This window comes from Pterocles gutturalis, unplaced genomic scaffold (assembly GCF_000699245.1).
Source record: "Pterocles gutturalis isolate BGI_N339 unplaced genomic scaffold, ASM69924v1 scaffold27343, whole genome shotgun sequence".
NCBI classification, from domain to species: domain Eukaryota; kingdom Metazoa; phylum Chordata; class Aves; order Pterocliformes; family Pteroclidae; genus Pterocles; species Pterocles gutturalis.
The window spans coordinates 1-61984 of NW_010123809.1; the positions used below are offsets into that span (position 1 = coordinate 1).

The following is a 61984-nucleotide window of genomic DNA, read 5'->3' on the forward strand; positions in this document are numbered from 1 at the left end:
CCATGCTCCCGGCAGCCCCGCCGCCACCGCCCGTCATCCGCCCCGCGCGGGGGCCGCTGGGAAATGCAGTCCGCCGGTGCCCTCCCGTCGCCATGTTGGTCGTTGAACCTTTGCTGCCCAACTTGTAGGGGGGACATTCTGCTGACCCGTTGCTGAGTCCATTAATCATCCTGCCCTTGTGCGTGTGCTGTATGAGGGCACCGGGAAGGCAGGCATCTTTCAGACCTCTCCCCTCCACACTGAAGTGCGGTGTGCGGTTTCTCCTCCTCAGGGCTGATCTGCACAGACTCATTTCCCTGACAACACCGCCAAGGTGTTTATGAAAGCTGTGCTTGAGCACGGGACTGACAGCCGGGATGTTCCTTTCATGCATTTCATTTCTAGCACTCTTGGCAGCATATCTGCTCATTTTGAAGTTTTTAGTACAAAGTTTAATGGTGTTGATTGAATCAATGTAAGAAAACAGAATAAAATTCAACTTCAGGTACTGACAATAAAACATACTCTATTAAATATCTTTCTTCAGTAGCCGATAATTTACATAAAAATAGAGTATATCTAACCTGAGCAATAGGTTTGAAGCATTGGACATTCTTTCACTGCAAGAGTGCTCAGGCATTGGAACAGGCTGCCCAGGGAAGTGGTGGAGTCACCATCCCTGGAGAGGTGTTCAAGAAACGTGTAGATGTGGTGCTTGGGGACATGGGTTAGTGAGTTAGGTGGTGTTGGGTTGACGGCTGGACTTGATGATCCTTGTGGTCTTTTCCAACCTTAATGATTCTATGATTCTATGATTCTATGATTTGTTCATTTGTAACAGCCTGTAAATGGAAACGTGAAGAGACACTGTTAGAGGGAAATAAATACACGGGTAGGTAAGAGGTGTGTGTTCCCAGTCCTTCCCAGAGCTTGAGAGAAGCAAATCTTCCTCCCAAAGCCAATGGCTCTGTGCGCGGAGCAGGATCAAGGTCCATGTGTGGTTTTTCAGCCTGAACTGGAGTCAACACCTCACGCCATGCCCACACACCCCTCCCACAGCGGCTGCCCAGAGCTTCCATCTGCCGGCTGCAGTCATCCCATCCATGCAATGGGGAATGGCGTCCCGCCACCAGCAGTGCCGACCAGCGTCCGCTGCACGCCTCTTGTCTCTATTATTAATTAGGCACCTTGTTTGCTTAGATCTCAGCTACACAGGTGTAATCTGGTGGTGGAAATATTTGCTGCTACCATAAGCCGTGAAAATGGATTCCCTGGTGAGAGGTACAGGTGGCCGTCTTGCAGAACGTGGAAGAGAGGTGTCAGAGTCCTTCTCCAGAAGGTAAAATAGCAAAGCCACACTTGGGTAACAGGTCAGCGGGAAAATTGCTACTGATTTACATGGAATTAAAATTTAAGCGGAGTTGTGGAAGGCGTGTTGTAAATCATGACGGAGTTTTTGTTGCAGATGTGGTTTAGTCAGGCTGACTGTTTTAAAACTATTCTCACCAATTCCAATGCTAAAAAGAGCTTAAGCACAGATTACTCTGTAAGCGAGCTCAAGCAGAACTATTTAAACATTACTATTAAGAAATGGCATTAGTAAGCTTCCGAGCAAGGAGATTGCAGCCCAAAAACTGACTTGCAAACCTGTCACACTGCCATGGCCAACAGTATCATTGGGTCACCAGACTGCACTGAAAGCATCACAAAGGATCAGAGGGAGATTATGCAAAAATAAGAGCTCCACTGTTGGCATAAAGATGTCCTTAATGCAAAGAGCACCTCAGCTTGACAATAATGCAGCAGCAGATGGGCCCCATGAAAAAACTCCCTATGCTGGCTTCTCAGGACTGACATAAGCAGAGAATTATCTAAAATGATGTAATTAACCTGCCACGGGCATCGGGCATGAGCTGAAGGTCAGTGTCTGACCCCTAGTATTGTTTTGACAAATTACAGAAGGCTTTTTTTCTTTTTTTTTCTTTTTTTTTTCTTTTTTTTTTTTTTTTTTTCTTTTTTGTGAGGACAGAGTTTCAGGTGTCTAAACAAACTACCCCTTACACTCATTTTTTTATTGAGCAGGAAGTTCTTGTAAGTCTCCTGAACTTCTGCATCAGCAGTTAAAACAACACTTTGTTATTGCAGCAGATGGAGTTTTTGAAGGCTTAGGAAGAAGAGGTTTGCTTTGATTTCAGTGGGCATTGGATAAAGGCCCAGAATAAGAATTGTGAAAAACTATTAATGACTGTCAGTATTTGAGTGAGCTGGAAGTACAAGTGTACATAAATCACACATGGCTCTCTTCATGGGGCAAGGTTATTCAGCATTCAAAATGGTGGGAACGACGTACCAAACTGTTCGTCTCAGGGGCATTATTTCAGATTTGCCTCATGCTACTTGTGATTAAAAGTCATTACCATCTGCTCAGTAGCCTCTTTGAAATGAGATGTTATGTTTATCTCCAATGACTCCTAGCCAAGCCAGGATCCATAACAACCAAAAGCATGATTAGAGTTACTGACTTTATTTGCAACCTTAATAAAGGGGCTCTGTAAATGGCTGAAAGGACAATGTTGCTTTATGCATGCAACATGATAGGTCTAGTAGAGGCAGCCCAAACCCTCCACTCAGGTCACTGGAATTGCACAAAATAATGCCTTGAGGTTCTGTTGCAATTATGCTTTATAGAGAAGAGATAATGTGTAGTAGCTGTAGTATGTGCAAACAGCAGACGTGTGCTATTGCAGAAGAAGAGAAATACATTACTTGCTTGTGCAAAACAGAGATGCAAAATTTCCTTCTCCAGAAAGACGTTCAGTTCTTTGTGTGCTTTCAGAGTGGCGTTTTCTGAGGTAATGCTCACAGACCACAATGCAGAAGAAAATGATGCTGCATTACAGCTTTTAAAGTAGATTCAGCAACAGGCCATTTCTGTATTTGTGTTCACTTTATGATTCCAGTTTTATCGTCTGTATCCAAGTCAGAGCAAATAATTGCAAGAAGGTCAATCAGGGCTCATGTTCCTCTTGTAAAAACAAAGAGTTGCAGCTGTTCGAAAGTTTAGGTCCTAGACATGTAAACTGCTCCCTTGTCAGCTAGTGGAATTTTGTCTGTAATAGGAACTATCAAAGCCTGAAATGCATAAAATTTTTTTCCTCTAACTGTTCCATCTGTTTGGATAATAAGGCCTAGATAAATAACTCTTCAACTTAGTTCATTCGGTCCCATTCAGAGGGGCACAAGGCACATAATTAATCATATCTGAGTGGTTCTTTTGAACAAAAGTAGGTTCTTCAGTATCTTGTTGAACTGCAGCAATTTTGGAAAAAAAGAATATCAATTATTGCGTGCAAGAGAAAGATAAAACTACCCATGACATATGCTAATCCAAGGTTTGGCAATTTTTGTTAGTCGTTCTCCCCATGAGAAAAGGTTCCTAAACAGCAAGTATTTCATTAACACATTTTTGTATTTTGTTAAGAACAAGATCAGTAGTTAAGGTTTACACCAATTTGGATTTTATGACTAGGCTTTTGTTTATTTTTAGGAATATTTCATTTCCACCTTTGTTCTGGCTTCTCTGATATTAGAGGGATTATTTTTAATTGAGAATAGTTTAGACAAGAAGAGGTTTTGGTTAGCCAATTTAATGCAGATTTATAGTGTCAATTTGAGTTGAACTGGACAGAATATAGTAGGATCCAAATGTTTTTAGCTGTTCCTTCTTTACGTGAAATGCAGTTCTGGCAGTTAGCTAAACAAGAGAACAGCAATTTTTCCTGATCACTGGCAGGTCATAAATGATTTAGAGCTACAGAGAAATATGATACAATGATTATTTAATTTGTTTCTTGTGGACCCTTTCTAAACATATTGCATTAGTAAGTGAGGACAGATCTATTACGGACTGGGAAGTTACTCTCAATCTCTGATACATGCCCAGGTTCGTCTGTAATGACAGAGGACTAAGAATGGTCTGGAATCAGAAGATTCAGTGATGCTGAGGGAAAGAAAAACGAAATATATTTTGGATTCTCAGTTCTTGTCTGAATTTGCTGTCAAAGAACTAATTTTCCAAGAAGCTGCATTCTAATTAGGAACAACAAAGAACTCAACAGATGTGCATATGAAAGAAGACATTGCATGAGGGATTGTTTATACGGAAAATCCAAGTCCAACCTGCCCCTCTGTAAATTCAGAACATAAGGTTAAAAGGACCTAGACATTATTAAATCTGAGAAGCTGCTTAATGCCACAGCTAGAAAATAAATTCAGCAGTATGAGTTGAACTGAAGTGTGTTTTCTTGAAAAACATTCAATCTTGATTTGATATAGGATCTGATTAATGGTTTGTGAGATGGATGTTCAGCAGAGAGAATATCTGAGCTCCAACACCTCAAATGACCTCCTTTCCTCACCTGCTCCTTTGCGTGAAGGAACAGGTTGTACCTCCAGAAAAAAAGCCACCTTCAACATCTAATATTAAAGTCATATCGAAGTTAAATAAATATTGTGTAATTTTCTTGACACAAGAAAACTAAAGCCTATGAAGCCCTCATCTGTGGAGAGTTAAGGGTTTATCTTCCAAAACATTCCTGTTCTTCCAGATTCAGTGTGCTCTGGTTTCAGTGGTGGCAGTGCCATCTCCTCTGCACAAACAACTTAGATCAGTTCAAGTTGCCAGCCCACTATTGGAAGCCTGTAGCAAATGCTTAGGGAAAGCATAAGAATGAAGACTGCTAAGAGTTTCCTTCTTCCCTTACATACCCATCTTCTCTTTGTCAGCAGTTGGAGGTATTTTTAGCTAAAGCTTCAATGTGGTCTATTGTATTTGACTGTTATCAATGAATCTTCCATCCATTGTCTGATCTGCCTAATTGCTTTGAAGCCATATATACATTTAGCTTTTACTCTCTAGAAATTACTTTCTCAAATTAGTTGGAGGTTACATGAAGGTGTCCTATTTATTTTGTCCTTTATTTTGAGCAATGTTTGGCTAGCATGAGGTATGTCCTGATTCTAGTACAATGAAAAATGAAAAATTCACTCATTTATTTCCTCCATCTTTCTCATTATTTGAAAGGCCTTAAATCATATCTCACTCTCCCCTCATCTGTCTATTCTCAATGTGAAGAATCCTATTAAGACTTTCTGAAGCTTTCTAATTAGTCACTCCTCGGACAGAGGCTATTTTTTGGCTATAATCTTAATTACAACTGTAACTATATTTTCCACCTATTTTTAGATTTAACATCCTTCTTAATATGGGGTGACCAGAATTTTACTAAGCAGTCAAAAAACATCCATTGTATAGTTTTATAGCATGTCATGACAACACCTTCTGTTGTGCTTTCCATTCCTTCCCAAAATTCTTAGCACCTGATTTACTTTTTTGATGTCTTTATGAGGTGCAAAGCTTGGCCTCCTGGGCACAGCTGTAGAGCCTCTTTCTGCACCAGTAAGATCATGTATCATCATTAACAGAGCTGGGGATAGATGGGAGCAGGTGTCCCAGGTCCTCACCACACTTTCCTGACTGCCTGGCACTTCATGTATTACAAGTGAAGATGCCTGATAGCTGTTCTCTTTCTCCCTGGATCCTCTATCTTCCATTGCATGGTTGCTTTTAGGGGGTCTACTGGACAAACACACAAGTTATGGTATTGGAGGAAAGAATAATTTTCCAAAGAAGTAGGATAGCACAGGACATTACTTCCTCCCAGTCTGACAAGTCTTCATACCCTTCCCAAGAATGGCCCACACTGGGCGACTCACAGCAAGAAAGTAAACAGTCAGCTGCTTTCATTTCTGAAAAAAACCATTTCATTTCATTTCACCCTTTCATTTCTGAAAAAGGTGGTCAGAAGAAACACAGACGAAGGTTAACTCCACATTAGAGTCTTGGAGTTACAGCCCAAAATGTAACAATTTCTTAAAAGCTCTGGTCTACCATATGGTCATAAGAAGAAGGAAATCTCTCTCCTCAAACTGAAGAAGAAGGGCTGTTGAGAAACCCTGCAAAGGGCAATGGTAAACCATCTCAGGCTCTTCATGCCAAGGAGAGTGGGAACATAAGTAGATTACCTACCCCCAGACATGATCTCAGTCATCAAATCTCTCCTCGAACTGAAGACATCCCCACAACAGTCATCTCACAGACAGGCAGAAACTGGCTTTTCTCAACCTAACTCTAACCTTACCGTTTTCTCCAAGCCATGTTCTTTCTTTTGCTCCCTAGAAAGATTCAGTCCTTTTGGCTCTAACTCTCTCAAAGAAAGACAGTACACCCACCATGCTCATCTTCTACCTGACCCCTTGCAAATGCTCCTTAATACCTGCCTAGTTTAACACCTTCTTTGCTGTGAGAGGCTTGTAAACATCACCAGCCCAAGCAAATACCTCTGGTAAGAAGGTCAAAGATGTGGATTTTCTGTCCATTGTCCCAAGAATGAAACTGAAACTGCGGAGATGTTTGCTGTGTTCCCTGGCCAGAGGAGTCAGTGGCCATTCTGGCAGGTTTTGCCTGGAAGATAACCTGCTGGCGTGGGAACAACCATCGCACAGCTCCTCCATCCTCTTTTACTGGCAGAATCTCACCCTAAATAAACTCAAGGAACCATGGATTAGTTCCAATTAATTCAGAAGCGCAGACAAACAAAAGTAGCCCTTGCCCACGGGTGGAGGCTGCCAATTGCATCACTAATGTGAACTCCAGAATCAATAATCAAGCAGCTCCAGGCAGTGAAGTATATTTCTAATGCACGTTGTAATACAGTTGACAGAAATTGTTCCATTTGCCATAAATTATTCAACTTTTAATTGTTTAGGCTTCAGAGTCTGTAAAGATGCTAATTGCCAGCTGTAAGATTAATTTAAAATGTCTGCTCTTTATTTTCCTAAAGTTGGACTTAAAATTGCAGAGAGAATAAAAACTTTGATTTTACAGATACCTTCTTAAAAATAAGGAAATTAAAAGGATTATGAGTGTTCTACTTTTTTATTCTGGGTTGTGATCATTAAAATGACGTTCCATGTTTACCATGTCTGTGTGAACAAAGTAATAAATAGTACACATACCTAGATCCATGTTCTGCTCAATCTGGGTTATCTCATCCCATATCTTCATCATAAGCAACCCTAAGGTGAGACTATATTTTTGCCTGTCATATCTGAAGTCCTACACTTTTCTTCAAAATAAAAAAGTAAAATTAGTTGAGTATTTGTCAGTTTTCTGATATTTCTTCCAGGTTTTCATGTAGTTGTATCATTCTTTCATTGGCTGTTTTATCTTGCAGAATTTGTAAGGATATCGTCTAGACACATGAGCAAAGAGAAAGTTTGCTTTTTCTAGTAAAAACTATGGGGAAATGATAATGAGAAGTTTATTCAGAAATATTTTTGCTTAGAAAAAATACTCTATTTGCTAAAACTATAAATCCGATACCACCTAGAAAGTCAGTCTGGATTTTTCCACTTTAAACTGATTTCATTTAATTTGAACCTCTATTTAAACTGGTTGATGAAGGAAGAGGTTGCTATTTCTGGTATCCTGATTCACATTCCTCTTCTGAAAGGAACATTAGTGCATCCAATCTCAAATGTGAAAAAATAAAATAAACTAAAACAAAGAATATTTTCCTATGTTAGATGTTGAAAACTCCTTCCTGGAAAGCTGAAAGACGGCCAATGAATTTTTTGCTTTTAGCTCAGAAGTTCACTTTGAAGCCGTATTCACTTACACAGCTGAAGAGCTTGATCCCAGGAGTGCTATCTGTTGAAGTCAGTGAGAGGTAAAGGATGCTCGAAATCATACCCTAATTGCTAACTTGGCTTGAAGGTACATTCTGTGTCCTACTAAGAAGCCAGTTTACAGCAATCATTCTGTGCTCTAATAAAATAGTAGACTGTGGTGGCTGAGACTACTGTATAAACGTAGCATTGCAAAGAGGCACTAAAGTGATGCACCGTGGCAATGATATTTTGGCAAATGATAATCAAGAGGTGACTGAAGACGTGCAAAAGATGATCCACTTGAGTTACTGCTTCAATAAGGATATTCCGTTTGAGTATCCTTTTGGTTTAAGCCCTTTTGTTCATTAAGTGACTTTGTTTCTGGAGTATATTTATTACTTTTAAGTCCAGTACAGTCTATATAGTCTTTCTTGATGCTCCTTTGTGAAACATTAATGAGAAGCTCACGGACACAGTCGTAGAATTTGTCTGATTACTCCATTCATATTTAATAAGCTTGCTGCTTACACTTCAGTGTAGCAACAGAAATTAGATAATGCAATACTTTAGTCCTGGAGTGCCCCTAAATTTGGCTCTGAATTATTCATTATACTGGATGAGGGCAAGAGAGCTGTCACAACCCTAAATTTATCTAAATCCTACATTGTCTAATTTGTGCCTCTTTGTTGTTATTCCCACTTTAAAAAATAACTAATTTTTATTGAAACTGAAAACATCCAGTTTTTATCTGTTGCCGATTTGTCATCATTCTCTGCAGAAGTACTGCAGTCAGCTAAAACCAAAGATAATTTAGTTGGACTTCAGCTGTATATCCAAAATGTGAGCCCTGCAATCAAGTAAAACTGGGATGATCTCTTTTGTTAAAAGCAGTGATTGTATTTTCTAGCTGAGAGCCTTTTAAAAAAACTGTCAATTAGACAAAAACACACATATTCACCAGCTGTACTCCCACGTTTTTAGATTTTTATGGTTTCATTCTGTAAACTAAATGTCTCATATGGGTTATATCCAGAAACACACTATCAATGTAATATTTTTAGGGTCTTTAAAGTAAATAAATCTTGTAAGGTAAAAGGTATTACCTAAGCCTAGGTGGCCCCTCAAACAGAGTCTAAAATTGTATCCTACATGTTGGTGGGCTCATAATCTATTTACCAATCTGTTTAACAGACAGAATCTGTCATATCTCCAGATTCGTCATTAGGAATGTCTCATTCTTAAAAGTCATATCTGAAAACAGGACCACAACACGTAGCTCAGTTCAGACGTATCCCAAGTTTCACAAAAGCAGAAATTTCATAAGAACAGCTCATTTAATGAGACTTGTGTCCTCTGATCTGATCTTCTGGTGGAGATTTCCTGTTCTCACAGGAATGGTTCATAAACCACTTCTGTATTTAAACCTTTAATGGAGTAGGTACATATGCCCAGCATCAAATTGGATCAGGCACCTCAGGCACTGGCCCTGAGGCTCATCGCTAGGTGTTACTATAGACTAGCTGGCTGTCCAATGACATGGGGCAAAACCACGCTCACAGGGAAGAGTACCGGAGCATCAGTGAAATGCCACCTCTTTCCAAAACATCTCACGGGAAAATAAATATGAAAAATAAAGTGGGATGTAAATACATTATACACAAACAAGAGGAACCCAGAAGCAGTGAAGCTACATCCCCTTTTACTCATTGCCTGCATCCCCGAGTGAAGTGGCCCCACTGTGGAAAGCCCCAGTCCAGAGGAGTGGCAGTGCAAAAACTAGTCACTCATTCCCACACCTCAGCTTGACCAAACAACCTGGTCTAAAAAAGCCGAAATTAGGAAATAGCATAGAAAATGTTGTTACACTGCTCCTAAAATACAGAAAGTCCCCACTGAAGGTTTGGAACCTCTTTGTACTCATTGCCTTTCAGGTGAGGTGTGTGGTAATGCATCATTATCATCACCTGTTATTAAGAAGCAAAGTAACACCTGTAAGAGTTGGAGGCCTTTCATTGCATCTCGAGTGCTGTCTCACTGGAACACTCACAGAGACAGATTGCATATCCTGACAGCAGTCCAAGAGGGAAAAAAAACAACTTTGGGAAGGCAACACAATCTAAATTTCTTAGCGTTGAGCCAACAGACAGATGGCAGGAACTAAACATCCTTAAAAAAATCCCATGTCCGTGGCTGTCCTGGCGTCAATCTGATACTCTGCCAAACTGAGAGCCCCAATGAATGAACTGCAAGGAGCTTATAGTTGTTTCAGTCCAAAAGAGCTTAACGGGGAAAGAATTGGAATAGATGAACTGCTGCAAATTATGGCACCTCAGAAAGTTAGTATGGGAACCTGCCCATTCAGTGGTGGCAATGGGAGAGAGGAATTCTAAAACAGATCTGCGATTTCACTGAAAAATTAAAAAGTTATTTTTCAGCAATAGCGTAGCAGTTATTGTAACTGCTTCACGGCTGGCAGGTCCAGCTGCTGGAAACTTACCTCTTGTGCAGAAAACCAGGGCAAAGCTTTTCCCCACTTAAATCCTCAAAAATAAATTAGATTTGCCTAGGACATGGCAGAGGCAGATTTATGGGATAGCAGCCTCTCTGCTCACCAGCGCTGTCTACACAGCACACAGTGCTGGGCAGGTACCAGCTGTGCAGCTCTCAGCCACCCACACTCCTCATGCCATATGAGATCGTAAGGATTCCTCTTTCAGATAAATCCCATTAAATAACATCTTAGCTTTCCCCTGTGTTTTGGAGAGCAGGAAATACCAGCTGGGGAAGGAATGAAACCTAGAACAGCAGCTTGTGTTAAACAAGACTTGTGAGACTTTGTCCTCATTAAGTACAGCTTCATGGTTCAGATGACTAAAAGAGGATCTGCTTTCCTCTTCAGAAGCATTCATCCAGATTTAGCTGCAAAATCCAACTGTTTTAACACTGAAACAGTTTTTCTTGAGATTCAGCAACATAGTACACTTGCTTTTCCCCAGAAAGCTTTACATTGTCTGACCAGCATTAAATGATCGTGGAGCCAGACCAGATGCTCACAGGAAGATGCTTGTGTGTCAGAGAATCACCATCATGTCTCCAAAATCGGCTGTGCTTTGTGCCTGGGGTCAGCAGCTGAACCAACAGCCTTGTATGATGCTGGTAGGCCAAGCTTCAGTTCACAGGTGCAAGCTCCTATATGTTTCTGAAAATCTTCTGAGCTCATTTCAGAAGTTTCATGGGGCAGGGAACAGCTGGAAAGGATGACCTTCCCTCAGAAGTCTTTCCCTCAAAGGGTAGAGTTGGCCACGTCTCCCACTCCTAATTCATCTTTCCATCTGTCCACCCATTGAAGGATAAGAGTGAAAACATGCCTGGGGGAAGGCTGGTCACAGAACTATTGCTGGTTTCCCCCGTATCATTGCTGTCCAAAGTGAAGGCGACATCCTGGCTGGTTACAGGCAGGCAGGAGGGGCTGCAGACCCTTATAAACCACTGAGCTGATTAAACTTGCTTTGATCATCACAGTCACTCTGCATCAAAGCTGCTGTGTGGCAAATCACTGCATTGCACAGATCACTGTGCTGGAGCCATTCCTGGGTGAATGTTTTTCTCCCCAAAGCCTGCAAAGGGATTCTTTATTCCACAGTAAAAATTGAGACATTGAAGCAAACTGTCGGAGGAGTGAGCAGGCTGCGAGGTCTTCTCATTTCCCCTGGGGCCAGCCTTATAGAGCCAGTCCAGGCTCAGGGAGCAAAGAGGACACTTAAAGACACTTTTCTACTTTCTGGGTTTGATTACTGTGTGCTTGTTGCCTGCAGATTCAGGCCTTTGCTGTTCTATTTACCCTTCCCAGAAGTGCACTTAGCGATAAATGGAAGATTCCAACTCAGAAATTCACTCTGGGGAAAAAGTAGGTTACAATAAATAATGGTCACAGGTTAAGTCATCCAGGTATTGTGTGTGCTCTTAATGGATATCAGAGAAAAAATATGCCCTAATGCTTGCAAATAATGTTGTTTTTTTTCCCCAACCATGTCCATTTAAAATTTTATCTCATGAGAGATTTCAGCTACTTTCTTTGCTTTCAAATGCAGCTTCCCTCTGTGTCTCTGACTCTGAAGCAGAGAGCTGAATTCCAACTGCAGAGAAATCCGTTAGAAGATGCCTGGAGGTACATGTGGCACAAAGACACAGGAACTTTATCTTCTTTTCTGGCTGCTCTGAACTGATTGTGGGGATTAATGATTTATCTTTCTTTAAAGAACTCCTTGGAGCTACATAGTCTCAAATCAGACAGAGTATATACCATTCCCTGACCAGGCACCTGCCAATTTATGTTTAGCCTTTAATCTAGGCACTTCTAGTTTTACAAAGATTTGACTTAAAGAAAAGTTTCTTGAGAGTTATCATCAGTGTTCATCAGTTTTCCAAAACCTGTCTGATATTTCTTCTGAGAGCCCCACCAGCCTGGAATTTTTTTGAGAAGAGAAATAGCAGTAATTTACCTTTCTGCTGAGAACAATCCTGTACCACACCTCTGTCCTGGGTAAATCCCTTGAACAGTGTGTAGGGCTTGAGCTGGCTTCTGACACAAGGACAAAGTTTGCCTTGGAGACTATCACAGTCATATTTTATCCTGCCCCCAGGACCAATGCAGGTTATCAGCAGGCACAGAGAAAGCAGGCAGCTCCCTCATCAGACAAACATCTGTTCAAGTTTGCTGCAAACTTACATATCTGTGCAAAAAGGGAGGAAGGGATTGCTCAGAAGCAAAAATACACAACGTTGGTCCATAGACAAGTCTTTAAGAGGTCAACACAGATGTTTCTGGAAATACACCAGAGACAATGTGGGTCAGTGACATTAAATCTGATTATTGGCTCCCTTGTAACAAAGTCAATGGGAGTCATCTTGGTGAAAGCGTGTTTGGACTGAATACTTGTCTGATTCATGTCCTTATTTATATAAATCCAAAGTAGGATTTGTTATTTGGGGTAAAAAAGATCATTCACATATACAATAACAAAGAATTCACACACAGTCAGAAGTCTGCCAAATGCAAGGCAGCTCTAGAGAAAAATGGCATTGTAAACCACTTCAGAGCTTAAAAGAAAATAAGCTGGGCGTACAACAAGGTAGGAACCATCTGCTTGGCTTCAGTGGGAATTTCCCCAGAGTAATCATTGCAGGGGTGGATAGATTATGAAATAGAGGAATTTTTTTTTCCTCCTTTCATAATTAATTTTACTGGGTTTCTGCAAAACAGTTCCTGGCACAGAGTAAGACGTGTATATGTAATACCTTGCCATTGTAAAGCTACATAATTACAGTGATAAACAAGCCCATTTAGTTTAGAAGAGTCTGACATTTCGTCTGATTGACAGACCTTCATTTGCTGCAGATCATAAGTCCATTTTTTTGTAGTCCTGTCAGATTTCCGATTCAACCACTGGTCCGTGCACCAAACTGCCTTTGCCTTCCCGCAGCATCCAAGATAAATATCCATTTGATATAGTACCAGATTCTCTAGGAAGCTAAAATTTGAAGGGGTGACCGTATTTGCTTCATTCTTCTTCATGACATTCAAAGTAAACAGTTGGCCTTTACACAGGTCTTCTGTAAAGCTGGGAGCAGAGAACATGAATCAAGAAGGTAGAGGTCTGTATGACCTTGTAATAAATTGACATTGTCCTTTGACTTGATGCTTTTGGACCTGCACCATAAATTCTTGATCAGGATGTAAATTCAGACCTACTCCTAGTTGGCTTCTGCAGTGGTATCCGGAATTAATATTGCAGGTAGTGATTCAGTTCTAATGAAATTGGAGTTAAATATTGCTGTCAATCTAAGTACATTTAATTAAGCAATATTTACAGAGCAACTGGATGTTCTGGGAACTACAATATAGTGACCTGGAATTCTTCAATTCTTTTTTTTTTTTTTCTTTCTTTCTAATTTCAGTACTTTCTTTTGCATTTCAGCTTCTTTCACACTGGCAATTTAACACTGTCACATCCTCACAGCTGACCTTTATAGGACAAGAAGCTGGGACCACTGTGTTGGTTCTGTGCTTTTTCCCTTATGGTTTCAAATAACACATATTAGATTTACTTTTATCTTCTATGTGAAATGAGACCAACCTTGAGAATTAAACAAGGTCGGAAGGAACATTTTTTCCTAGTTACATTTTGTTGAATCTTTTTGAATATGCTAAGCTTTGTTTTTCCAGTTCCCATGCTAAGTGGAAAAGGCCAACAGAAGAAACAATAATTGTCCAGTATTGTCTGTACTATTAATTAAAAATTAATAAATTACATGTAAAACCAAAGATGAATAATTTATCTCCAAGCAGTGGGCCTGACAAGGAAAATCCATATTCTGGCTACGTTTTCTCAAAGTACATCAAGTAAAGAAACTAACTAGCTCCCACAAAGGAGTTTAAAACTATGTTAATTATATATCTTGAATGTAAATATAGTCAGGTGAGTTTACAGAGACAGACAGAGGAAAAAAAATAGAAATAAGGAAAGAAAGATTTTTAGAATAGGTTTTTATTTTATCTTTTGCAATGTCTGTTTGACTTTCTGGTGTCCTCTTTAGCAGTTTCATTCTACATAATCAGACCAGAAGGAAAAATTATCAATGAGCAAGGTCATCAGGGTGAGCAAGCATTTTCCTCCATACAGTGGTTATAGAAACTGTACAACCTGAGACAGGGGTTAGTAGTGTTCAATATCGGACCTGGCTTGGAGACACTGGTCAATCAATGAAACCACGCTCTTTAAGTGAAGAGCAGTAGCTTGTTTAGTTGATTGTGTAGAGACTCAAATTTTGATCATACCATCTGTTGGACAGCTGGATGTTTCCTGATCTCTAAAGTCTTACACTAAATATACTAAAATGCTCTTCTAAAATGCTCCTTGCTCCACCCGTCTCTGAGCCTCAAGACTCTGACAGCATTTTTCCTTCCAGGAAAGCAGTGAGGCTTTTTTGTCTCGTGGCTGCAAGGCTGTGATGCATGGAGCTGTGGAACCTATGAGCCCTCAGATGAACCCAAAACTTGAATTTTTTTGCTCCATTTCCCTTTCTCCAGGCAAGCTGATTGTTGCACATGTAGGAAACAAACGTAAGATGAAGTTAAGTTGGACTATGAACAATCTTATTTACAGGGCGGTCCCACTGCTTTAATCCATCTATGAAAGGAGTTCCCAAGCTGGCAAGTACCCTAACTCACATAGCTGGAGGGGTTTAAAGATATTTCTGTGTACATAATATTTGGGCCCAATGTGACTTTCAGGGAGTGCACAGCTGCACGGTACAGCCCACAGTTTTCAGTAATTTCAGAAGTTCTTTGTCAATCTTTATAAACACAATATTTTGTGATAACAGGCTGCTTAAGAGGACTCAGATTCCAGCTCCCATTAAAACTAAGCAGAACAAAGATATTCCCATCTTCTCAGCAAAGCTGAAAGCTCAAACTGTCCATCCTGCAGTGCAACATGGTTGTGCTGCAGCTCTGCAGGATATGCCAGATGTATTTAGGGCAGTAGCTGGCCTGGCAACCGGGGCAGGTGAGGAACAGATGCATCATCCCCTGCTGCTGCCTTTGCTCTGGGGATAGATAAGCTGGGGGCTGTGGGGGGAGAGAAACCTCTTGAACCGGCACAGCAGAAATCCCCAGAGTACACTGAATCTTGTGTTTTGGATCACTAGGCTAGAGTGTTACCGACTTTTTCTATAATGTGTATTTTGAGATAAATACCAGTTGCAGTGAAGCGTCTTCTATGAAGTAGTCTGGTTAGAAAAGGGTCAAACTGCTGATGTGCCAATTACCATTATAAACCACTGCTGGCAAGTGTCCACGCAGCCATGCGGAATGTGGCTCACACAAACCGTTTTGATATACAGAATATCCATGGGGCTGGATTTAACGGCTGCAAAACTGCCTGGCAATGAGCAGGGTTTGCAGGCTTTGACTGATGATGAACTAGCTGTGTAATCTTTAATTAGCCAGCGACAGGGCAGAATAAGAACAACTGTTTTACTGGTGCAAAGTAAATACTTGCTCTGCTGCTTCCCCTGTCCCTGAAATTTATTACACACTTGGATGTGTCCACATCTGAGAGCCAGGGAGGCAGACACTGGGGGAGTGAGGAAAAGGTTTTTGCAACCTGACCCCTCAGGAGGAATAGCTGCTGCAAAGCCTTTTACACTGACACATTTTTCTGAAATATTTATGCCCGATCACCCCCTGTTGTTTACCTCATGGTCTTCTCTCCTTGCTCACCCTGAGCTGCTTTGTCGGACAGCCTCCACTATTTAGGAAGTACAGAAAAAGTTAGGAGTCTGAAATTAGAGAAAAATCTTTTTTTGGCATGCATTGAAGCATCCACTAAGAGAGCTGTGGAGAATTAATTGGGCAGGCAGAAAGGGCTGGAGTGGAGACTGGAGCAATATCATGCAAGCATGTGAAGGGCAGGGTTCCCCTCACCTCAGCAGGCCTGACCGATTGTAGGTTAGAACTGCATTTCAGGACCAGTTATTAACCACCGAGTGCTCTGGTCGGTTGTTTCGCACAATCTGTGCTGGATGCTCTCTCCTCGCCTGCTTGCAGAAAGGACAGCCACAGCCTCGGTAGCAGCTGCAGCAGCCGCCCGTGGTACGGGCAAAGGGAAGAGCCTCAGAGCAAGCAGCAGAAAGGAGGTTAGCCTGAAAGATGCAAGTGGAAGCAGTGCTCTTGTAGGCATCTTTCTTATAGACTTCTGTATATTCACTTTTTAATGGCTCAGAAGCAGATGACATTCCTCATTTTCAGTGGGGAGGGAGTTCAGCTCCCTCTTGCTCTCCCCTCTGACCTGTCTCATTATAGTAGGAGAAGTGGAGCCCAAAGAAAGTCAATAAAGAAAAAAACCTGTTGCATCTTGGTATCAGTCAAACAGCTGGTGGAAGGGCACAGCCTCCCTGAGGTCACAGATTTAGCTGAGAACAGCAGATTTGTCCTTTTCAACAGTTTTGCAAGACAAAGTCTTATGGCTTTTGCCATGAGATTTTTGGTTTCCTTTGGTCAGTTGTTGTAGTTTTTTTATTGTGTCTAGATCCAGGCTGCCCAAAAATAACCATGGTTTTGATGGTGATTTTAGTGCAAAAAAGAAGCTGATCCTGAAATATGCTGAGTTCACAGGCTATATAAACTATGGTATTTTGTACATCTTCTGTAAACCCAGACAGCCAGAGGGCTGAAAGTACATTTCCCCCACTGCAAACAGATCTGCTGCAAAGCATGAAATAGATCTTGATTTTTAAAGGGGAGCCACTATCACTGATTGCATGTCATACCTTAGTAGGGGAATGGAAAGAGAATCGTGATCAAACACACTTTATTGACTGTATTCCTTGTTTAACTAAAAGGTAAGCTTCTGAAAATGTGCACAGTATCCATTTTATGAAATATGAAAGCAAGTACTAAATTGCAACCCTCAAATCACCAATTCACAGCCCTCAGAATTTTTTTTTCCATTTCTTCCACTATAATTTCCGGGCTGGAGCTCAAGCCATTAATAGCAGCTACATCATTACACTGCAGTGACACTTCAGCAGCACCCTCATCCATTTCAGTCATTGATCCACTAATGTGTGCCGGATGAAAAAGGAAAAGTCCAGCTCATTCATCCTCCCCCTCCTTTCTCCTCCACTCACCAGGTGGCAACCACTCACCCTTTGCTTTAAATCCCTATCAGATCTCAGATGGTCCGTGTTAATTGTCTCAGTACAAGGACTGACCTCAGACAGTGAAGCTAAAATTAAAGTAACAGGGCTGTAGAAGTGGGTGAAATGCTACAAAAGTGAATGGATCTGCAGCTGCTTCCCTTGGCCCACAGTCTGCTGACAGTATTGGAAATGACAAGCTAGAGCTGGAGCTGTAAAGCATACTTGTCGGCACTGGATTCTTCCTGGAATATGAAGCCAAACCAGGAAAAGAATAGGAGAAAGGCTAAAGAGACCAGGCAATGAGTAGATCAAAGGTACAGCAACATGCTGCTGCAGAAATGGTAGTCTGAGTAGCATCAACTGCACAAGTAATTCTGTAATTCCAGTTGCATATGGAACAAAAAAAATCCTTCTTATGGACATCCACAGTTAATCCATATTGCAACTCTGTGTTTAAGTGATTTTCTGAGTTACAGAGTTACTGAGCTAGAAGGTACATTGCTTATGCTTGTAGCTTGTTGGGGTTGTCTGCTCCAGCAACCTGTTGTTTTGTTTTGTTTTGTTCTGTTTTGTTTTGTTTTGTTTTTTAAATCTATAGGCACATTCTTGCTTTCCCTTTTCACTCTTCACTTGGTACATCTGTTCTTTTGTTCTGCTTTTCCTTATCTTTATATTGCTCATCTTGGGGATCAAAGGGTACAGGAAATAAAAATCCTGTTAGTTTTCAAAGGTCCACACAGCAGTAGATAATTGGTTTCCAATCAAGCCCAGACTGTCTTTGATCTCCAAAGCCCTTGCAAAGAACATTTTGCTAAGACACAAGCATATGTGTTTGGTAACTCTACCAAGAGATCTAATTTTGCAAGTCTGCAATTACCTGTGCAGTGGCACTTATAAAGATGAGAGGGACTGACAATAATGCTGTGCTTTTATACCATCCTTCATTAAACTTGTATTAATGAGACATAACTGCAACCTTCTGAAGAGATACTTTCAATAATATTTCTCTCATGCTATAGTAACAGAGGTGATGGGTTGTGCAGTGGGGTCAGGGACAGAAACGAGCTTCTGCCTTCCGCTTCAGACCACAGTTCAGCCACATGACCATCCTTCCTTGCCGGAGATTGCTGCCCATTCCCACCCTGGTTCATCCTCCCACCTCCATGCAGCAGTTTATAACCTTTGGCTGTGCTGGTTGTACATTTTGGGCTGTGTTGCAATGATCAGTGAAATGTTCCTGTTTATATTCATATCTTTCAACAAGAACAAAACATGATGCCCAGCAGCTAAGGGTAGGAAATTTTTTAAACCACCTTTGCCACCAGAAGAACTGTAATGTGAAACTATCCCCTCGTTCATCTTTGCAAGCAGTTAATCTACTCTGTCATTTTGAACCTTCATGCCCTTCACTTTATCTTCCCTTACCAAATGTCCGTCTCTCTCCACCCATGCTTAAACCCATGAAAACATATGAAAAAGCGAAGTGTGTTCACACCAGAAAAACGTGAGATACTCAGGGTGAAGTGACTGATCTTGGGTTTGTAGGATTTTTTCTTTTTTTTCTTTTTCTCTTTTTATTTTTCTTCTTTTCCTTTTTCTTTCCTTCCTTTCTTTTTCTTTCTTCTCTTTTATTTTTATCTTCATGCCAGGGCTGGCCATAAACAACAGATTTTTTTCATGTACCAAGGCAGAATTATTTTGTGCAATTTGGAGAGGCAGAGGGCATGAGACACACAGGTACATATTTATGTATGCATATGAAATCTGTAACTGACTTTACTTCTTTAAATAAACAGTATACATTAATTTAGCTTAAAATAGGACTCCAGTCAAGCTCCTAGCCTAGAGCAACGACCAATTGCACTGTCAAAATCACTCTCCATGGTTCTGAATAGGTTTCTTAATGAAAGAGCAACATTAGCTCTTCAGAACATTTTGTCCCTGAAGGATGCAGCAGCAACAGCCACTGAATGATTTCTGGCCCAGACACGCTTAAAATGGTAGGAAACATAATGGTTTAAAACATGAGTATCAGCTCCCTGGAAATGCTTCATAACAGTGATTCAGGGAACTGAGAGACAAGTGAATACTACAAATGGTACCCACTGATGAGCACTTTGTTTCCCACATGCACACTGGCCCCCTTAAGAATAATTATGGCATGAGTATCTTGTCACTAAAACAATGCAATAACTACGGAATGAAATTATTTGGGACCCAATCCAAAGAAAAATATGTTCTGGTAAAATGAAATTTTAATGTCTGCTGGTTGCTGGATTAAATAATGATGAGCATCCAAATGAAATTCTGTGTTTCTATTTTTGCAGTCTGGTCATACTGACTGTCATTTTTTATTCTGGTTAAACCTGGAGGCAGCAGCAGAGTAGAATTTGACTTGAGATGTCCAGTTTTAAACAAAAGAGCTTTTGTTATAAAATGCTTGGTTGGAGGCAGGACTCAAGTGTTCTCTTGTTTCTTTAATAGGGAGGATGTGGCTGCACTCGGCTGAAGTCTCCAAACTGGGGCTTCAGCACTATTGACAAAGGGAGGGTGTCAAGAGGATGGGGCCAGATGATTTTCCGTGGAGTCCAGTGACAGGACAAGAGGCAACAGGCACAAACTGAAATACAGGAAGTTCCATCTGAATATGGGGAAAAATTACTTTTCTGTGAGGCTGACAGCACTGGAACAGGTTGCCCAGAGAGGCTGGGGAGGCTCCTTCTCTGGAGATAATCCTGTGCAACGTTCTCTAGATGACCCTGCTTGAGCAGGGGTTTTGGGCTGGAGGATCTTCAGAGGTCCCTTCCAACCTCAACTATCCTGTGATTCTGTCATTTAAATGTTGAAAAACTATATTTACCATCAGCCTCATGCATATCCCCAGTCTCAGTTCCAGACAGATTTCAGATCAAATGTCACCATTCTTACGCAGGAAAAACCTGCAAGCAGTTTTCACACAGCATGGAGGGTATTAGGATCAAGAAAAACATTAAAAGAGATGACATTTTTCATCAGGACATAGAACTATCTGTCCTGCTTTGTCAGAATCTTCTCCCTGTCAGCAGGAGAGTGAACTTTTCCTGGTGTATTTGATCCTCTTGCCCCACATTTCTCTATACTACATCATGTTGTTAGAGTGTACAACTACAGCAAACCATTGCAATGATAAGCAAAGTAAAACAAATTAACCACAGCCACCTGGTCAGAAGAAAAAATGCTGTTACAGATAAATTGAATTAAAACAAAGCTGCAGGCAGGTCAATAAATGTTCAAACAAAGCAAGTCTGATGTGCCTCAGCACTGAAGCCTTTCAAACTCTGCACCTAACCTCTGCCCTGTTACTGGAAATGGCAATGCGACATAACAGGGTTGCACGGCTGCATTATTATGCTGTTCCTAAGATTCTCCTTTGTTTCCCATCCCGCTTGGACACTGCTAAGACCCAGCTTCAGACCCAAAGGGAGCTGCGGGTACAGGGATCAGCCCAGCATCAGGAGTTTGCTGTTCACCTGCCTTAATGAAAAACAACTCATTAAATACTGCATGCAGGATTGGTGCCTCCTTGACTATGTTTATAAAATTTCAGGGAGCCTCTGCAATAAATGGTACTGAATAAATATAAAGCTTTAGATAGGTTAATCAGGTGGAATCTTCAGCTGCTGAAATTATACACAATTATGCTGACCTTGGCTCATGATGGTGCAAGTTTTCTTTATCAAATTTCAGTTTCAACCTGGAGAAGGTCTTTATCTGGCATTTGGGTCAGTTTGTTCTTGAAGTCCATACTTCTCCACTGAAGGAACAGACCACGGGGCCAATGTTGGAGCAATTTCTTTGGGGCTTCTGATAATTGTTCGTATAGCTGCTGAGCATAAAAAATTTCTGTAGAAAACTGAGTCAGGACTAAGAAGTCAAGCCCCTTCTGCCACACAGTTTAATACCTCAAGAGCTGAAAAGATGAATTGCACCTATATAGCTTGTACTTCAAAAAGTTAAATGAAGTCTATATATGTAATTCCTCTCTGACAGCTTCATCTATTAATAGACCATCCAACTGTCACATGGCGAAAAACCATATTTGTCACCCAAAACCACAAACCCAGCAAAATTTCTCAGATTACTGAGCATCACCTCAGTGAGTGGATAGTAAACAAATTGCTTAAAAATAACTAAACAATTAGCAGAACAAGACACAGTGATCAGGAGTAAGGAGTAGTAAGTTCCTTGGAATGGCACCAACTGCCGCATATGCTGGAATTATTAGCATCACGTTATTTACAGTTCCCACACCTTTGCTTCTTTCTGAAATAAAATGAAATAAACAAATAATGGTTTACAGAATAAGAATATATACCACAATCCCAAACTAGCCATCATAATATGCTTCCACTTTTTACCTTGGAAGTAAAAGATAGAAACTTTTCAAGTTGCAGCTTTTCCCTCTTGGACAAAACCAGCCAGAACACTCTTTGTCAGCATCTCACTTGAGGGAAGTAAACTTGAGAGAGTAGTTTTGAAGCTATGGTACTGTCCCACTGGTTGAACAGGTCACATTTAGTCATATCAAGGCATTTATTTTTTCATTATTCTGTTTGGTTGATATTTAGAAACAAAAAGGAAACCCTATTTTATAAATTTGGCAATTAAAATCATATTAGTAGATCAAATTGACATTTGCAATTAATTATAAAAGTTGAAAAAAAGGCTTTGTGCTCACTCTTGATCTTTTAGAATGTAAAAATAAGTTCTGATAAATCTACTTTCCTACATATTTGCCATCTTGGAAACATCAAGGTTTATTATGATTTGTTGGCTGGTATTAAACTAACTTGTTATTTAGTGATCCAAGCTGAGACCATGGCTCCAGAGAAGCAGATATTTAATATATATTCCATGAAACTGCACACACAATTTTGATGATTTACCCAACATTACTATTATTTTTCCTAAATTTCATCAAGAAGTCACGGAACAGCAGAATTCAAAGGTGTTAATGTAAGGTCTCATTTACCAACAATGTGGTGGGTTCACCAGACCCACTGCAAACAACAAAGCTGTCTTCTGGCGCATGGCTGTGAGAGGGCAACACCTCAGTTATCACTGCCTTAAATGTTTGTCTTACATGATGCTGGCAAGTTTTTGCCTACGGAAACAAGGCCAAGAGATTTGGTTGACTAAATTTTGATCCCAAATTCTTCAGGCTTTTGTTCCTTAGGAATTTCTGTTTGATTATTTGAACAAAGTACAATCAAAACAATACATTTTTGAGGAATCAGAAATACGAAATATGTGAAATATATGCTTCATATCTATAATGTATAAGACATATATGTTTTTATATATATATATAAAATATGCTTCTTCTCTCTCTGGTTTACGCTTTACTTCTATGGTAACACTGCAAGATTCCCTCTCCATTTCCCTTGGTGCAAGACAACAGCAGTCCCACACCTGCCCGAGCAGACGGGGGTCCTGTGTCCCTGTGCTGAGCTGGTATCAAATGTGGCTGGTGGGAAGCTCAGAACTCTTGCCAGCTCACTACTTGTGCAGACATGGTCTTTAAATCAGAAGTCTGCTTAAGTGTCTTTTAAACACAACCAAGATATCCAGTTTTCTTCAGGCATCACAAGAAACTCATGAAACAAATTTTTTCTTCTCTGATAATTTTAATTCCCGTTTTCCTTCTGAAAAACTTAACACATTATCAGAAATGCCAAAATTAGTTTGGGAAGCAGTGAGTGAAGACTTTGTGTCATTTTTACTGAGGGCAAAATTTACATTGATTTCACTGTGTTCAGGTTTTCCTTCTGAGCACCTGGCAACGTTTGCTGTGTAGACAGGATTTCCTGTATGGATCCTGCAGCAGTACCTGGGTGGACAGCAGCAGCCCTGCTTTTATCTGTGTCGTCCTTAACACTCCCTGCCTGCTGAGCTGCACATACCACTCACTGATGAATCCCCAAGAAGGACATGACAAACAAAATTTTCAGGGATTTGAAAGAATGGAATTAACAAGGCAGGAGAATGTGAGTCTCAAAAGGCAGGATAAACAGTACAAGGATTTCTTTCTGTTGCAGGAAGCTGAAAGGAAAATTGTCTGTAAATATGCACAGTGTTGATGGCCATCCTGCTAACAGTAAAATTAGGAGTCTCCAAAAACCTTGGGAAATAAAAATTCATTACTCAAATGAAGAAATATGAACTTGGGCAGTGCTTCCTGTGGATGCGGAGATGAGGGAAGCAGAAGTGGGTTTCTCAAGTAAAGGATAATGACAGTTCAGAGAACAGGTAATTTATTTCTTCTCTCCAAGACAGCTCAGCATGGGGGGTATCTTGGCCTCGCTAATCAAGCTGCACTGCCCACTGAGGGTAATGGGTGCCGCTTCTGCAGAGAGTTTATTGTGTAAGTGAGGTGCATTTTGGAAGGCTGAAAATTGCTTTTCTCAGATTGCAGCAACTTTCCTCATTTACAGGAGACGCTCAGGTGGATCAGTCCATCTCACTGCTTTCTGGCAGAACAAATACAAGTTATTCAGGAGCCGTAATTAGCTGTGAGTCTGAGGATGTAAATGCACATTTACTTCATCTCCTCACCGACACAGGCTGGTTTTCTCTTGAAACATTCAATGTTTTTTCCGGTCTGGTTTTTAAAGTGTGTGGTTACAGGCTTCTTGCACTTCTCCTGGTCTAGCAGCATTCACGGTCAGGAAGTGTTCATTGACAATGAGTATCAGTTTTCCTCAATGACATGACTTCATTCTTAATTGCATTCTGATAAATTAGGCTACATAATTCCTTCAGTCTCGGTGCTTAAGGCTTTCAAAACTTTTTAATGGGAACTAATGCTTCCTAACCCTAAGCCATAATTTAACTATGCTAAACTTAGTTACCTCTGTTGCCCTCCTCTCTTAAATCAGTTTAATATCCTTTGCTGTTTTCTGCAGAACCTCCTGTAGGCTTGTTATATGTTATTTCTCAGCACGACGACTTACATTTTCAGCTGCTCCATCTCTCCAAACTGGAAATAGGACATTGCACACCTTGGAAAATGTTATGCAGGTGTCTCATTTCTGCTGTCCTCAGTGCAAATTTTTAGAGCAGTTTTCTACTTAGCACCTAGGGCTCCCTGCGGAGGGTACCCTCCCTCCTTTCAACAGATGTTATTTCAGATAACTGTTCACTTTAGAATATAATGAAGTTCAACTTTTTTGAAAATGAAGGTGATTAAGAAGATTACGTTTTTCTTCATGTTCCTACAGCCTAGCAGTGTAATGGGATCCTTCCTTTCATGTGTTTCCATATTTTCCAGTATGTAAAATGGGAGGGGACACCATACAAACGCCTACTGAATTATGATGCTGTAGAGCGGAAAGGCAAAGCCAGCAAGATGTGTCTACTTCATCAAAGTTGCAAGACTGTCAGTTCCACAGTCCTATTCCATTTTATAGATTTTATACCACCAGCAGCATTTATTCTAATAACCAGCAGGGATTTAATGAAACGTGGTTCAGAATATATATATATACACACCATCCTATCAAGGGCAATTTAAATAACCTGGTGAGATACAGTGCTCCAGGGTGCATCTTTTTATCCTCACACATCCGACTCCAAAGGCAATGCCACCAACCAGTCCAAACTAGTAAAATTTAACTTTTCACGCTGTCTTTCTTTCTTTGACATTCCCAAGAAGCTTATGACACCTGAAAACTTTAATCCACCATATGCTTCACTTGATTCCTAAATTGCTCTTCAGTTCTCTTTCTCATCCTTCAAAGGGAACCTCAGCTGACAAAGGATGTGCCAGGAACACATGGGTTTAGGCCGAAAGGGCTCATAGAAGTTGTAACAGATTCACTTCTCTGAGCATTAATCCCCTTTAATCCAATTGGATCACATACCAAACTAGCAAAATCCTTGAGGCTTTGACAGCACCAGTTCTGTTAATATTTAAAGGTTAACAAATTCAGCAGATCCTGCACTACTTGTATGTACATCGAGAACTTCGACTGAGAAACTGTAAAATGAGTTAATGAACTAGAGACCACACAGTGATAATCCTTTTTTTTTTTTTCCAATATGATGTAGAGTGCCAAAATCTTGCATCCGAATGCAAGTGCCATAAAATTACCATTCTCTATCATCCACTCATTTCAAGGATATCAAAGTAAGAGAAAAATACAATAAGATATAAAATATGCGATTTCGATACTTCCTCACTGCTTGAGGAAGCAAAGTGTCCCTAAATCTCTACATGCCTCATGCAGGCACAGCAAACAAATGATCTGGGGTGAGAGATGACAATCTCTGAGACTCAAGAGGATCGGAGGAAGATGCTGAGAGCTATACAAAAAAGCTGTCAAGTGTATCATCTTGCTGTAGCGCTCTTCTTGTTAAAGATGCAAGAGCACTTGCAGCTGCTAAATACCGAGGAGGAACAGCTTAACATCCAAGTGTAGCCCTCAGAGGGGATCCTACAGTGCGGTAAGATTTTCAAGTGTCTGATGAAAACCTGAAGGACACCAAAACTAGATGAGATCCTAAGAAAAAATACCCAACAAATACAACTTTAAAATATGTAAAAACATACATAAACCCCTACGTATAAAAGCCTTCCCCAAAGGCCCTGAAGGAAGAAAGGATGCTTACTCACGAACCTGGCATTCGTACCTAATTCAATAAACTAATGTTGTGACTGACGCACTCTGCGCTCAAATGCAATAGAAAACCAAGGTCTTGACCAGCTGCAGTCTTGAGAGACATTACAGCTCTCAGGAAAAGCAGACGTTAAACTGTGTTCAGGATTACTCCATCCTGGCCATCTCCCTCTGCCTCCCATTTTCACGGGCAAGAGTGTGCCGATTCACTCCAAGCCCTGCACAGTCTAGTACAGGAAACAGGTTAATCCCAGAGGATGCTGCAGTGACAGACTCAGAGTAAATGAAAGGATTTCAGGATGTAATAAAAATAAATGACAGGGCTTCAGGATTAAAGGCATGATGTAAAATGTTAAAACATTTTCTATCCCAAGGTCATCTATATAAAACCCATTATGGATTCTGTAATAATAGACACAGTCACTTTGATGAAATTAATTTATTTTGAGAATATCCCCTTTAATTGTCTGTGCATTTTTTTTAGCACAAAAAGTTGTTTTTTATCACAAACTCCTTCATAAAACTTAATATTGTATGTCTGGTAATGTGGCTGTTTCAACAATTCCTCACTGGAAATCCCACACCTGTGAAACCTTGGCAACACTGTCAGTAAGTGACCTACACAACGTTTAATAGAAAAAATTTACTGAATATCCTCTGTTTAATGTAAACAAGGCAGAAGGCAAACCAAAGTGTATATATTTTATATAGCTACACTATTTTACAGGGCACAGAAAGTATTGAGGATCATGGTTTGAAAACCCTGTACGATACGCAACACCAGATATGGATTTTCCATGTAGCCCCAAATCTGCTACATAATCCTTTGATTTTCCCTAGCAGTTCGGTTTCTTTCAGCAAGACAAATAGCACTAATAAAATGTCATCTGTGAAATCTCATAGCAGGTTATGGTAGAAATTACCATGCATTTACAAAGCCAATCCACGATTACTTGTGCCCTGTAAAATCAAGTGCAACAATCTTTACACTAATCGTAGTGTAAGCATGCTCGGGATTCTGGTCCTTATATATATATATATATGTGTATATATATATACACAGGCGATGTACAACCAGACTCAAGCTGTGTATCAAATCACAGCCTTTATATTGCACAGACAAATACATAGTAAGAACATCACACAAACAGGATCTGAATACCAAGAATACTACAATCATATGAGAAACTAAGGACAAACTTGTTCTACCAGAGCTATCACATGGCTTATTACAAAAATTTCTACACTGGAGTCTAAATCAAATCCATACTACAAATGGAAAAGAAGTAAAAAGGTGTCTATTAACAGACACGTGCATCAGGATAAAAATATGGTTTGGATTTGCTTTTTGAAATAAAAAATTATTCTAGTTTTACCTCCCTCAAGTATGTCAATCTAATACTAGTGGCCGTATTTTCTAAGGGGATGCATTTCCCACCGTAATCTGGAGGATCTGCATATGCTGTGAACTTCAGGCCGTATCTTTTCTCAGGTGTCCATCTCTGGGTAATAAATAACCACATACAAACACATGCACACAGAAACAAAATGGGCACCTCAATGACATGCATAGATCGGAAAGGTGAAAACATGGACCTGAACTAACTTCTAACCTTTTTTTTTAAAAAAAAAAGTGCATGAAAAATATCACCACAAAAAATAATTAAATGAGTTCCATCTCTTAAGGAAGATTAAATCACTTTTACAAAAATATAGGTCATTGCCATCATGTACGGTAATTAAGGGTTTGTAGGCAGCTTTCACAAAAGCAGTTTAGGCTAAAGAATTTTAAGGATTGCTTCACTTCTATCAGGATGGATCCATGTCTTATAAATTTATCAACTAAATAATATTTGGTTTGCAAGAACATCACCAACATTGCTGGAGACTTAATAATTATATCCTGAATTTAAGAGTGCTTGTAGTTAAATCTACTTATTTTTCTCAGAGACAAGCAGAAGGAATTGTGGTTGCAGCCTGGCAGACTGTATTGCATTAAAATGCCACAGAGCTTGCAGCAGTCCTTCCAGAAGCTGACTGATACAATTCCTTATGGTGTAATGAGCTCAGGTATCAGTGAAAACAACAACAACAAAAGAGGTGATGTTAATGGCTTCATTTGAGATCAGGCATCTCTTGAATAGCTTTATAAATTGTTACATTACTTGGAATGCTTTTGCAAGTTTTGTTCAACGTTTCTCTCACTTTCATTTCTAGTAGCATTATCACTTCCAGTTTCCACTGAAATTGGGACATTAGAAGTATTCTGGAATATACACTTAAAAAAAATAAATAATGAAAATAGAAAATTTGAGGAAAAAGCAATTAAGGTCAAGCAAAACCAACAAAGACCCAAATTCAGTAAAGCATCAGCATTTGTGCTCAGCAGCTTAACCTTGTTCATTTAAGAGATTGTGATTTAGGAATAAAATTATTGCAATTAAGCTTATGTCTAACTGCCTTGCTGAACTGGGACCTTATTTATAACAAATATCATCATGCTGCATAGACATTTACATTTTCTAAACTATGAGTCAGGTATGTTACGTCAACAAAGCTTCAAATATGGACTGACTACAACACATATCACTAAAGATTATTTGCTACTTTCAAGGTATGTTTCTAAAGAACAAAAATGAAAAAGTGTCACTTTTTTAAACTTTATCCTACTACGCTACTTTGACCTGCAAACACTTTGGGGCTAAACTCAGAAAAAAAACCAGCAGGTGAGGAAGTAAAACATGCTTTTGTTTGCCAGATACATGCAATGATAAACGCAAAAGCCTCCCCGTATAGGGAGCCACTGAATACTGGTTTTACCTGCAAAAATGTTTCCCTAGTTCCAGAACTGCTATCTCCAGCTAGATCTGTACTGAAAGGTTTTACAGCAGGACCCTCCCCACTGTTGTGACAAGAATAAATTTAGCCCATTAACTGTGACACTGTTCTAATTAACCTGATAACATCCAGGTTCCATAAATATTTAAAAAAAAAATCTCAAAGGCATAGATTTAGAGCAGAAACTGATTCTAGGTACAGTCATGTAAATCCAGAAAAATTCTAGTGACTGAGTAAATTAGTCCATATTTGTGTATGAGCAATCACACCTGAAATGGGCATTGGCTGTGCAAACAGAATCGCAGGAAAGACAAAGGAAGAAATACAATGTAAACAGAAGGAGCTAAACTCTACCTTGCCTGCCTATGCTAATATGTTCATAGGAGGGGAAAGAGGTACTACACACCTGTGCGGAGAGCAGGACAGGTCTCTCCTCCATGTCACTCAATGTGCTTGCAGGTTAAAGCACAGCCCCCTGAACCTGCCGGTGCATCTGCGGCAGCAAGCAGGAAGCACTGTCTGAAGTGCAGGCTGCCCTTGTGCTGGAGGAATAGAAGTAAAGCGTGCTGAAGTCCAAACGGCCCTCCGCTTGCAATGCAAATGCCTGCCCTGGCTGATAGTATTCATATTGAAAAAGATCCACTAAGAGACATTTCTGCATTCCAGCACTATGAAAAGCAGGTGTAAATTTTGGTCCTATACGTGGTATCAACACTTTTAAACTGAATTGGCATCAATCTTTTGCTGGTCACTACTGCTATGGTTAAATAAGAATAAAAACATTTCTAAAAATGACAGAATGTTTACGCTGACAATTTTCAAGGCACAAAAGATTCTTAAACCAATTCAGGATAAATATCGATCTAAAAGAAATTAAAAATACTGTTTCAGCAACAACTACTAATGACCTAAAATTAACTTCCCTGTAAAGGTGACATGAGTCAAACAACTAGAGTTCACATGCAAAAACCTAAAGCAAATCTAGTTCCTCAGATGACCTGAAGAGCAATCCTTGGAATGACAGGGACAAACGTGCTAGCAACATGTACACTTCAGATATATTTGTTATGGATGTGATGGATTAATTCCATTAGTATTGACTTTATACTGACATATCTCCTGGAATAATCCATTGGGGAATCAAGCTCAGAGTTGTCTAAGATTCATGAAAACAAAAATGATCCCTCATTAATATGTCCTACTGTATATGGATTGGTGGATTTTTTGAGCCTCTTCATTTTTAATAACATACATTGCAACTGCAGTTGTGATTTCCTTTCATATATCCAATCATAAAGAAAAATAATTAAGACATTAAAAATGTTATAAAATTAATTTGCTTTTTAAAAGTAATATGGTCACAAAAAGCAAATTGACGCATGTGAGCCCCAGAACATACAAAAGACCCAAATCTCTAGGTGTGGTCATTATTAACAGAATAACCAAGGTCTGGTGTCTGTGGTTCTTCATGCAGCTTTTGCAGCTCTTCACACAGTGGCTAGAAATGCTATGTATTGGTTTCTCCCCAAATGCCTTCAGTCAGATTCTAGGTCCATTTGAATCCATTTGAATCAATCTTACATTGTCAACATCTGGTGAAAGTAACTTGTCTTCCAATTCTGCCAAATGTCAACTGACACTATTCCAGGAGGCACCACCTCTTCTTATCTGGGTGTTGTCACCAGAGTCTGGACCAGGCTCGGTGGTTTTACAGCCTGGCTACTCATCAAGGCTGCTTATGGTGTAGATGAGGCATGATACTTCACAAATGCAATTGCTGCCAGCTCTTTGCAGAATTCTTCCAGCACAATCACGCCCTCTAGTAACGTCATGTGGTCAATGCTGAGAAAGAGAAGAAAAATCAGCAGAGAGTCAGGACTGGCGCACAGAAAAACCAACTGGGGGTCTTGGTGAATATGCAACATATTTACTCACATGGGCCCTTCCGGCTCCAAGCCCAGCAAGCGTTTCCTGACCAGCAGAAGTTTGGGAGTGAAATCTGGGATGCGCTGGATTCTAACCATGAGATCCCCAACGACCTGTAAAGTGTAACGCCATCAACACACTAAGTTAACAACTTCGCAGAGTGCCTGGCAGCAAGGTTAAACGACAGCCTTCAGATCCCAGGACGCAGACCCACTTCAGCATCCTCACAGGCTCAACGCAGAGCAAAGTATCTGCTCTGCCCCAAAAAAGGGTGAGTAGGCACAGAAAGTAACGAGAGACAAAAGGATAGGAACTCTTGAGCCTTACTAGCTCTTGCCACAAATGGTATTACTTATTTTAATTATGCCAATGATTTATTTGTTAGCAAATGTTGATGCAAGCAATTGACCAGTAAATTCCTGGGTTTAGGGAAAGCACAAGGGAAGAGAATGAAGATTATATTTTGAAATGGTGAGGGCTGCTGGGAAAAAGGGAGCTAAGCCCTTCGTTAGTATTGGGCAAGCACCAGTAGTAGGCTCCTGACCAGCTTAGTAACAGCTGGTGTGTGGGGCAGACGAGGGATCTCTGACTGAGAAGACGGCAGTGCAACAGGCACCCAGCCAGCACTTCTAGGATGCAGGTCTGGCAGGAAGAGATGGAATTAGAGAGGGAAAGGAAGGGGACTTTCAAAAAAGATGGTGAGCGGAGATATTCATCCAGGCCATCTCTTGGATAGCTCTTACAGCACTACCTGACGTTGCCTGCAAGTGACAACAACACGACCTAGTCCAGTTTAAAGCAATAATGTTGCCAGAAGGGATATTTTGTATCTACACAATTAAAGCAAGGAAAGAAACAATTTTCAAGACATGCAGAATGAAAATAAATGCTGGGAAATACATTTTCTGATGTTTTTGGTAGAAAATCCATAATACTGATTCTCAAATCAAGAGCATAAGTATCTATTTTCAGTGAGAAGCCATTTGCCAACTTAAACTAGCCAGCAACTACTACCACTAACTACAGTCACTAAATATATCGCTGCTGTTTAGCCTTATGTAAATATTAACTGTGTGTTTACTCACCCTGACAATAACAGAGAAGAGAGACCTGCAGCCAGAAGCTAGGTTTACATAAGGATCCAAAAGGTACTCATGTATATGAGGATGCGGAAACAAGGCCAGTTTGGACAACACTGATGTAACTTGTAAATTTACATCATAGGGCTACAAAAAAAAAAAAAGGAAAACATGGTGCTTAGTTTCATGCTGGCTTCTTTTCACCCAGACAGTGTTTATTTAACTGCTAGAACCTTCTATACAGGGTTATGAATAAATAAAGACAAAAAAATTAGATTAGAAGACAGGCCCAAACCCCCTGCTTTCCACAACAGGAGTGATGTGAATATGAGTTAGGTATTAGATGTTATTCTGTATAACTGCTACAACCACTTGAAGCTTTTGCACACTTGTTTGTTGTAGGATAAGTCCTCTTCCTGTAAAACATTTCTTCAGCTCAGTAGCTAAACAAATAGCATAGAATCAGCCTAGATTAAACACCTGCTTGCTTCTCCTGGATACCTGTGAAGTATATGAGCTCAGGAAACTGAGAAAGACAGATCTATGTTCATGGCTAATACAGTATTTCTCTTATTTTACTTTCTTTATTCTTGTAAAGAACCACTGCAGAAGGCGTGGTCATCTTGTGGCAGCTTGCTAAGGGAGATGAGGCAGTCCTAGGCTGGGAAAGCAGCATGAAATTCTGAGCTTGTTCAGCCAAATGGGAGAGGCAACACTGTCAGATGCTGGAAGATGCTAATCAGCTAAAAGGAAAAACTAGTACCTAACTTTCTTGGAAAAAAAAACAGTGACTAGCTAAAAGGATTTTACCATTCCAATGAGAAACTGATTTCCAGAAAAGCAAGCATTTTCGCCACAGCTCCTTTATGTTACAAGTACTTTTTTTCCAGCTTTGATTTTCTCATCACAGTGAAAACACACTGACATTTTAATTCAGCTCAAAATTTGCAAACCAGTGGAATTTCCTTCCACCTATTCAGTGGTAGAACAGACTACATTAACAAGAGATGGGCAGACATACCCTTGGTACACACCCATGCCAGTCTGAAGATGTTACCAACACCCAGATGGTTTAACTCAACCTTACTGATTTTACCTGAAGTAGATTACAGAACCCTCATTCAATCCCTTGGACTGCGTACTGGCACTAGCATCCTCAGTGGCATAACTGCATCTAGGAGAGGATGATTTCATGGCCTCAAATTATCATCTTTATGCTCTCAAGTTAGCATCCCACTGAAGAATGAGAGAACAGATTCTTCCCTTTTCCAGACTGGAAGATTTGGAAGAATTCAGTTTCACATTAATACGGATATATTTAGAGGTGTCTACATGCCTGAACTTGCATTAGCCTACTCAACAAAGATCTGACACTTGATACACACTAGCCTACACACAAACATCTTGTGCCATCTCAGATGCTCAAGAGTATCTGTTGGTCTCCTGACGGTCCCACAGAGGGTGGATCCTGCAAGATCTGTATTGTAAACACAAGCTTGTGGCACCACAAAAAGGCAACTGATTCGAGCTTTCAGTCAACACAGTCAAGGAAGCTGAGAAAGTGATTAATTTTGCACTAAAATTTCAGTCTAACAGCTCCAGAGACTACCAGGGCTATTTGGTCAAAATTTCCACTGACTAGATGTGGACACCTAACTAATATTTAGGTTATTCCTGAATTCATTACCACACACTGTTGCACTGCAAAGGGAGTTGTCTTATAGATCTTTTAAAATGAAAGCACATATTTCTCCCAGTCTGTAGCAGTTATTTCTCTATGTGATATTCCAGCAACAGATTCATCCCAATCTTCTAACAAATGAGATGTTACAGGTAAAAAGAGATCGCTACATTTTCAGTTATTGTGGAAAAGTTACTCTGCAGAGAGAGGCACAAATTCCTTCCATAAATCCACTCCACTGTCTACCTAGCTGAACTGTAGGAGAAGGTCTTCAGAGTTGTCAAAGTCAGTCAATTCATTAGGAAGCTTTGAAGCCATGAGCATTATCTGATGTTCACAAGAAGAGAAGGAAACAAAGTAGAAACACGTGCTGCATTATTCAGACAGATTGCTGTTGCTATTTGAACTAATTGAGAGCATTAAGGAAAGCTGCTTCTTCACACAGAGCTTTTATTTCTGTCCATATGTCAGCAGACTCAGTAAGACAGCCTCATATCACATAACATCCTAAAAATTTCTCTATAACTAAAAAGGTTAAAACCAGCAAAATCTGCAGTTCAGGAAGTTCTTACAAAATTCTTAGGAAACAGTCAATTCCACAGAGATGTATAACAGCAGATGAGGTACTGGACTTGAGCAGCCTTGAAACAAGCTACTTGACTTCTGTGCCCCAGCTATCTCCTGTCAAAAACTACGTTAAGGATATCTACCACCTCTACAAACTTTTCTGATATCTACTGCTAAAAACTGATAAAAGTATAGTATTGTGACAAAACAAAAAAGACATTTAACATAATCTGTAAGCAGTACTGTGTCCCCACTAAAGGCTTTTCAACATTTTTCACTTTGTCTGGACATCAGAACCCACTATATCAAATTTGTCATAGTCAGGAGGCAGGTTTTCTTGTTTTGGGTTTTTTTCTATGTGATTTATGTGCTTCACTGTGAATAACCCCTAGGAATTTCAGTTTGGTTCCTAGGACAGGGATGTGTTGGGTTATAATAAGAATTTAACCCTGCTGTCTGATTCAGGCAGTTCATTTTAATTCTTCTGGAGTCAAGAACCATTTTTGACACCACAGATCGTAACACTTTGCTTGACTAACCCACATGTGTGTCATGCTGACAGGTAGTATATCAAAATGGGCACTGTGCTTCCATACCAGATGCTATTTTTGTTGTAATCATATGTATCTGACACTCAGGTGTTTCTCGGGGGATGTAACTTGGGTTCTTTACTTTTTATAATTCATGTGTCATTGCTCAGACAAGGTTTTCATATCCATGAGTCTTGTTTTTCCTAAGAGCTGATGATGCCCAGATTTCTTCTTGACTCCAATCTATAACCATTTCAACTAGTGAAGTGTTTACTGGAAGCAAACCCCTGAGAACACACAATACAGCAATGGAAGCATTTGGCTTTCTTTTCTGAATTATAAAAAATGGTACTCTCAAACAACCTTCTCCCCTGAACACTCACAGAGCTGACCTTGAGGCTACTACAGGCTTCCCGCCATGTTTCCTACGCATTTATATGTTCAAAGGACTCTTGTGGAAAACTGGCACCACCACAGCTAATTGTTTATTCTGTAGATAGCCCCACATTCGAAACAGAAAAGAATTGTACAAACTTCCAAAACTGGTACTACTGCTTTTTTAGCAACTCCAGCTGGTATTACAGAGAGGGTAATCTAGGCTTTCAGGGCTCATTTTCACTGGCAAGAAAAGTTATCTTCTTGATCTAAAGCAGCAACATTGACTTGACTAACAAGTCCAGAGTTTAGAGAAGGCAAAGAAACATTAAGTATTCACACAGGGCAACCTCCTTTTCACCTCCCTAAGCCTTCACTTCACTTCTCTTCAGAATAGGTCATGCAGGCTGGCTAGATACAGAAACAAACACACATCAGGAAAATTCGCTGCCTTTAAATTCCTTTGTACTAATCTGGGTCTGACAAGTCACACCTGCTTTTCAGAACAAGGACTCACTCAGATCACATCTCATTTGTTTGCCCTTGGCAGCTGTACTTTTACTATTTGAAGATAATCAAACAGGAAAAAAACTACTTTACATTGCAGATGGAAAAGGATACCTTCTATAAACTTTCCATGCACTGATAACAGTTTAACAGTGAAAAAATGGGGGAAATGTTAGCAGTGATACACTAAGTTGCTTTCATCCTACACAGTGATGTACATTGCTTCCTGAACAAGACTTCAGACTGAAGTTCACTGAAATATGGCAGAACGGAGCTGTACAGTATTTTATTTACTGAAAAATGTACATGCTTTCTAAGTGTAAATGCTAGAAAACGAAAACGGAACCAGTGATGCTAGTGCTGAAGGATTCCTGATACTGTCTTACCCTCATCTTTTATCTTAAGGATATTCTTTTCTTATCAATTTAAATTATATTTCTGGTCAAGAAAACATTTAGTACACAAAAAGGTGGCTAACAAAGATAAGAGAGTTTTTGTTCTCTGCTTTTGTTAAATTGATAATACCGATCACTATAATATCCTGCAATCTACAGAGACCTCCACCAACGACATGGGACATTACACAATAATATGAAGCTATAATAGAGATCTGAGTGATGAGAACACATGGGACCTTATGGTGATTAGCCCTTTAGTTGTGATGAAAGCACCAGAAACAGAACTCATAACCTGCTTTTTCTTACCTGATCAAGAATCCTGCCCATTCTTTCAAACAGGACTTTCAAAAAGTGTCCTTCAAAAAATGATGCTTCTAAATTGCACTTTTCCAAAGGTCTGGGAGATCCAGGCCACTCCCACCGTAAACAGATGACACAGTAATCCCGGAACTAGAACAGAATAGCGAGAAAAAGAGACTCAAACCTCCATGGAAACCATTTAATAGTCCATACACCTTAAAATCATAATCTGTAGCTAAATGGGTAGTTTCAGAAACAATGAGTGGAGAACAGAAAAAAAGCAGCTGGGGTCAAAACACAAAACAAAGCCAACAGTACACATCTTGATCAGGGTTCTTCTAAAGCAGGAATTGCATTCGTATGCTTTCTTTTGTCAGTACACTACCACACTTTCACTGTATAATGTGTAGCTTATCTTGTTGTCCAATCTATATTGCTCCCTAATTCCCAGCACAGGAGAGGCATGTGTATATGCAGGAGATACAAATAAAAAAAATATTTCATGCTTCCTCTTCCCTCTCTTTGTTTCCTACCACCCGTAACAGTCTTCCTCACTCTCTGCCTCTGCCTCGTATTTGCTATGGGCTGCCTGATGTCTCACTTTCATGGAATTATACCCTGAAAGGAGCACAGGTTATAGCAGTGAGAATAAGGAACACAGGAATAAACAGTAGCGAAAGAGAGACAAAACAGACTCAGAAATTCTTCACTGCATGTAGCTTACTTACTTGTGCAGGCTTCCAGGAGTAGAAATACAGAAGCAGAAGAGCTATTTGGATGTAATAACAGCAATAGGCAGGGCTATTCTTAGGGGGGAAATATTTTAAGAGTAGCCATATCATTGTCAGGAAGCGACAGAAACCAATTCTGTTCTCTAATAGTTCCCAGAATACTCTTTTTCCCAAGGCATGAAAGAAATACAAAGATGATATGTGTTTTCTGGCATCCAAGGATAGAACATAGGGGAATTTTACATCAGCCTTTGTTTCCTTATTCTCTGTTTTCTATTCCCTTTCTTTTCAGGAGAGACTACAGATACAACAATATAATAAATACAGAAATCCAAGCTTCCCATCTTAAACTGCTGATATCATAATTCAGCGGTTATGGAATTTTTGAAGTACCTACTAAATATAGCTCTCCCAGTTACTCTACTCCTTTGCATAAATTTTTCCATTCTAGAAGATTCACAGTGCTTCAATAAGAAAGCTGCAAATACACAGCAATTGTCCTCTGACAAAGGAAACTTTAGATTATGTTTGTAAAAACAAAAACTGCATTTACTTCAAAACAGTAAATCATAAAGCTTTCCCTACCTACAAAACCTCACAACTTCAAACCTGAATGCCTTAGGCTGTGCATTCCCTGTGATAAGCTTTTATTTTTGAAGTCCCAGATTGCATAACTCCTATGCAGCATTTTAATTTCCCTTTAGTCCTTTCAAACAGCTTGGCAGGCAATTCTCCAACAGAATGCAGATAAATGCAAAAGCAAATTAAGAATCTATCAGCAGTTCAGATTTTCTCTCAGTTTATTTGTTATACGAATATTAATGCATTTAATGCCATCCATTATTCCCATTAGAGCAATACGAGGTGGATTCACCATGAAAATATCTCCAAAGGTAAGTTTTCATTAGAAAGTAAAAATTGAATTTTCCCATCTTCCATTACCAAAAGATGCATTTAGTAGGACTATTTATAGAACCAGTTGTATACTCTCATAAGCATTTCAAATTCTTAAGGACTAAGGAAGGCTTCACTGACTTACTTGTCTGTGGGCATCTCTGAGGTAAGTATCGTACCCTGTACCCTCCACATGGTATGATGACTTAGCTTCATCAGGTACAAGACAGAGAAAACTAAAGAGAAAAAAAAAGCACATTAATGAATACCTACAACCCACAGAGCACCAGATCAATACTGTCTCCTCATGTGTAACAGTGTACACAATACTGAATTGCCTGGCCAATAAATCCACCATTCTACCATAACTTATGTGAAGAGCAGAAAATACAAAATCTATTTAAGCACATCTATTCTAACTACTGTTCGTAATAACAAGATATATACCTCAGAATTTTTGTATCTAGCACTACAGGTAAAAACCTCAATGGAAGCATTTCCTGAGAATTAGACATAATGGAGATGAAAAGGAATATTCAAAACCAGGTCAAGTATTTGCTAAAGGTCAGGCTCCATCTTACTACAGCATATGAAAAATTCACAGGGGAATAAATGAGCCAAAAGAGAAAGAGAATTAGTTAAAATTCTTCTTAACCTACTGCACAGGCAGGTTTATTTACCATAGTTTGTTGTGGTAAAAAATGAACATCTAAGAACACAGGAATATTTGCATGTAAATGTCCAAGTTACAAATATCATTGCCTTTGCCAGGTGTGTAGTGCAAATACTTATTACTTCACCAATATCTGACCTCAAAAGCATCAGGAAATTCTGAATCTTATTAGAGAGGAACTGTCTGTCTTTAAAAAATAAATACAAAGGCCTAAAATTTCTGGACAGCAAACCAAAACTCAGTCTTTGGACCCTGTTTCCAAATTTCAGCCTTCTCCATACCCCAAGAACTGTTGGAGGCTCCTGTAAGATTTATACACAGAAATATATAGTAGCCGACTTTTGTATGGTGCTCATCTTATCTGAAAAAATACAAAAAGTTGCAAAACGCTGCAAATCCTGACAACATTTCTATTCACTTATGGAGGTTATAGGAGGTGAATTTAAGAGACTGCTCTTTGCGTCTTTGCTCCAAGCCATGTCCACCACAAACTATATATAGCACGACTGGGGGAAAGAGGGCAAGAAGTGACTGTGCCGTTCTATGCCGGCTGTCCTCAGGCTGTTTGCTTCCTTTGGCTAACTCCTTTGATTATTTCTGGGTAAGCAGACAGGTCAGCACTGAAATACCAGTGCTGCTTTGCTGCTGTGTATTAACAGAGCAAACAGCATTTGTCCTAATACTAGTTGCTAAGAGAATTACCTTCACTAAGTTGCTTAGAGCAGAGCCTGTCCTCCTTGTGATATCCAATTTGCAGTACGTCTAACGTGCACTAAGGTATGTTACAGGTGACAGAGATGCCCCTTGATTTTCAAGGAACAGAAGGTTATCTCTAGCATGGCAATTATTTCCTTTTATGTACATGTTTAAGGAACTTTAGGAAGTTTGAGGGTTTTTTCCACTAAAATGTTTATACCAAGACTCCCCAGACTTCTCCAGGAAGGTCAAGTCCTGTAACAGCAGTTTAAAAATAACGAATATTTTTGAGAAAATAAAGTTTAATAATCAATGAGGATGGATTCTGAGTATTCAGTTAGATTATTAGCTGCAAAGTTCTTCTATTTTCTCATTTATATTAAATTATTTTTACTTATTGTAAGCTCTAATCTGTCAGGAGTAGCTTTCTGATAAAATGCCACATAATTTCCTTCTGTGGAGTCATTTTACCAGCTGGCACAGAATAACATCCATTACAGCATTACAGAGTACATTTAATTTGCACAGTGTGTGCAGACACCCACACATTCAGAGACTTCTTTAAGTGTTTGTTTCAACTCACCTATTTACAATTTTATGAACTTCAGTCTTCCCATCATTTTTTGAATGTTCTGGACTGACAGGTGGAGAAGCACTGAGCCACTCTTGAGTTGACAATGTGTTATCTGGAGACAGATCCGTAAATAATGGATCTTCCTCTAGGTCTCTGTGAGATTGTATTAGACAAAAACAATAATTCACAGAATGTTATATAAGGCAGGAAAATCTCTGGGTCAAAAGGCATGCTTTCTATTTTTCTTCTCTGAACAAGTAGGATGTTTTCCAGAACACTATCATATGTACGCCTTTTTACCTCATTGATAGGCAGCAATAACAAACTTTTCAAATACCCAACAAACTTTGTTTTGAAAAAATATCATAACTTCTTGGACCTGAACAACAGAGTAGACATTTTTGACTCATACAAATTCACTGCATTAAATCACTTAAACTCTTCAGACACATTTTTTACATGAGAGAGAGTTATACTCCAGGAAATCATTAGATTATTTTAGATGACTCAGAAACATTTAAATTAAGATGACTCAGATAGCTGGTGTGACTAGTCCTTAAGCCCCCATCAGCAAAAATAAGAGTTACATGAGTTACGTAGGGTACCCAAAAACATTTCATGTAAAGTGTCCCAGAAAAGTTCTTCCATCAAAAAATATTCAAGAACATAAACGTAAGCAAGACAACGAGGTGATTGATTTCAAGAATAATCACTGAAAACAACACAAATATGCATAGACTTAAGCTAGGCAGATGCATAAGTAAACTGATAAATGAAGACCTTTGAGAGCCTACTGTTCCGGAAGGAGTCTTTTGATAATTTTAGCTTTTCTGTTACTGTTCTAAAAATCGCCATAATTTGCTGATATAGGAGTTTCTGCATCACTTTATGGATACAGATAATACATAGAGCACTCAAAGTGCTACCTATGCTCACTTTTCTTTCAATTGCTGAAAAAAAATCCTGTTTTGTTCTAAAAATAAGGATCCAAGTTAGCTGTTGTGAAGACTTCTCTTAGAAAAGAAACTTACACTGCTCCTGCAATCTGTCCGTTCTCTACCACATCTTTATCTTCTTGACAGAAAGGCTTGTATTCCGTATAGTTTCTTTCTTCTAAATTTCTCAGAACCAAATTATAAAGAATGTGCTCATTTGGTTTTTGCAAAAGGTGCTCAAACATTCGTAAAGTCATTATGCTGATCTGCAATATAAAAGGTAAAAATTCAATAAACCGATGCATCACTGCCTGCTCTTTGCCTTGTATCTCATTTATACACCCTAGAACATTGCAAATACTTATTTAGATTAGGAAGGAAGCAGAAATCCTAAGAAAAACTAGGAAATTGTTATGCTGAATGTAGCATAAACATGTATGAAGACTTCACACATATTTGAAAACCAATATATGGCTGTATTTTCTCCCTGTAAAACAAAAATTGTTCTAAAAACTGACAACAATATAAAGAACATCCAGAGAACTTACAACTTAGATTTCCATATTACAATCAGATCCACGGTGGAAGATGGTTATCATTGTGCAAGTGAGACACAGAACGGGACATATTAATAAATACCCAGAATATAATAAAGTAATACTGGGATACTGTGTCTAGAACCATAGGCTAATATTTCTACATTGACAGATTATGTAGGCTTTTAAAAGGAGACTGAAGCAATACAGAGACAGTTTTTAAAGATAGCTTTAGAGTGCTTAGCTTTGCGAAGATCAACTAATTTATACAGATAACCCAATTTGACAGGGTGAGCAGGTAAGCATGCTGAAAAAAATACCTATGTGAAGGCATAGATCTGTATTTCAGGCAAGCTTGGTTTTTATTTGAAAAAGTAGAGGCTGGAGGTTGTTTCACAGAAAAAAAATGAAACAGGCAGCTCCTGAGGAGTGATTTTACTGAAGTCAATTATTTTAACGACATTTACTGTGTGTAAAGTGCTTAAAGTTATAACTTTTAATTGGTATTGTGTACATTCTCTGACCACAGTTACTTTATATAAAAAATACTAAGTTTTTAAGGTTATGTGATAACATGGCAGAATTGACACAACATGGAAAATAACAGTGATGCAACATATAACAAAGCATGAATTAAAATGCAATTACAGAAACTGATTTTGCTGTATCTTACAGAGGAGCAAGCACAACTAGATATGCACAGGGGACGAGCAAATTTAGCAAAGAATGTTTATTAATGTGCTAGCTTGACTTTCAATTTCCAAAGGGAATTTGTAGAGCTGGCAGTCAGGACTCTTTTCCTTGGCAAAAAAGAGTTATCTGACACAAATATGAGAAGACCTCACAAGTTTTTACAGACTCTGTGCAAGACAGAACTGGCCAGCAGACATTATTATATCATTACCACTTCTCACCTCATCAGAAATATGATCACAGTGTTCAATCAACCTGTGTCGCAACGGATGTCTGTTGATATCTGTTAAAGTTTCTGGCTCTCTGTGGTCTCCAAGTATAAAATAAACTATTTCCTGCAGCAAGACATCTGAAGTCACTTGACGCACAATGCGATGCAATAGTGCAGTTGATGTGAGGATTCCCATCTCTGAACTGAACAAAAAATTTCATGTCAGGTTTGTAGTGGATTTCAGCTGAAAAAAAATCAGCTTGATTCAGATTCTGTTCTTGTGCGATGCTACTCACGTTTGCATCAGCTGGGGTTCCATAACATCAACGAAAAATCGCTCCCGCACAGCTTTTGCCATAGCAACAGCAGCAGTCTGAAACAAAAGTACAAAATGGTATGTCTCAAACTCAAAAGCTAAGAAACAATTGAACTACTTATTTGCTGAATATATTTGTATCATCTGTAAACATTTCAAACCTTTTGTGCTTCTTTGATGAGTTGATCACAGTAGTCAAACCACGAAAGGAACGAAATCAACGCCCTTTTCCCTGGAAAAGCAGATGCATCTTCTTTGTGGCTATAGGAATCCAAACTAAGGAACACAGGGAAAAATACTTATTCAGTCTACAAGTAATTGAAGAATCTTGGACTTTATTCTTACTGAACTTAACAGAATAATTAATGTTCTGCTTGCAACAAAATGAAAGTTAAAATAGCTTTTCTGCTGGTCTCTACTAATCTGGCAGTGCTATTACTACACAGGTTTTCAGTGGCATGCTAAAGGATACGTAGCATGTACAGCAGAACTCTGGTTAAGTATTTTTTGAGTCAGAAGAGAAAACTGATGACCTAAACTGTTCTCCCAGGAAACACAGACCACAGAAATGGAATCAATAACTCCTGTAGTCAGAGAACCATAAAATGAAGGCAATTGTTCTTCTCTACTCTGTAAGTGACCTCAATCAAGTCTACCAAAACCACCGTGTATACCTGAACTAGATTGCATCTTTCAGAAAAAAAACATCTATCTCAATTTAAAGGCTCTATGGAATAACAAATTCACAATTTTCTTTGGTAAAGCAGTAGAATACTTATTTATCCAGTATTCAAAGTTGTGGTTTTTTCCCTTTTAACTTCAAACTCCAACTACCAGAAATTTTGGTACTTATTTTGCATATGCCTACTTATGTCTCAGAACTAACAGAACACGAGCAATTCATAATAATGAAGGCAGAGTGGAGAAGACAAATGTTTTGAAAATCTAACATGCAAGCAGTTAGGATAGCAAGCATGTATCTTTTGCTTCATGCTGATGAATTATGCAGTAACTCTTTCCTTCTTCTTTTTTTACTGAAAAAATTTTGCAACAACAGCCTGTTTACAAAGACATCCTTCCTGCCCCCTGCAGGAGAACACAGTGCTCTCTGTGTACAGTGAAAAGTTTGATTCCTAAATCCTTAACATCTGAACAAGAAAATAATTTGTACCTGATACTGCAGCTACACCACCACAAATTGCTAACGTAATTCAATGGAAAAACTTGCCTCCTGAGGAATTTTTGCAAGGGACTGGCAGCCAAACCTGGCCCTATGTCATAAATCACACGTATTTTGGACACCCGAAGTCGTACCACTGTGCTGCAGCTGGGATCTCAGTTCTGCTCTCAAGGCTCTAGTATGGGGGTGTGAGTATTTTATACATCTTATCTACCTACAGAAAATTAGTTTCAGGGAGGGGTGTAAAGTCACTCTGGGTATTAAATACTAAAATAAAATTCTTACCCCCAGTTAATTGCCTCCACTGTTTCAATGTCCAAGGGATCCAGTGACTGAGGAAGGGCTTTGTAGAGGGTGGCCAGCCTGTCTGTCAACAGTTCACATAAACAAGTGTTTTGAGTCAGGCACTTGGCGGCTGCTGGTTCTGGCAAACTCACCAAAAGCATGAGGCCTTCGCAGGCCTTCACCGCTATCCGGCCGTCCTGGCAGAAGGGCATGGAAGAATTAGTCAGAGGGTGAAGGAAGCTCACTTGAAATCAAGAAGAAAACATATCCCAGATAAAGCCTCTCCATTCCGCCACAGTGTATGAATGCATTTATTTTTGTTGCCTTTCCAGTAACTTCAGCTTATTTCTCCTGAATTTGGACAGTACAAAATAAAGAATCTCACCTGAATCCATGTCAAATACTAAGAATGCAACTGTAACCTTCAGGTTGACAGAACTAGTGCTGTAGGTCAGCTTAAGACCAAAAGATTAGACAATGTAAACTATCACTTAACAACAAGGTACATCGGTAGATGCAGTTTTCTGCTCTCAATGCTGTTGTAGCAATTACAGGCTTAACCAGCCGTCCTCTTAAGTTTTCTGAAAGAATCTGAGTATGAATTCGAGGATGGAGCTGGGTAAGACATACAGCACTTGTTTTTTTTTTAAAAATCAAACCCCTAGAAATAGCCCAGTGCCTTTACAAAAAAAAAGTGGGTTTGGTTAAGTCGGTACAATCAAAAGTAGTTTTTAAAATATTCCCTTGTGGTATATTTAACCTAATGATTATCCTGTGTAGCTTGTCTGTGAAACATCTAGCATCCTATATAAATTGCTCAAAAAACACCTACATACCATCAACAAACCTAATATTAATTTTCTAAAATAGTATTTTGACTTTAATCTGAACTGGCAAAGAAAATTGCCAATTTACAAAAACTGCCTGCAAAACCTCATTTTACTTTTTATAGCTGAAATAAAGCGTGTACACACATGTATATTCACTCCCTCTGCCCACTTCACACAGCATCCAAACTATTTCATTTTATCACATTAAACAGAACAAAAAACACAACTCACAGGACTTTTAGTGAGGTTTAGTAGAGAGTTCACTAAATTATAGTCTTGATTTGGACAAACAGTGGAGGACTCAGGTGATGATGTGACATTCAGTTCATCCAGACTGAAAGAGAGATCATCTGCCTGTTGCAGCAGGTCATCTTCCTTCTCCATTTGCTCCGCTCCAGCACCACTGGGTATCTCTTCGGGCTGAACTGCCTGCTCTGTGTCTGTTGTCAACAAATCTTGGCCTTTTAGCATGTCTTCTGTGATTACACTTGCTGATCCTTTGGAAGCCATTGCTTTTAACTTATTCTGCAAAGTATTTTATTGGAATTACAAAACTGAAATTACTGTTCATCCTGAAGCAGAAATTTACTAAAAGCAAACTGTTTACATCAGCATTTGAAGTAGTTCTGTACAAGGCTTGATACAGTAACCATGTAGAGTGTAATGGGTTGTGGGAGCACGGGAGTTTTTAAACCTAGAGCATTTTTTAATCTGCTTAAATTTCTCTTAAGCCCTGTACCATTTTGCTTCAAGGCTGAATATGCCCTTTTTACAAATAGGTGGCGTCTTTCTCTGCCCACCAATGAAGGCATATAATTCACTTGATTTCCCACTATTTGATAGAAGTTTTTCATTTACCTTATAAGTGCACCCATAAACATCCCTTTCTAGGTCAAGACCTCAAATTCATCTAACATCTTGAAACACTGTTTCCAGTTGGAGTCATACAATCAAACTCATTCTAAACTCCTTGAGATCTTATCTTCAACAGGAAAGGGAAAAAACCATCTTTTATGACAGCAGAGTACTCTCAAATTGTTTCTCATGAAGAAAAAGTTGGGTAGATTGAAAGGACAGAAGATACTAGAAGTTAGCATTGGGCACTGGATACTATAACAGATCACAGAGAACCTTCTCGGAAGCTACAAAGCATCTCTACTTAACCTGAAAAAAAGCAACCCATCTGTCTTCCCATAAATCTGTCTCCAGACATAAAAAGACATTTAAATTTGTGCTCTGTGACACCAAGAAGAAACTCACAGCAAGGCAAGAATTCAGTGTCCGCCTGGCATAAGCACAAGTGAGTAACACTTTATTAGAACCATAAATCAGACTTCAGAACCAGACATTTTTTCAAGCGAGTATAGTAGTGAGATTATACATCCAAATGGTTCCCCTTCTTTATGATAACACCAAAATTATTACAAATATATCTTAAGCATTAATAATTTAAACCATTTGGGGTTAATGGCATTTAGTGCATACAAACAGCAGGGACTAACTGCACAACAGTCTCAGGCAGCAAACTAGAGAACTGCTGTGAATGCTCGCTTGATTGATGTGCATTCTTTGTGGAGAATTTGTACTGAACACTGTGATACACTCACATACCCAGTTCCCTGGAGAGCCAAACCAGTGGTAAAAGCAGCACACTGCATGCTATAAAATAAGTATGATATTTAACTACAGTAGAAAAATTACTCTTTCAACATATAGATGGTTTTTATAGTATGAAATGCATAAGGCTGCAAAAGCAACCAAAATGTGTCTGTCTCAACCATATCTGCCTGTGCCTGAATCTTCTAAAGTCCTCCAGTATCCTCCCATATATTTTATCAATACATGGGAATCACAAAGATGAGCCAGAACTAAAGGCTGGAACTGCCTTTCAGTCCTGGATTATTCACTGGTGCTGGCACTACTCAAGTAGCAGGCAGGGTTGCCAAAGAGAAAAGCTACTTTATTCAAAAATTAGATAATATTTTGTAAAATACTTATTTTATCTTACACCACCCTATCACCTCATGTCTGAACTCTTCTGTCATTTGAAAGGCCATAGTTTGTTTAGCTAAGGCATGGAAGAGAAAACCTAACATATATAAATTTATAAATGCCCTAGAAATTTGTCCATAGCTTATTAGTCTTACACTGGCTGGTGCCACAAAGCAGTCTGTACATTGAACAACACATAGGCAGAGTTTTGGCGTGTATTTAGGCTTCTTATTGCCTGATCATGCAATTCTGCAGCTCAGCTGCTCACCTGCCTCCTGTAAAGGTGCAAAACAGGATCCTGAATGACCTAATAGAAAAGGTTACATAAAACACACATTCAACTCTTTGAAGACAAAACACTCCTCTCAGTGAATTCAGCATCAACAGAGAGCAGACAATATACATTTTAATATCTTTGTGATATGTAGTTATCAGAGTTTTTAAATCTGTGTTGGATGATGCCATGTCTAAGTTCAGATACATTTAAAAATAATTCTGTAAAAAAATCAAGTGATATCACAGCTAATGAGAATCCCTACTTAATTCATAATGAGAAATACGAAACTGGTAATTTGTAGTATTGAAAGTAGAAGTGAATAATGAAACTATTGTTCATTTTTATAAAATGAAGGTACAACTTTTTAATGGATGCTATTTTAGAACTTCTTTAAGGTCTCAACAGGAGAAGCCAAACACAGATAATCAACCATCCCTTTGCATGGAATAATCAGTTGCAGGGAGTATCTCGTGTTAAGATGGGATGATGAGATGAGATGAAACTAAGTTTCTAAGGATGAGATGGTGCAACTAAGGAATAAATGAATACGGAAAAACATGAGGTAACAAGTTTAGCATAAAATAATGAGATAGAGGTGATAAGTCAAACATTCCTATGTATGTTCTTTCTACACAAGAACAAGGAAAACTTGATTTAAAGATAAGAATAAATTGAAGTAAAAATAAAATAGTATATGGATTTTAAACGTTTAAAAAAGTAGAATGCAGCTCTTCCAGTTCTTCTTTCCACAACAAAAGTAACTTGCCCAGGAGATGCAGTCATGCCATATATCCTTATCGGTTAAGCAATATAGGTGAAAGATTCTACCAACAAACTACTTGGTATGGAATCACACAAAGGAAACCCTGGGTTTGTACATACTCAAGTTTTTTACATTCATAAACTACTGTAGAAACTGATCAGGAAAAGTCAAGGAAGGAAGCAAAACTACCAGATACAAACAGACTGCTTTGGAGAGAGCCATCTGCATTTCAGTTTATAGGTGTTGAAGATTTGAGAGAGAAATGCCACACAGAATTCTGTACATTTACCCCTTCAAGCATTTGAAGGCCAGAAACAGCTATCAAGTTACAACAATAGCACCTCTAAGAGGCATAGATGTGAACAACGAGAATATTCTATTCCAATACAGGAGAATTCTACACCCCAAATACCTTATCAAGAAACAACTATCAAAAGTTGTGAAGACATATACATTAGGCTACAACATTTAGAATAATGTTGTGAAGGAAACAGGAGCTACAAGAAATGTTCTTCAACTTGTCTGAACTCTATAGCCAGTATTTGGTGAAACTAGAGATCTCTTTGAAATTTGGAATCATCTGGTTTTCCATGTCTGATGGTATAGTAATGTTGCTATTGACATTAAAAGTAATCCTGGTTTGGACTTCTACCATATTCTGTGTGTAATGTATCTACTAGTTTTGCTTCTGCGTGCTTCTAATGTTTATACACTAACTTTTCAAGCCTTACACCTTTTCTATTGCTCGTACAACTACAGCGAATACAATGGCAATCAGGGTGCTATTTAATTAAGGTAAAAATAAACTCAAGATGGATTCTTTCCTACTGACTTAAAAGTGATATTCATATACTCAATGGAAAATAATGTATCTTTGCAGTTGAGCAGCCTCTGCTGTTAGAGATCTTGTTTGCAGAAAGCTTGTAAAATATCCCTGGAGGACACTGTATCTACATCTTTTCACCTATGTATCATACGGTTAAAAGACACTGTGTCATCATAGGAAACACCAAAGTGGGAGCAGCAGGCATTTCTAAATGGACTTTTATAAATTAAACTTTCATATGCTCCTTCTAAATGGGAACAGAAAGTCAGTCTAGAAATTCTTTCTCCTCCCACTCTGATTTCATCAATGCCACATGTTAAGTTCGAAGAGGGAGTAAAGATATTTGGCTTCTTACAGATGGAAAATAATGTCATATTGTAGATTGTGAGCTGGCACTGCAGCTAGACCATATGTGCCACTACCAAATAAGGGCCCAATCCTGCAGAACACTTAGCAACTTGCAAGGTTTCAATGCTCCATGCAATCTGTCCCATAGTCTTTATTGGGCTGAAGAAAAAAGAACATAAGAAATCCAAGGTCTCCCTCACACAGCGTTCTATATTACCACTCCTATCCCTACTCTAAAGGCACTTTCACTGCAAAGCATAAGGACTCCAGGCAGGTATATTTGTAAGCCCTGAATGAATTTCTAGCAAAAATAATCAAGTCTCTGGAAACAAAAAAAATACTTCTAATATCACAGGAAGAAAATCACAGAGTGAATGAAAACTAAGCTATGAAGCACGAGGCGGTACCTCCAATTCTATATTAGATTTTGTCTGTGACACAGTAAATACACCTAGAAAATTTTGATATGATTTACTCACCTCGAGGAAGAAGTTGACCAGGTATGGATCCTGTTTCAGCTTTGCACACACTATACAGAGAAATTGAATTTCCTCATTTTCTGTTGGTGTTGCCAGAACTTCACCACACAGTCTGATTAATTTCTGCCACATAAAGAAAAGCAAACAGTTAAGACACAAAGTTATAGCTTTTTCTAGGAATGACAGACTGAATTCTTTTTATATATGCATACTACAATGATGTATGATTATTGACTTGAATATTAGCTTTAGATTGCGGTGAAAAAGATTTCTTTATGACTTGCATTGCAGGGGCAGTTTAAGGCTCTAATCATCAATACATTAAAACTTATATTGCACCCGAGTGGTTTCTTTAACTTACTTGACAACGGAAGAACTGAAGATACCATTAGCTACAGAAGAATAAGAGAAATTTGTCATGCAAAAATATAGTTTATTTAAAATTTGAACAGTACCTGCACTGGCCTATGCACATTTATGTGGGGAAGAAGAGGTTGTCGTATTCTTCCAAGAAGTTTTGTATAAAAAGCCAAAACTTGTTGTTTCATTCCTGGAGGACACTGAAACAAAACCAGATGAACAATAACAAAAATACAACAAACAGGGAAAGAAACATAGATGCAAATTTGTCATTCAAAATGGCTAACTAAACATCAATAATTTATCCAAAAGTATTTTTAAAAAAAATCATCAACTGTTAACACATTACTTTTATGGATATTAACAGAGATCAACAAAAAATGCTGCATCTCATTACTGTTTTCTTTTTCAAACTATTAATACCTCCAGTTACTTGCAGTGCAGATACTTCCAGTGAAGACTTCTACTAATCTTTCCAGGAAATATTCTGTATGAATACAGTGATATGGGGAAATTAACTCTGAACTAATTGGCAACAGGTCAGCTGTCTTTTATGATACTGTGCCACAAAATCCAGCAGTTCAGTGAGTCAGTACACACAAACATAGGATGACAAACTAGAAACATCTTAATGTCTACAAAAGGTTTTTCAAATTCATGGGCAATTAACCTTAGACAAATAAAGCGTTTATAAATGCACATATGTTCCAGGACAAGAGAAAGCTGTTGTTTTCCCTGAGATTCAGCAGAATACAAATCAAAAATATCTCTGGAACGTCCAGGCCCTTGTTCTGCTGTCCCCCATGCACCAAGTCACATGAAAGTACTTTCCTATATACATGAGATCTGATGGCTCATGGCCCTTTATGTACTGTTGTTTCTAGCTAAAGCCCCTCTGACTCCAATGTCTTCTACCATGTTAATAAATGCTGTTATTCCCAAGGTTAATTTTAACCCACATCATTTCCCTCATCTGGTTCACTGCACAGGTGAATGGAGCATGGGTGGCAACAGCCAGGAATGACAACTGCCTACCTGGATCTCCTTCCAAGGTAATTATCCCTAGACTATTAAACCCTAATTATCACTGAGCATTAAAAGAATGGCTAAATGTGTACTGTCAGGGTGCATCTACAATAACGTAACATAATAAGTGATTGTTGTGAAAGGATATTATTCTTTTTGCAACTGATCTTTGCAACATCTTGCAAGCACTGAACTGTGTGTTTACTTCAGATGTATCAACTCACAAGTGGCAAAGTGTAAAGACAGGCTGTACAAAAACTGCTTGTACAGGCGTATTTGCATGAGCGCAAAATGACTTCTCTCAACTCTCAGAAACATACTGCTAATTACCCGCTTCACATATGTCACCATTTCGTCTTGGTTTTGTGACAAAGTTTACAGATTACTGAATGAGCTGTATTTCTGAGCAAGGATTTTCAATACATCAGGTATCTTAGCCTGATTGCAGGACAGCTGGTGTGGTAACAGGAATTGTAGAGCTCTGGTCCTTCCAGAGCAAGGAACATCCCAGGTTCCTTCACTGTCTATATATGTAAAATTGAGTAGACTAAAAACTCACAACAATGTGTAAAAAAGACTGAAATCAAACCACAGAGAGCTCCATTTATCCTTGAACAGGATACACCATGCTCTCCTAACTGCATCATGATACAAGAAGTTCTAGCAAAAGGGCTGCCAAGTTAATTCACTCCATGATCCATCCAACCCCGTACATTTCAGCTCATAACACTGCCAAGAAAGATAGCAACAAGAATGCACCAAGACCATTAAACTAATTTCACATGTGCCGCAAAGCAGACATGAGAAGAGCCAGACAACACTGCCGCATGCATACCAAAGACTCGGATGTGAAAGCTTTCTGGGGATCAGCTTAAATTAATGCTTTCTGAAATGGAAGTCTTTCTGAGCAATAACTCATCATTTTCAGAAAAATTAAACAAAATTTGCATTTAATACAGCACTTTTCACCCCAAAATCTCCCAACACTTAACAACGGACAGAGAGGGATAATACTGTCTTGTAGAACTCAGAAAAATTCTAGACTGAACAAAAATGTTTCTCCTACTTCTATCTTCACAATCAATATTATCAGAGTGGTTAGTTACAAATCTCAGGGTTTTGCCTTAGTGAGCATCTCACTGGTTATCTCACTTTGATCACACTTGTGAAAGACTGGTATTTGTAATCTGTTGGTAACTTCAGCAGACAAGTATTTGCTAGAGTTTAGTGTCCCACACTACCACCTGCTGTAGAACTTCAGTCCCTATTACAATTAGGAGCTCACACAAAAGATAATCTGCTCTGTTGAGAAGTACATACATCAGCTTTTCCTAGAGTGTACAGTGTCTCCAAAATCTTGTGATGTAGCAGATATTCCATACATGGTCCTGTTTCACCTGATTCCCTCTCATTTTCTTCTTGAACTAGAATATCCAACATCTGTTCCAGGTGAGAAGGAATGTTGGTATCAGTCACAGGAGCTTTGTCATCTAAATAGAAGAGATGTGCAATTAAGAATGATTAAAATAGTCTCCTCACTTTTCTTAAGTTCAGTTACAAATTTAATATGTAAAAACATGACCACTCATTTAATGAATCATATATATAGTATGTAAGTTTTTTAACATTTCTTAAATTGAATTTTCAGAACCATATCTGGAAATGTAAACTGGAATATGCATTAGGCAGATATCTAACCTTGCAATGGGGAAAAGATGAAATGCCGAATTTCAAAATATGCATTAATTACACAGTCAAAAAATAAAACTTTTACAGCCAGAAACCAAGCTTAGGGAGTGAACGGTTCAACTCAACTCCCTCTCAATTTTCTGGATGGTAAACACTGTCTTGATAACTTCCTCTTTGACTCATCACATAGTATTCTGAAATCTATGAACAGCCTCTAACACCAGCTTAATTTGCAGCTGATGAGTTCCTTTACAAACTAGATAACTAAATAAATAATGATAAGAAAGAAAACACAAACTCTATACTGTTTATTCTTCAAAAGTTTATAGATTTGTCTTTTATACTTTCTGCATTAAGACAGCATTCTGTCAAACTTTTTGAAGGAAAGGGTGAGACTCTGACTTCATTATACTAAAGTCATGGAACTGCTGTGGATTTATGCCACTGGCAGTGGAAGCTGGCAATAACATGTTGCAGAGGGCGTCCACATGGAGACTTTCCTTTTTATTTTTTTCAGCTAAATTCTACTTGAACAAATATCCCACTAGGGAAATGGTCACTGGTTCTTACACAATATTCTAAAAATAACTGTCACTTGCATGCAAATAGCAACAAGATCACATAGGAAAACTGCCACGTCAGAGTGATTTTGGTCTCTACCACAGTGTTTAGTTAACCTGGAGTGTTCTGCTTGAATTTCCTAGGCATGATTCTGCTCCCACTCCAGAGGGCAGAAATATATCCAATGAGTGGAAACTTGTTTTTCACAAGACTTTTGAAAGTGTAGGAGAGAGGTCAGCTTTTATTGTGCACCACATAATCGCAGGTATCAGCTTTCCCCTACCACCCTGCCATTTCTACCTTAGGAAACATCACATAGTGTTCCAAGAGATGGGTATTTAGAACCAAGTGTCAAGTTTCAGCTTGTCAGAGTAAATATTGATATAAACAAGATCACCAGTCGCACACACAAACACAGACTCACTAGCTACTGTAACAGAAACAAAGAACTAATCAGTTTGAGGAAAGAATGGCAACATTCACTTTTAAAACTTAGTAGTTCAACAACTAGGACCAAAATTTAAAAATTTAAATGTTGCATAACTGTTTTAGGAAACCAGGGAAAAGTTTAAGAAAAAGCAACTACAGCCATATTTCATCAGAATACCTTTTTTTTTTTTTTTTAAAGAGCAGAATAAAGTCTGGGTAAGTTTCAACAAAATGTGTTCTAAACCTGCTCACAAATTCACTTTTCAGAGCTATGTTATGACAATACCTTTCATGGAGACAAGACACTAAAGAAAAAATACCTAATACTCAGCACACAGAATTCATGTATGTCTGGAAAAATTTATGACCATAAAATTAGTTTTGCTAAAATATTGGAAAGAAAAAGAAAATCCCTGGTGCAAAACAAGAAAAAGTTTAACAGCAGGGACTACATTTCTGTAGTTGTCTGTTTAGATTAAATAGAATATCTGAAAACAGAAATTGGGTCAGATGCGAAAAGCTACAATTCTCTACATGGTACTCAGGAAAGAAGACCTTCCCTCAATCATTTTTCATGCTTACTTTTTAAAGGAATGAATTCAGGTACACAATATTTTTAATTACTAATTATTATTGTTTGTATTTTGATAAAAGACATGACTCATTTTAGTATTTCTTAATCTTTACTTTTTAACAACACTGGAATTGGTAATTCTAGTTTTCACAATAAAGAGACAAAAGAATGTTTTCTTGTTTTACCTGATGTCTCTATGTAGTAATGGGTGATTGCTTTCCAGTGGTAAATGAAATCTTCTTGTAATGGAAGGGAAGGTGCAAGCTATTGGGAAAAAAACAAAACAAAACAAAACAAAACAAAACCAAACAACAAACAGTCAGGAATGAAGCAAACATATTTCTTCAGAGATTAAATTGAATTCTATCTTTTACCTAGAAGTAAACTGCGGCATACTAGTGCTACAATTCTTACTCTGTGCTCTTTTACCTTTAACAAAGACTACATACATTACTCATGGTATGAGCCCCATGCCATACTGCTTAGCTTGTGAACATCAGTAATAATCTCTGTGATGTCTCTATGACCAGACAATCTATTTGAAGCAATAAAAGCAACTGCTCATACAGCAAAGCAACACTAGAAATGTAGGTTTGAATTTTTCAGATCTCAGAGTTTTGTCCTGTAGGAAAAAATAATGTTCTTTTACACTTGTTCGTGATGCCACCTTCCCTTTCTGTACACTCTCCTCCATCCCTCTGGTCCCTGAAAAATACAGATCAACTCCTTCACACAGTTTGTGTCATGCCTTTTCTTCCTGTTAACGACAACTTTAAAAAGGTCTTTGTTTTTTTTTGTTTTGGTTTGGTTTTTTTTTTTTGCACATCAGGCCCATCCCCAGAGCTTGACAGGTTGGGGTTTTTTTGTTGTTGTTGTTTTTTTGTTTGTTGCTTTTTAAGAAAGGCATTTTGTATTTCATTTCTGAAAGAGAAGGAAGCTTTTTCTTTTCTGGAGGAATTTGGGATGACTGGTTGGGTGTGACTGGCATCTGGAAATAACATGCTGCAAGAACGGAACACAGCCTGACACCCAGTCAACATCAGCACCGCTCCTGCTCCACCGAGCTCGAGAACTGGGTGTCCTGTGGCCCATTGCACCACAGGCACAAACAACTGCTACACCACAGGCAGCATGAGAAAAAAGGAAGGACCACAATCATTTGACCACTCTGTTCTCCAAAAGAGTCGAGGCAAACGCTGAATTTGTGACCACAATATAAAATGTTTAGAGCTGGTAAAATCAGGAGTTCTATAAGGAAAACCCCCACCACTCGGCAGATCATATGAGGGTCTGTTGTTACTGAGGCCTCATCCTACTTGCTTGAGGCTTTTTTTTGACAATCAAGTCCTCAAGTCATTCTTTTACAGGCAATATCGAAATAAAGGATTATCACTTCACTTGACGGTAGCAATGAGACCTGTGGGCAAACAGAAAGAACCCCATGTATAAGTTGGTGAGTCCATTTTGGAAGGATAAGGAGTTTAACCATATGGAGAAGCTATGGAGTCCAGTCCTTCACAGAATCGCAGAGTGGCTTAAGTTGGAAGGGACCTCTGGAGGGCATCTGGTCCAGTCCCCTGCTCAAGCGGAGTTGTCTAGAGCCGGCTGCCCAGGACCACGTCCAGACAGCTTTTGAATATCCCAAAGGATGAAGATTCCACAACCTCTCTGGGAACCTGTGCCAGAGCTCAGTCACCCTCACAGTGAAAAAGTTTTCCCCCCAGAAGCTACCAACACCACATTTGAGATTAATAACTGAATTCCTCTGTTGTCTCCTTGTAGGGCCTAAAAAGCGCTGAGTTGTCTCAGTTCTTGGAAAAATAGAAGCACACAGCTCAGACATCTGTATACTCTTCACTATCCAGTGTTGGTCTCTTTGAAAAAGCCTTGGAAGTTTTCCACAGCAGTCTTGTCTTTTCCTTGAATTTAATGACAGCTGAATTTAACCTGGTAAAGACACAAAGCCCAGTATATGAACACCATGCCCTGCTGCGATAAGACAGTGGAATGCTAATTGCTAATGACCCTTTGCACATAGGACTTTGAAATGCAAGACTTTAAAAAAGTCATGGTGCTTGGTATCTATCCACACCTGCATCCTGTGTGGAAATGTGCCCTCACAAATGGCAAGTAGGAAATCAAACTTAATGGCTTATCCATTCCCTGACAGTCTGTGGACTCATTACATCTTCTGTATTTCTACAGCTGGGCATTCACAGTAGCACTTCAGCACACCAGCTACCACAGAATAAGTATCAGGACACCACACACTAGACAAAGCTAGTTTATTTTACTATGAAGTTTACTAGGTATTGAAATACAGAAGAATACCTGAACAAACTGAAGACTGAACTGAGCACATGATATTTTGGATCATTCTTCGAGTGCTACACTCCCTGCTGTAGACATGTATTTCAAGCAATGTAATTATCATATTGCATCTTTCTGTAATAAAACCATACCGAAAACTCAACTCTGGCTGAAGAATAGCACAGAGATTAATTCTAAGGAATACCAGGCCCTTCAGACCACTCTATTTCCAAAGTAACACATGATAGATAACATTAAAGATTTATCCTTGACTGATGTGATTTTCCTCTCCACTTCTTCTAGCCTCATCTGCCTCAAGATGAATTTAGTGCCTCTGAGTAGTGCCAGGAAAAGGATTTCACTTCTCAGAACTGTCAATAATTTATCCACCGTGGGAGAGAACTGTGCATACAGATACTCTCCCTCCCGACAAACTCCTCCAGAGACTCCTCTCAGAGGTGAAAAGGTATTTCAGGGACAGGTCCTGCCCTTTTCAATTAAAATACTCAGTGATTTCATGGAGTCTTCTCTGATCAAGGACTGCAAGACAGAGATAGGAAACAACCTTGCCGCCAACTGGACTTGGTGGCCCAGAGCTGTGGGAGCTGCATTGGCTACCAGACTCAGCAACTCTTAATACAGAAAAATTGTACTTCTTTACTTGTTCAGCTGAAGTGTCCCTACCCCCAAATATGCCCAACTTCCTCTTCTCATAGCAGACAGACCTTGTATAAGTCTGCTTTTTAGAGCACAGCTATTCCGGGGAATATAACAGAGACATAACTCCAGCAATGCTACATATTATTATGAGAGAAGTGTTCTACTGATAAAAACTGAAAAAAAACCCTCAACCCTCTCAAATTAGTTATGCAGACACAAAATCAAAGTAAAGACTAAGACTAAGATACTGGCCTATACACAAACAAAGCCCAGTTCTGGAAAGCATTAGAAAAATGTAAGCTCCCAAACACTTGGCTGACATGCTTTAACCCTACTATGACAGGTAACTCTAGGATGAAGTTTCTATTTTCGGATGAATTGTTAGCTACCAGCTGAGATTAAATACATGTTACATTGCCAATCTGAGTAATCACTCTTTTGTAAAGGTTCATACACTTGTGCAAAGATTCTGAAGTAAAATAAAATTATTTCTGAGGGCCACTAATTCCTGGTATTTGTCTAATTTGAAGGAATTACCTTAAAAGTGCAGCTATTTCTCGCACTCGTATTAATTAATTTTGATGTAGTTACATATGTTTTACTAATTTTGAGCTATTGATTCCTAATTTCAAAGTGAAGTTCTCCTCCTTTGGAAAAAAAAAAAAAAAAACAACATCTTAAAGACTGCGGTGTGGGTGTTGGTATATCAAATAGCCAAAATTCACTGAACGCTACTAAAAACCAGCCCATTTGAGCAGACATTGATTAGCTCTTCCATCTGGTTCCCAACTTCAGCAGCCGAACTTCCTGGGAGTGAGCGACTAAGTGTTCTCATTTACCAGCTAAACTTAACACATGCTGCCTTATCATTCTGGTGACAAGACGTTACTAATGACTGAACCCCACTCCCTCCAGGAAAAGTGCTGTTCTCAGGAGAACTACAGATCTTTGACCAGAACTACAGTCTGCTCATTACGAAAGCTCTCCAAAATACAGTTCCAAGTAGTTTTCAAAAGTATATAGAATTTGTGTTTATGCAGGAAAAAAAATAATGCCAAGAGCAAAGAAAGCTATAAATATTCAGTATTAACCGCAATTCCTTTGTGCATGTAAAAATTATTGTAATATTTTTCATGTATGCTTTGCAGAAGTGCAATTCAATACTGAAAGGAATGGAAACAACTGAAGCTGCTGATATCATGCAACACACTTTGGAAAAGTTCACAAAGTAAAGAAAACACTGTATAAAAGAATAACAGGTTCTGTCTATCAGAAAAAGAAAGCAGAAACTGGGCCAAAGAGAAAGGAAGGGGAAGTGCATGCAAGTTCCCCTGGCTGAAACAAGGAAAACCACAGCAGTCACTCTATGTTTTTTTTTTGATGTTACTACTTTACCAATGTGAAGGTTTACCCTGAGGGAAAACCTGAAAAAGGACTAATGCTTGAAGGTTGACTTTATTGCTTCAGCCAGTGAACACACAAAGTTTATAATGGGCGCTGCTTTCAAGTATAAAATTAAGACTGCGTGTGCTTGTAAGCCATGTGTTAATTTTTGTCATCAGAATTTGTTAACAGCAGCACAACATTAAAACAATCACTAATGTGAGGTCATTACATCAAATAAAGTGGGTTCAAGACAAAATCTTGTTCTGAGCAGTTGTGCAGTTAATGATTTTGGAGCAGCACCTGTAGCAAGTGACACAGTTTATTTCAAAGCTCAGTTTTGCATCAAAACATGAACAGAAGAGAAGCTACTTAAGGAGAACTTTAAGGTACCAGTGTGAGAGATACAGTGGAACAACAGGATACAAAAGAGGGGCCCAAAAAATGTGCAGCAGACACCAAAATCTAAACTTACTCCCAGATACCAAGAGAGTGACAGAAATTATCTTGTTTGACAGTAAATTGCAAAATTCAAAACATCAAAAATAATATTTTTCCTTCTCAAGGTACACAGCTCAAAAATATCCTTTTGAGTTCACTATTAAGATGAAACATCTCCTGAAAGCCGAAATCAAACACAAACAAAAGTCCTTTGAACACCGAGTGACCACTCTACAGACAAGCTATTTTGTCCGGGGAAAGATGAGTAAAGAGCTCAAGATAAGAGAAAAAGCAAGTCTAACTTGCTGCTTTGTTACTGTGCACTACATTTTCTGTGCTGCTGAGAATGTAGCACTCCTGGAATACAGCTGGGATAAAAGTATAGCAGAAATGCATAGCAAAGCGAAAACATCTTGTCGGCAATCCATAAATAAACTATCACACTATCACTATCGTTAATACTAACCCCACAAAGCGACAACATTTCTATTCTGCCCTGAAGCAAGGTGACAGAACAAAGACTGCAGTCCCCTCCACCATTCTCACCAACCCACCCAACCCAATTTAAGGATGCTCTGTCTGGACAATACCACAGTGGTGCTTGCTCATCTGGATGCTGCAGAGAAATCCAGAAAGGGTAAAAATATCTAAAATACTGGCAGGATTGACATAGGATAAGAGGTGGCAAAAGCTAGGATTCAGCGGTAATGAAAATATAGAATACGATTTCAGACACTTGGAAAATATATGCAGAAAAGACTGAAAATCTTGAGTTCTTCAAGGTAAGAAAAAGTCTCACTAAAAAGCAACTGGTCCCTTATGTTTGACTCATCACAGTCCTGTCATGAAGGCAGACACATAAAGAGCCATACACTCACAACAAGTGAAAGGCAAACACTCCTGTATGTATTAGACTGCCAACCTTTGGAACTCCTCATCATAGTTCAGAGAGATGGCATATTGCAGGTAAGATAACAACGATTATCTAACAACACTGGAACTCTTACTATTTCAATGCATCTCTCTAAAGTCTGCAGGCCCACGGGCCCTGAGGCAGGACAGGAGCATTGTATAAGTGATGTGCAGGAGAAACGACAGGGGAGAAGGGCTTCCCCAACAATTCTGATTTAAAGTAGTCCTACCAATGAAAGCTAAGCCTAGCCACTTCAAGTGTATTTAAGTGTCCAGCTCAGCTGAAAACTGTTCAGCTGCAACTGAACTCCTCTGGGAGGTAGGCACCTAACACCTTTGAGAATTTATATCTTAGTCACCAGTTCCGTTGCTGATGTTCAAGGCTGAAACAGGGTCCAGTTGAGGCTGCATGAGCTATGCTTGCTCCGCAGCAATAACAGCAAGTTAAAATGATGATCTGAATTCTTTAGGTTCTGAAAACAAGAGGCAGCATCAAGGTGGATTTATCTAATGTTTAGGATTTACAGAGTTTTAATTTTCAGAGTAGCAAAGCTAAGTAGCCCACACCCTTTTATTAAAGAGAAAACAAAACAATGATTTAAAGTCACATATAGCCCCAAAACTCATTAAAAGTTTCTATTTCTCAGTTCTGTCTTTGAATTAGTGGGTCAAACTTCCTTGATAAACTAAGAAACATTCTTAATACCCTCTTACTTTTGTGATTCCATGTTTCATTCCTAGCATGTGGTGCTCGGTATTTGTCACAACCCTGTAAATGTAATTTAGTGTAGTATTTATTATCAGGAGATCCATCACAGTGGTGTTAGCAGGATGAGGCAATTCTAAAAGGGACACCAGAGTGGAGCAAGGACATATAGCATGTTGCTTGACAGCAGTCACTTACAAAATGATGTTATCAATCTGTTTCTGTTTTTTTTTTCTTTTAATTAAAAAGATGGTCTAATTCCTATTATCTCTTCTTTTCCCCTTCTCCATTCAACTCATTAATTTTTCCTACTTTTTAATGGATCTCAAACAAATGATATTCTTTTTGTTTACTTTTTGTAGCCATCAATAATGTAAATGCTTCTCTAGGAAAAACTTTTATTAGATATCCTGAATTAGCAGGCCTGAAAGAATAGCTTCTCCTCCACTGCCCCATCTCTCAGCCATCCACTACTATTCAAAATGTGGCACAGCTCAGCATAACAAGATTTCTTTAGTCAGGCAGCCACTAATTTCTGTTTCTCCTCCAATGAAAGCACTGTCTACTGAAGCCATTTATATGTGGTCACAGAGAGTTTTCAAGTCAATCATTACTTAAAACATTTCTTTCCAATTGCCACTCTACCACTAAAACAACAAACTAGGAACCTGCAATTAATTAGCATATGCTCAACTTTGAAACCTGAACAGTCCTGCTACAGACCACAGAACTACATGCACACATAAAGTCAAGCATATGGCTATGCATTTGCAGCACGGAGGCAAGCATTAATGCACAAAGGTGTCCCTCGCATGGGACAGGACTGGGCACACTGGCTCTTTTCTGAGCCATCAGGATTTGGCGTGCAGGCTCTTTTCTCAACCGTTTGAACCATTTTGCTTCAACACTCTCCACCTTCCCCTCCAGCAGCATTTCCCTGCCCGTTTCCAGCACCCAACCGAGACGCACCCCTTCAAACGCAGTCTTGTAGGTGTCTTGCTTATGGAGAAAGGTGCTGAAGGCCAGAGACAGAACCCGTCTCACCGAAAACCCAACAAAAATAAATCCTGCAGACACTGAACGAGTCCTGACGAGCGGGGAACCGAACGCGGCCTACAGAAATGGCAGCTCCAGAGACAGGCCCGGCGCGGCCAGGGGCAGGGATGTGCGACTCTCCCTGACGAAACCCGACTGAACACACACAGCCCCCGGCCTCCCTTCCACCCTCCCCGATCAACTGAAAAACCGGGAGTGAAAACCTCGGTCTGGAAGCGACACCACCACACAAACGCACCGGACACGGTGACTGCTGTCTGCTGGCCAACACAAGAAGAAAATCCCCAGGAGTTCCCTGAATTCACCTCCCTGATTATTTGTTTCGCAGCAAGCAGCCGGGCCGGGGCAGGGCTGCCCCCACGCCC

The 61984-nt window shown here is 39.2% G+C and overlaps 1 protein-coding gene across 1 annotated transcript; it reads right to left on the reverse strand.

Annotated features, from left to right (window-relative positions):
- Positions 1–30646: 30646 nt before the first annotated feature.
- Positions 30647–54415, reverse strand: FAM160B1 (family with sequence similarity 160, member B1; the record flags this gene model as incomplete). Its single annotated transcript, XM_010078064.1, has 16 exons — positions 30647–30752; positions 30846–30949; positions 31922–32062; positions 36280–36423; positions 38044–38134; positions 39851–39994; positions 40873–41042; positions 42227–42419; positions 42513–42589; positions 42694–42808; positions 43998–44194; positions 45059–45352; positions 49513–49635; positions 49968–50072; positions 52219–52388; positions 54337–54415. Coding segments are annotated over 16 exons (2253 nt in total), but the record flags the coding sequence as incomplete, so codon positions are not given.
- Positions 54416–61984: the final 7569 nt, after the last annotated feature.